This window comes from Electrona antarctica (genome assembly GCF_951216825.1).
Source record: "Electrona antarctica genome assembly, chromosome: 22".
NCBI classification, from domain to species: domain Eukaryota; kingdom Metazoa; phylum Chordata; class Actinopteri; order Myctophiformes; family Myctophidae; genus Electrona; species Electrona antarctica.
In genome coordinates this window covers 4666998-4739086 of record NC_136805.1, presented here as the reverse complement: position 1 = coordinate 4739086, position 72089 = coordinate 4666998, and the positions used below count along the sequence as shown (strand labels likewise).

General features: G+C 43.5%; 3 protein-coding genes across 6 annotated transcripts; 2 read left to right on the top strand and 1 right to left on the bottom strand.

The window, feature by feature from the left end:
• Window positions 1-13203: 13203 nt before the first annotated feature.
• LOC306915926 (kelch-like protein 21) lies at window positions 13204-36440 on the top strand. 4 transcript variants are annotated; one of them, XM_079493596.1, is made up of 16 exons: window positions 13204-13342; window positions 15446-15528; window positions 16018-16212; window positions 16678-16812; window positions 16912-17031; window positions 17451-17645; window positions 17802-17936; window positions 18037-18228; window positions 20578-20721; window positions 21046-21205; window positions 23401-23535; window positions 31826-31951; window positions 32754-32936; window positions 33469-33618; window positions 35170-35329; window positions 35876-36440. In XM_079493596.1, the coding sequence occupies exons 2-16, from the start codon at window positions 15481-15483 to the stop codon at window positions 36120-36122; spliced, it is 2325 nt and encodes a 774-aa protein (XP_079349722.1). In that variant the 5' UTR covers window positions 13204-13342; window positions 15446-15480; the 3' UTR covers window positions 36123-36440. The 4 variants fall into 4 exon arrangements, with proteins under 4 accessions (XP_079349722.1, XP_079349723.1, XP_079349721.1 ...); XM_079493597.1 differs by having other exon boundaries at window positions 16015-16212; window positions 16912-16992; XM_079493595.1 differs by having other exon boundaries at window positions 16015-16212.
• A 6592-nt stretch (window positions 36441-43032) lies between these two features.
• Window positions 43033-44580, bottom strand: LOC306915261 (nuclear factor 7, brain-like). Its single transcript, XM_079492553.1, has one exon. The coding sequence runs from the start codon at window positions 44486-44488 to the stop codon at window positions 43052-43054; it is 1437 nt and encodes a 478-aa protein (XP_079348679.1). The 5' UTR covers window positions 44489-44580; the 3' UTR covers window positions 43033-43051.
• A 2388-nt stretch (window positions 44581-46968) lies between these two features.
• Window positions 46969-67177, top strand: LOC306915908 (chromobox protein homolog 2-like). Its single transcript, XM_079493578.1, has 10 exons — window positions 46969-47103; window positions 47230-47273; window positions 51326-51391; window positions 51712-51781; window positions 55860-56210; window positions 56638-56763; window positions 59275-59656; window positions 60822-61018; window positions 62138-62281; window positions 64308-67177. The coding sequence occupies exons 1-10, from the start codon at window positions 47038-47040 to the stop codon at window positions 64773-64775; spliced, it is 1914 nt and encodes a 637-aa protein (XP_079349704.1). The 5' UTR covers window positions 46969-47037; the 3' UTR covers window positions 64776-67177.
• Window positions 67178-72089: the final 4912 nt, after the last annotated feature.

Below are 72089 nucleotides of genomic sequence, written 5' to 3'. Positions count from 1 at the left end.
AACTGAGTTTCACCTTTAAGTAAGGGAAGAATGTTTAGGATATTGAGCAGGACAGAAGACTCAAATTAAAAATATGAGTATTGGGCTCAGCGAACTGCCATCATTTTTAAGAGATAAGCTGCCAGATCATCCTTCACAATCTTGAGCAACTGTGAAAATGTTAAAAAATCAAATAAATTCAGATTTCCAGACGGTGTGGTGTTAGAGCATGTGTGATATTTGAGCTGTCAAATACTGACCCAGCACAGATAAAAAAAAGATTGTTAAAATGACCATGGCAACAACATCTTTCCAACAATACAATAATACTAATTATATTCAAAAACAGCACATTTTAAATCACATTTTAAAAGTAATAACAATTACAGTAATTCTTAGATCATCTCCTTTACAGTAACAAAGTGTACAGCTTCTTAGTTATTGTTTTTACGAGCTGTGAGAATTTAACAATGCAGATCAGTCAGTCATACAAGGGAATTAAACTCAGGCTTCTAACTCATTAATTCCCCGTTACTTGATCAAAATCAATGGTGATAATGATGATTAGCTGTTTTATCACCAGTTTTCTATTAATTATACTCAAATGGCATACATGCAAGGCCAAATCCATCCCCTGAGTCTGAACACACATTCAACATCAAAGCTGTGCATTTTGATGACATCATCTTTAACAATGGATCACAACTGAACTCTTTCCCTCTGCCAACCTGCAGTTCTACCCAGCTTTCTCTAACTGTCCTAATGGTGTCATTATTTGGCCGTGGGAGGAGGAGGGAAGCTGTGCAGGGAGGATGACCTTCGTCTGTGCTTAGAGACTCCTACAGGCTGGGGTGGCGCCTGTCAGTGGGGGTGTTGAATGAACAGGAGGAGTACATTGGAGAGTGGAGACAAAAGGTGCCAGTATTGCAGAATGTGAATCAAAAAGCCATAAAACCATTTGTAGAAATGGTGTCCTTTTCATGCTCTTTGCCAACACAGCTGACTAAAGAGATTTGGCGGTAGTCAACTGCTGGGCTTTGCCTGTCAAATCCTCCTCAGACGGGAGGGCTTGCACGAACCGGAACCTCTCGACTGGTCTCACCAACTCCCACCAGAGCCTTTGGCTGGGTGTCCTCAGGTCCTCCTCCAGTCTGTGAGCACAATGTGAAATTGATATGAGAAAATTATACAGATGACAAACCCTTTGTTCTAAGACAAGTGTTCAGTGAAACTCATCATGCTTTCAGTTTTCAAAGCACAGTAAGAAACAATACCTGCTGAGTCACCATCTCCACGGCCACGTCCTGGCATGTCTTCTCTGTGCGTCTGAGTAGAGAGAGAAAAAGAAACATTCAAGTGATTCAACCATTGCTTAGAGATAAATGATTAACAAACACCGATAATATGTCTCCATAAAAATCCAAATGGAAACACTGCACCTGCGAAATATCTTTGCCAAACCAAAGCAGATCAGAACCAGGAAACCAACCACGACAGTCATGATGATGTAAGTCAACACTGTAGTCATTTTGAAGAGTCCTTCTTCTTCTGGAATTGGACCTAGACGGGTGACAAAACATTTGATGCTTAGTGATTAAGCTATGACACACATTCTCAATAAAGTCATTGGTCACAAACAATTCCCTCAATGCAGATCGTATACTTACATTTCTGGATCACAGTGACCTCGACGAAAGAGCTCCAGGTCTTGGTGAGACGTTGGACTGTGCAGATGTAGCGTCCAGAATCCTCTCTTTTGGCCTCTGGGATGACCAGGTCAGCCACATGCGTTCCATTCGCCAGTGGGATGTGAGATGCAGCTTTGGTCCATGTGACGATAGAGGGAGGGGCGCTCTGGGCCTCGCAGGTCAAATTCAGCGTGTCTCCGCCTTCAACTGTGGTATTCCCTGTGATCATGGGCAGTGCCAGGCCTAGTGGGACAGCAAACACAGAGGCAACAATAATTAGTTTTCTTCTCTTTAAACAAGGGTCTAGAACCCTACCAGTCCCAAATGGGTCAATTTGGTTACATTTGTACAATCTCTAGAGTTAAATAATATAATTAACAATATTTCATCACCAGTTTTGATGAGATTTTTTATCACAAAAGCTATGATAGGCTACACATTCTTAATAAAGACATTGGTCACAATTCCCTCAAAGCAGAGGGAACAAACTTACATTCCTCGATCACCGTCACCTCAACAAACGAGCTCAGAGTCTTGGTCAGATTGTGTGCTGTACAGACGTAGCGTCCAGAGTCGTCTCCTGTGGCCAGGCGGATGAGCAGGTCAGCCCTCTGCGGTCCAGTCGCCAGTGGGTTGTCAGATCCAGATTTGGTCCATGTGACGAAAGAGGGAGGGGAGCTCGGAGCGTCACAGGTCAAATGGAGGGTGTCTTGTCCTTCAATAGTCGTTTTCCCACCGATCTTGGGCTGTGCCAGGCCTATAGTGGGACAGCAAACACACATATTATGCAACAATGACAAGTGTTTTTTGACCAAGGGTCCAGAACCCTAGCAGTCATGTTCCAAATGGGTCAATTTGGTTAAATATATAATTCACATTATGTCATACCTGTAACTTTGATGGGCTTTTTATGAGTAAACCTATGCGTGAATAACTTTCCATTCCATAGACGACCATAAACAATAAGTTGATATGACCCAGTGTCTGACACTCTGAGGTCCCTGATGACGATGCTGGCGTTCTTCTGGGTGATCATTGGCTCCAAGGGGGTCACTCGACCTTTGAACTCAGCCTGACCGGCATCGGCGTTGCTGGAGTGGAAGATGATGTCAGAAGTACTACAGAGATATGTAGTTTCATCACACTTTGCCCAGGCGATATCGACGACAAAATAAGAAGAAGGTAAGACGTAAGAACAGTTGATAATCACACTGGTTCCAACTTCAGCATGGATCGGTCCTTTCACGTCGTAGGTGATCTCAAACTCTTCAACCTCCTCAGCAGCACCTGTTTAAAGTAAAAATCACACCCAGTGTGAATCGAGCGCTGACTTTGTGCAGGCGTTAACATAGACAAGGAGATGAGATGAATGACACAGTAACCATAGACACAGTAACCACAGTCACCATGCTGAAATAGACTAATAGATTAATAAATGCTAAATATATAAAATATCTTCATTGTTTTCTTGTTTTCTATTATAATACTATTTCATTAGATGGAGTGAAAAGAAGTTCAAATCAAACAGTCTGTATATCAGAACATAATTATGTAATTGATGGATAGGATATAGTCTTTGTAGCATGTTGATAAATAGTGGACATGGATCAAAAGAAGAGATTACCTGTCATGTCAATCATCATCATCGAGATGATGACGACTTTCATTGTCACACCCCACATTCTGTAGTGCAGTCACGAATTCCACCTGTGTGGGGGAGGAGAGGAGAGGGGAGGGGAGGAGGGGAGGGGAGGGGAGGGGAGAGGAGAGGAGAGGAGAGGAGAGGAGAGGAGAGGAGAGGAGAGGAGAGGAGAGGAGAGGAGAGGAGAGGAGAGGAGAGGAGAGGAGAGGAGAGGAGAGGAGAGGAGAGGAATCGTGGGTTAAATTGACAGTGTCAAGTTCCTATGTGTCATGGTGGCAAAGAGGACAGAGATTACACAAAACATTGCAGACAGCAGGACAAGTTACCTGACTTCAACTACTTTATTTTCCCTTTGGAACTTTGGAAATGTAAGTCACTCTGGATTAAGAGCGTCTGCTAAATGCCTAAATTGTAAATTGTAAATTGTAAATTGAACTTTGTGCATGGTTGAAAAACAACACCAGGTCAATATAGTGACCTGGTATCTGTGTAGCTCCGTTTGGAACCTCTATATCTAAAACAACACCAGGTCAATATACTGACCTGGTATCTGTGTAGCTCCGTTTGGAACCTCTATATCTACGCTGCTACGCTTCGTATGCAGTGTAGATATAGAGGTTCCAAACGGAGCTAGGTGTTTATATGTAACCACTGCACAAACACCTCACATCCCATGGCCATGATTCCCTGCATGAAAACATATTGTAGATACCTGGGCCTGGGTAATATAATGTAGGCCTACATCATTTTAGGACATTATTTTCTATTGCATTACAGAAAATCAAAAATAAAACTGTGTAACTTCCATGTTTACTGCTCTCTTTTGAAGATAAACATTAGTGGAGTGCACTGACTGAAGTGAATAGCCACAGCGTGGGGAGGGGGGAGAGCGCAACACGCACGAGTCACGAGTGACGGAGCTCATGTCATGTCTGAAATGAGACTTGAGAGCAGCATTTTCTTTTCTCTCACTGTCTGTCAACTGCGGTGCATGAGCCATTCCTAATCCGATTGAGGATTCATATAGAAAAGGAGTCATGAATAAAATTATCAAATATTTAGAAATAGACTGTTATCCTAAGATTTAGACTGGTATTTAGTAGATTTTGACATTTTCAATCTACGAGAGTCTAAGCATTTCCCTGCGGGGGGAGCACGCCGAACACCAGCTGAGCTCCGAACATACAAATGCAAAATATGCTGTTGCCCCAAATGTTAGAGAGGCATACGGTGTTCTGTGCGATGTATTAGTCCGTAGTGTTCAATAAATAAGTGTTTTTTAATCCTGTCTGTGGACGAACGACATTTCCCATCTCGTTTACTTCCTGTTTACGTTGAGCGTAATTCCGGCTTTCACCGAAGGCGCCCCCTCACTGCCGCCATTTTTGGCGATTGGGAATTTCCGACAGATTCGGAAATTCTATTAAAAATAGAAAATGTATAGAAAACTACGGACGAATACATTGCACAATCACGCCGTATGCCTCTCTAACAGTTGGACAAACACCTTATATTTTGCATTTGTACATGTTAGGAGCGCTAAAGATCTCAGCTGGTGTCCGTGCTCCCCCCACAGGGAAATGAACACTGATTGAAAATGTCAAAATCGATCAAATACATCTACGAGCCAGAGTCTAAATCTTAGGCTATATTACTGTTGTATTTCGGCAAACAAGATAAACAGACGCTGCTCGTTCTAAACAAGAAACTTTTTTTTCTTCTTTTAAGCAGCAGGCCAGTTAAGGCATTAAGCCCCAATGCTTAAAGTCTATGGAACTTTGTTCCATTTCTACACTACCAAAAATAACCAACGACCTCCCGTGCGCTTTCATACCCCGACAAAACTATATAACAACCTTCATCAATCAATATAATGTTCAAACATCAAAGACTAGTAGCTATTACACCATCATGCATTGATTAATCCGATTGACGATTAATTATAGCAAAGGATTCATGAATACAATGATCAAATAACATAGACTAAAGCTGTATGTCGTTAAACAAATGATGAACAGACACTGCATCAAGTTCTAAACAAGAAACTTTCTCATGATAACTTATGCATTATAGGCCCACAGCAGGCCATTTAAAAATAATAGGACTAATGCTTAAGTGGAACCTCAAGATTACATTTGTACAACAGTACACACTACAGTTTATATATGCTAGTATAGGCTGCTGTCTCAAAAAGAACCAATTAACAATAAACTGGACCTCGACCAAGCACTTCAAATATCATACAAGTACTTTCATCAATCACTAATATAATATTCAACCATCACTACACCATCAAAGACAACGTGACAGTATATAAATATTCCAACATCGGACAACCAGACAAATCAGAAATAAAAAGCCTCAGTCAGATAAGTTAATTAATGCATATTCTGTCAGCACACACACTCCATCTAAATATAGCATGTGAATATAGCCGAATAATAATATACTGTGTGTGTGTGTGTGTGTGTGTGTGTGTGTGTGTGTGTGTGTGTGTGTGTGTGTGTGTGTGTGCACATGTATGTATATATATCTCTTTTTAAAATGAGATAATTATTATATATAATTATTATTAGGTGGTTACATTTTATACCTGTGATATAGCCTAATGGGGACTCGAGGGATAATGTGGTTAAATTGAATTCTATAGTTTGATACTGATAGTCTTACTTAATCTAGCGTCCGTAGCCAAATTCATGGAAGCCATGTCACACATCATACATGTGCCATTTTGAATATCATAGATCCACATCTGGTTGGTCACAAATCTTCCGGTCACATACAGAGTAGAGCCTGCTGGGAGAAGGGCAGAATAGAAAACGAGCCATGCCTTGACTGTTAAAAGAAATAACGATTTTAATATGCCATTTTAATATATCAACTTGAAATGTCTTAATATAGTTTCTAAGTACTGTTGCCTAGACCTACTCGTATTTGTTTTCGCTGCCCAATTATTGTATTTGTTTAATGTTTAGATAGCATGTTGTTTAGACTTTAGACAGCCTAGTTTCTTTGAAGGACTAGGCTACATTGTTATCTTAGTTTGCACTACATAATATTTAACTATTTATTTACTCTTCAAAACAGAGTAGGCAAGTTGATGGAGTCTGATGGAGCTTCTCACCTGACGCAACCATATGGTCTAAGCCCCTGAGGGGAAGAGAATCTCCTAGAGTCTTCCATTGCTTTTTCAGGGGATCAAAGCTCTTCCATTTAGCATCCTCCAAGATGCTCTTTCTTCCCTGCAGTCCCACCATCAATAGCACTTCAACAAGTGGGGGAAGAAGGTGAGACAGAGCAAATGTATTTATTGAAAAGGGAACATCTCAAAGGCATGATTTTTCACAACGTGTCACCATGCGATGCAATGTGAGCTTTCAGATCTGCTATTTTCACCCCTCGTCGTACAACGAAGAATAAAGGTCTGTGGTAAATACAGAACATCAAGGCAGCACCAGGCATGTACATGAGCCCTGGTACACTACATTAGAGGGACTACATTACTGAAATGTTATGATAGCCCAAATTGGTATAGTATGCGTTTTGACATCTACAATTGTGCAAAAATGATGTAACATAAAAAAAAACTTGAATTGTAATGTAAAAGAATCAGAACCATCTGAACTGAGTGGTGCTCTACTGTACTTGTGTGTGTGTGTGTGTGTGTGTGTGTGTGTGTGTGTGTGTGTGTGTGTGTGTGTGTGTGTTAGGCTGTGCAACAGTGACACTTGGTGGTGAAAAAAAGCTACTTCCGTGCTCTGACACAGCCAGGGACGCAGCCAGCCAGGGACACACATAGCTACGCAATGGAGTGGCTGCACCACTCAAAAAGAATGAAATCATGATGCAATAATAAGTATTCCTTAGGCCTGAAAATTAAACCAATACACGTCGGAGGATTTTGTCTCTGTATGAACTAGAAAAGCCTTGATGTATTTTTGCACCATCGTCAGTGTCGACAACATGCACACATGTATGAGGCAGGGTACCTGAGGTCCTGCGTGGCCGTGCCGTGTTACGGTCGGGCTGCTCCTTGGCCTCAGAGATGAACCTCTGGCAGCCCTCGTGTTCCTTCACCACATCCAGAGACTCAATCACAGTATGGAGGTAGGAGGTACTGATGAGAGGCAGACGGATTTGTTCTAGCACCTTAAAGAAAACATAGAAGTACACTGATTCATATTTACTTGTCCAACTGGAGGTGGTGAACAACACTATATAATATCATCATACATATTACCAGCAAGTATTTGTATGCCAGTGAGCATGTATTGGAGACGTATCGATCGGCAGACACCTCCGATCGTCTGGCAAGGTGAAATGACTGACCTTTTCAAGGCTCTGCCTGCGGGTAGGGCACTTGTCTAACCACAACATGGCAGCCTCAAACACCATGTCCTCCTTGGGCACGTTCAGGTGGTCACTGGCAAGAATCTCTGTCAACAAAATACTGTAGATTAGCTCAGGGGTTCTCAACCCGTGGGTCGCGACCCCTCGGGGGGTCGCCAAATTATTTTAGGGGGTCCCCAAATTATTTTTTAAAAAAAATGATTTTTTTTTTTTGATTTTTTTTTCACGATTTTTCAAAAATAGCAGACCTACAAGCTCGTAGCGCGCCACTCGGTGGCGCGCTATGAGCTTGTAGATCTGCTACTTTTCAATAGCTAAATTATAACAATGCTTAAAACACCAAAAGGGGTTCCCGCCCAAAATGGTTTAAGGTTATTGTAGCAGTCAATTTATATTGGGGGTCGGGAGGGGGCGGGGCGGGGGTCCCGAGACATTGCCAAAGCATTTCCGGGGGTCCCCGGCCAAAAACGTTGAGAACCCCTGGATTAGCTGATAGATGAAGACTCTGTTCCCATATGTCGTACCAAAGTAACCTTTTCTCCTCCCAAGGGCTGTTATTTGGAAATATACGGTGTATCAAATCACGTACTGAGCAATGACTCATTGAATGTTTCTTCCCAGGTCTGGGTCAGTTTCTGTTGGCAGGTTGAGAAATAGTAATACAATGTTATAGGTGAAAACGCGTCATACATATGATCGCTCAACGACTGACCTGTTGGTAGATGCCACTGAAGTTTTCCAGCTGTGTTTCATCAACGTTTCACACGAGTGGTCCTCAGAAAAGCAGTAAATCCCAACACAATTATTCGCATCCATGTGACGCACCATGTAGTGAGAGCAGGCCATTTGAACACTGTTCACGTCCCACAAGTTGGATGCTGCTAGCAGGGCCTAGAAGACCAAAATACATTTAGTTATCACAGATGTTACAGTGGAAGTATAATAAATAATGTCCATGATGATAATACATTACCTGTACATTTTCACTGGAGATGGACACCTTTGAAGTGTAGGCGTAGTTCACCAACATACCAACGATGTGAGGTTCCACTCCACTGATGGTCACCCTTTTCTGTGTGGACTCCATCATGCCAGATGTTGTAAACATTGCCTGTGCAGGTTGAAAACGAGAACGGTTCGCTTGGAGTGTCTGACGGTTTAGGCCTTTCTTATGTACTTTCAGCCAAGTACTAGTAGTATTGAAATGTCATTCCGTCAACAACAGCAGGACAATCAATGTGTGTATTTACCTCAAAATAAGAACAAAAGGAGGCCAGTACATATCGATGGCAGGGGAACTCCTGTCCCTCACAGCACAGAATCACATCACATAAGGCACTGTTCAGACGCAGCCTGTTTAGGCCCTTCAACACCATCCTGGGATGGCCGGGGTCCTCAAACAGGTGTGAGGATAGAGGTCCACTGGTGCTGTCCTCCTGAAATGCACCGACAACATCCAGAGGGAGACTTTTATCAATCAGACAAAACTATTCATCCGTGAATAATGTTGAACTGCTAATGTGCTTTAAAACGGTCCTTGTGTAGATGTGCACCATGTGAAATGTCACATTTCCCCATGTATATTAGTCCCTTAATGACTTTAATGTGTCAACACAATCACATGCACTATTGCTATCATGGTTTTCCAGTTAGCAGTGAGTTTTCTCATCCATGCCCAGCCTCTTCATCTTCCCCTCCCCCTCAGCACCAATTACCAATATGCCCTAAACCCTGTCAATATGTGTTTTTAATTGTTTTAACCAGATTATAGATTCATGTTCGCCCCATTTCCCCTATCCCACAAGAGGTATTGCATTTTGCCAGGCCACAAAATAATTTGTCCTGAACACAGGACACCATACACAGAGGAAGCAAGTGTCCACGCTCACATGGTCAGCGCCCAGTCTCGTCCTCTTGGCAGCCTGCTGTGATTCACTCTGGCAGGCAGCAGACTGGATGTTCTCGGCCATGGCTGAGGTGAGGTGTGGTGGAGTGGGTCACGGACGGTGCACGGGTGCAGAGAGAGAACATACAACAACATTACTGTTACATGTGGTTAGACAGTGAAATCCTCACTGTTCATTTCTGAGAGGGTACAAATGGAATCTCGATGGAGTGAACAACATGATTCACCTCTCTTCATCATTTTATATCACCCGGTGACTTGGTTTCATTCAATCCAGGCTGAGCATAGTGAAACAAGATGTGGTCGGGTGTGATTGGAAGGTGTGATGTTACTCTCAGTCTCACCTCCACGTGTGTGCCAGGCCCAGGCGCAAAGAGAGAAACAGCTTCTGGACTCGCTGCCCTCCGTTATCCAGCTTTTGGTGTGTGTGCACAAAGTCACAAACTTTGTTTGTCCTACACAAACATTGACAATGAATGGACAATTTTACGTCATAGTGTCTGAGCATGTGTCTATTTTATGTCATGATGATGTACGATGATAAAAGCGCCCCCTTTTTTTAACACTTAACAGGCATTTTTAGCTTCCCAGTGCAGCACCATTGGAACAATTTGAGTATTAGGTTCTCTGGGTTTAATACTTTGACAAATTAACATTTCTCAAAGAGTGCAACAGAGCCATAGAGTAAGACAGAGTTAAGAAAACTCTGTTCACTTCATGGGGCCAGTCCAATGGTGGCTCTAGCCTCTCCAACATAGACTTCTATTGAGAATGGGGACAAATCCTGGCCCGGAAGTAGGCAGAAATGCATTGGACCCAGGCAACAGCCCAGCTTTAATGATCTTAAATCTCTTTATTTAGGATTGTTTTGTAGTAATCGTACAACATAAACATTACAGAGACTTTAGTTGTCACTGTACTTTAAAACAGTTGTCATGTTGCACACATGCCTAAAATAGCTCTTATTTGCGCCGCCCTTGTTGAAAACAATGTATTTCAAACTCTAGAGTCCAGCTTAATTGTCCCCCTTTCAGGCTGCATGAACAGTGCTCGAGCGCTCGGTTTTCAGCTCTCGTAGCCTGTAGCTTTTATTGAGAAAAATCGGTTTGAGGGAAAAGGAAGTTCCGGAAGATTGATGACTACAAAACATGACGTAGCGATATCATCCGCTCCCAACCGGTTCATGAATCCGAAATGGAATGGTGCCCAGGCTAACTCTGGAATGATAGGACGCAGCTTTACCTAGGCCCAATCCCAATTGTAATGGGAAGCTCCCAAAATTAAGCTCCACCCACGCGGCAGAATGCCGAGTCGGCCAGATTCCCGGTAAAGCTTGCCCCAGCGGCATTCTGCCGTGTGGGTGGAGCGTCATTTCCATCCACCAGCTGTCTAAAAAGCCGGAAATTACGCAAAAGACAGCTTCTTCTGTCCGCGCATGGAAGTGTGCGGACAGGCTGAAAGTCAGCATCGATGCTGACTTTGGCAAAGGTCACATAAAGGGGCGGGGCTGAGCCCTCACTGACTTACCGATTTCAAATGGGACATCCCTCAAGCCCTCGCAGACTTCACATGAACACGCAGCTAAATCAGTGAGGGCTCATTGAGTCAGCAAGGGAGTGGATTGGGATTGGGCCTGCCGCCTTTGATTGATTGATTGAAAATGTTATTAACAGTTTGCAGAATTACAGTACATTTCAAGCACAAACTCAATACAAAGGCTGTTAACTGTGAGTGGACGACCCAATTAAGCATTACACTTGTTTACAACAGGGTCCACCATGTTCAATTCATCAAAACATTTAGAGACGTACAAATAGACACTTCTATATAGACAAAGAACAGTACAGGAATTCATCATAATTCTACTGTCTGTTCCAATACCAATACCAAACGACTCGCCCCTTTACCAACTCGCCCCTGTAGTTAACAGTTAATTTAGTATTTCCCTCCCTCTCTGAAATCTGGAATTAACTTGTATACAGACTTATTTTTAGTCGATCTCTATAGCCTACTCTGTAAAATTAAGAAAGAACAAGTTAATTTAGGACCTTCTTGGGTTCTATAGCAGTTAATTTCGTTTTATTTTGATTGATTGATTGAAATATTTATTAACAGTTTGCAGAATTACAGTACATTTCAAGCACAGACTCAATACAAAGACTGTTAACTGTGAGTGGACGACCCAATTAAGCATTACACTTGTTTACAAGAGGGTCCACCATGTTCAATTCATCAAAACATTTAGAGATGTACAAATAGACACTTCTAAGTCAAAGAACAGAACAGGAATTCATCATAGAGGTAAAAAGGGAAAAGAGACATATACAGTGAGGGGAGGAAAAAAAGGGGGGGGGGGTGGTGGGGGATTCAGATTTTTACGGGGGCCAGTTTCGAATTGCAGCCGTCCGTAGGTGCCCTTTGAGAGCGGTTTTGAAGGAGTCAAGGGAGTTGCATGTTATGCAACACATTTCTTCCATGTAGCCCACGTTTTGTAATGGCATATCATCATGCTATTATGCCCGTGGATATATACAGAGTTAACTTAACAATGATAAATTAATATGATAATACCTTTTATATAATCACCAACATGAATTATGTTTGTTATTTACACTAGGTAGAGTAGTGGGGCGAGATGGAAAAGGGGCGACAGTCGGAATACCTTACCGTCTGTTGTTCACGGAGACCCGCGCGGTCGCTTGAGTGTTGATGATGATGAGATGTTTTCAAAGATACAGCAGCAGTAGGAGACCGCGCGTTTATGGTTTATCGGCGTTTGCCGTTAAGTATTTTTGTAATCTTTTTTTTAAAAGTTTTTACTTCTCTGAAATTCTCTCTTCCTCACTTCCCAGGAAAGTTCCCATGTCCCGCCTCCCATATGGAAGTAATCAAATAGAGGCAGTAACCAGGACGTGCGCAGCTAGCCAGTGACCAGTGACCACTCCAGCAACAGTAACATTCCTGGTCATCAAATAACGGAATGAAAGGAGACATGTATTCAAGCAGACGTATCAAACTTTAAGTTCGTCTTTACATTTACATTTGTGACTTGTTTTTGTCACACCAAGCAAAACCAACACAATAACTCACTCCTTTACTGGGATGTTGTATTTATGTGGCTTCCACATAGGCCTATAATAAAATATGAAATATAAAATGTATAATAAAAATACAAAAGTAAACGTCAAAATAAACATACCTGTACCTCGATGTCTGCATACAAAAATATAAAGGGAATGAGTCCACCTATACAAGATACAGCCGCGCGCGCGCGCACACACACACACACACACGCGCACAATGCGCAATGCAATTAGTCGGTCATTGGAAGTTAATTAAATAAACAATTAAATGTTAACTTTAGAAGTTTTTAAACCGAGTAAACTTCCGTCCGCTCCTGCCTCAGTGCTAACAAAACGATGTGTATGAGTCCATGACAAAGTCCATGACATAAATCACATACGAAATAACCAAAACAAAAGTGGTTACTATTTACGTGTGTGGCCCGGAACTGCTTATGTAGTGTGTCGTGTTAGGGGGGGGGACACATTTAGCCGCGACACTGTCCCTTTAAAGACAGAAGCGGGCGCGGACCGTTTGTTGTTGTTGTTCAACCAACTAGATTTAAACGTCTAAAAGTTAATATTACATTGGTTATTTAATTGTTACTGGTTGACGGAGTAATAAGGCCATGCTGTTTGTGTGCGACTGTGTGTTGTGGACACTTGTTTGGACTCATTCCCGACTTTAGATTTGTTTTTGTATGCAGACAACGAGGTATGTTTACAGCCGAGTGGAACAGACTGATTGATTGATTGATTTAAATATGTATTAACATTTTGCAGAATTACAGTACATTTCAAGCACAAACTCAATACAAAGACTGTTAACTGTGAGTGGACGACCCAATTAAGCATTACACTTGTTTACAAGAGGGTCCACCTTGTTCAATTCATCAAAAGTAGTAAGAGGGTGGCGATACTAGCGTTGACTGTTTTTTATCAAGCACATCCATATACCTATTGGGCATACTTGGACTCGGATTCTTTTTAATAATGGGATGAATCTAGAGTTGTGTTAGTGGGAACACCCATCTTTCTCCTGTCTAAAATACACCTTTTGGCCAGAAAATAACTAATGAATACATGTTTAAGTTACTCCACTGCCCCCCCTACAATGTCGATGATAAAAAAAAAAAACCAAAAAGTCACACAAATGTAGTTTAAGAATACTATTTATTTTATCCTCCAACCAGTCCACTTTTTATTTATATAAATAATAACGTGACATTATATCTATATCTTTTTTTGGTAGGCTACTGCACATTCATGTCATGAATAATAATTTAAGAAATCATAGCAGATTATATGAGTTAAAAAAAAAGGATCTCAATTCCACAGCTGTGGAAAAAACTTCCAGCTGTAGTACAGTCATGGCCGGCCTGTAGATGGCCACAAAAAAAAAAGAAAAAGCTTATTCTGGTATTTCACACAGGTGTTGCCAAATAACTAATTAACTTGCCAGTCAGCGCATATGACATATCTCGGTCATATCAATTTAATCAGCAGAGCAGTGCTGCTTCTCTCTCTGAGTCTGCACACACTGACTGACCAGCTAAAATGTATGCCTACTTTAAAACATAATATGACAAATTCTTCTGAAAACTAGCAGCAAGCACAAAGTAAGTGATTCACACAGGTGGGCAAGCCGGGCATTATTGGATGCAATGCGCGAATTAGTAGCCTATTTATTTTTTAACACGCAGCATCCCACTCTCTCTCCCTCTCTCTCTCCGCGCGTGCCGCGTTCACGCACACATAGACAAACACCCTCTCCTCCTCTCTCTCTCTCTCTCTCTCGCTGTCGCGCACCGTGCGCTTCGAGCGTGGCGGCGGCGGCCGGGGGGGGGGGGGGGGGGGGGACTGAAAGTGGTGTCGCAATGCGCCCCCTCTTTTTAATCTGGTGTCGCAGCTGCTCCGTTTGCTCCATGGCTCAGGCGCGCCTGCCCTACATGTATTGTCAATACATTGCCTTTGACCAGATCTGTAACTATAGGGAGCACAAAACTCCTAACCTCGAGTCACCAGGCTTTCCACAAAACTCCTAACTCTATGGACACCATACAACAGTATTGGGGTTCACTTTGGTATCTGATCTGGGATCCTAGAATTATCTTAGCAAAGATTCTGTCAATACCCCCACATCAAATTGTGATCCACTTGGATAGGGATAGGTATTGCATGTTTTAAAGTTAAACTCTTGGGTCAGGCGATTAAAAACTAAACACAGATGAAGAGAGGTGAATCATGTTTATTACTGTACATCAAGATTCCATTGAACTTGTACCCTGTCAGTTAAAGAAACACTGAGGATTTTACTGTGTAATGAAAGCACATACTTTTTTTTGCCAAAGATTTGCTAAACAAGTCACTATTATTTTTTTGAATAGCCAGACATTAAGTATAACATATGGATAAAGTGGTTAAAATGATTTTGACGCTATATTAACTCATTTTGCTCGGGACCCCCTGGTATCACCCCAGGGACCCCACTTTGAGAACCATATGTACAATGGGGCTATTTATCTAAAATGACACGGATGCTTTCTCGTTTTTAATGGGTTAAAACAAGTTGTGATGATGTTTTGTAGGCATTTGTTTGAACAGTATACAGGATGTTAAATGTCTAATATGGACCACAATGGAAATAAGCGTTGGCTTCTTTGTGACATACACATGCTTAGGTTATAGGCTATACTGTTGCTTTTAAAATGTTTGTCAATTAAGCATCCTATTCAAACCAGATGTCGCCCGACGCGAGGACTTCTGGAAACTCGGACTAAACCAGATGTAACAGTACTGTTGTGTGTTCTCTCTGCAGAGAGGTGACCGACCCCACCCCGCCTCACCTCAGCCATGGCTGAGAACATCCTGCCTGCTGCCTGCCAGAGTGAATCACCACAGGTTGGCAACACAATGTTAGGAGGAGACACATTGAAGGCTATTTTATTTAGCACAGTATAAAAACAATACAATAATAAGACACACAAATATAAAAGGGAAAGTGCCAGGAGGAGGCAAGAAGCCCAAGGGGCTTATCCAAGGCCTGTACCTATGTAAATGACACAACAAAAACATTCAGAACATGATTGTAAAATGAGATATATAGAATTTCCAAAAGACATGATGATTGCAGTATTAAAAAATACAAGAACCACAAATACAATTTTTTTTTATGTGAGCTGGTCAATCAGAACAATCTTCAATGTGTTCTTCTTATATAAGTTCAGAGAAGATAGTTGTAAACCAGTATTTGTCCCAACGTGTAGTATCTTTGTATTTAATTAATAGAAAACTGACCATGACTAGTAGTAGTCACGTTCAGATGAAGAGTCGTTTATTTGTCTGATTCTAAATCTCGCTCTGGGTGTTTTTTCCGTTGCACGTCAGGAGGCCGGCAGCACCAGTGTACCGCTATCCTCACAGGAGTCTGAGATGTTTGAGGACCCCGACCATCCCAAGAAGGTGTTGGAGGGCCTACACAGGCTGAGGCTGAACAGTGTCTTATGTGATGTGATTCTGTGCTGTGAGGGACAGGAGTTCCCCTGCCATCGATATGTACTGGCCTCCTTCAGCTCCTACTTTGAGGTAAATAAATACACACATTTATTGACCTGCTGTTGTTGAGGGAATGACAATTCAATTCTACCTTGGCTTTCACACTGGCATGCACAGACATTTAGAGGGGCAGGTGCTCAAGTGAAAAAAGGGCACCTTGCGCAGCATGTGGAACCGGCCGGTTGCCTTAATAGTGTGAGATTTATAGATGTTGGGGAATAAATAATATATTAGAAGCTTTTTATCAAGAATTGATCAATGTCACCATGGTCCACATACTGTACAGTGTACAAAAGAAAATCCCAAAAGGGCACATTGCTGTCCAGAGGGCAAAGGGCAGGTGCTGTGTGCACCACCTAGTGTCTGTGCACACCACTGCTTTCACATGAACCCTAACATGCATACGAATTAATTGTTGACACAATGTAAATAAGATAGGCCTGCCCTAAACCCTGAACACTACAAGCAAACCATTCCCGTTTTCAATCTGCACAGACGATGTTTACATCTGGCGTGATGGAGTCCACACAGGAAAGGGTGGCCATCAGTGGAGTGGAACCTCAAATCATTAGTTTGTTGGTGAACTACGCCTATACTTCAAAGGTGTCCATCTCCACTGCAAATGTGCAGGTAATGTATTATCATCATCAAACCTCATTCATTGTCTCCTTTTCCTCCCCTTTACATGACATCTGTGATAAATTCAGATATTTTATTAATTTGGTTTAGGCCTTGCTAGCAGCATCAAACATGTGGGACGTCACAGCTGTTGGAAACGCCTGCAGTGACTTCATGAAGCGTCGCATGGATGTGACTAGCTGCTGTGCAGGGGTTTACACTGCTTTGGATGTGAGTAGCTGCTGTGCAGGGGTTTACACTGCTTTTACATGGATGTGAGTAGCTGCTGTGCAGGGGTTTACACTGCTTTTACATGGATGTGAGTAGCTGCTGTGCAGGGGTTTACACTGCTTTTACATGGATGTGAGTAGCTGCTGTGCAGGGGTTTACACTGCTTTTCTGAGAACCACTCCTTTTATAATGTTGGAGAAACTCGCCCAGAACCCGGTCAACAACCCGGAAAACCAAATAATCTTATCTTGAAAATGGCAATAGGAAACCAATGGGTTTCATATTTTCATTTACTGACTGACTAATATACAAGGGATAATTACATTTCACATGATACCCAAGGGCAGTTTTAAAAAGCCACAACAGATCAACAATGACAGGTGAGTAGTCATTTGTCTGATTCTAAATCTTCCTTTCAGGAGGACAGCACCAGTGTACCTCTATCCTCACAAGAGACTGAAGTGTTTGAGGACCCCGACCATCCCCAGAAGGTGTTGGAGGGCCTAAACAGGCTGCGTCTGAACAGTGCCTTGTGTGATGTGATTCTGTGCTGTGAGGGACAGGAGTTCCCCTGCCATCGATATGTACTGGCCTCCTTTTGTTCTTACTTTGAGGTAAATACACACATCTATTGACCTGCTGCTGCTAAGGGAATTATATTTCAATTAATTCTACCTTATTCACATGAACATGCTAATCTAATTTATTAATTGTTCAACACAATGTAAATGAGAAAGGCCGCCCTAAACCCTGAAAACTAACCTGCACAGGCAATGTTTACATCTGGCATGATGGAGTCCACACAGGAAAGGGTGTCCATCAGTGAAGTGGAACCTGAAATCATTGGTTTGTTGGTGAACTATACCTACACTTCAAAGGTGTCCATCTCCACTGCAAATGTACAGGTAATGTATTATCATCATGGATCTCATTCATTGTCTCCTTTTTTGTCCTACAAGCATGCTTAATACGGTAAACACACTTTGTTTGTTTGGTCTACTCTAGGCCCTGCTAGTGGCATCAAACTTGTGGGACGTCACGGCTATAAGAAATGCCTGCTGTGACTTCATGAAGCATCAAATGGACAGGACTAACTGTGTCGAGATTTACTGCTTTTCTGAAGACCACTCGTGTGTAATGTTGAAGAAACACAGCATGGATTACATTCTGGAACACTTCAGTGTCATCTACCAACAGGTCAGTCATTGAGAGATCATTCAAGTTGTTTGTTGTTGGCCTTTTCACCTTTTACTTTGTTTTATTACTATTACTCATCCTGTCACCAGTAACTGACCCAGACCTGGGTGGTAGAGACATTCCTCACCAGTAACTGACCCAGACCTGGGTGGTAGAGACATTCCTCACCAGTAACTGACCCAGACCTGGGTGGTAGAGACATTCCTCACCAGTAACTGACCCAGACCTGGGTGGTAGAGACATTCCTCACCTGACCCAGACCTGGGTGGTAGAGACATTCCTCACCAGTAACTGACCCAGACCTGGGTGGTAGAGACATTCCTCACCTGACCCAGACCTGGGTGGTAGAGACATTCCTCACCAGTAACTGACCCAGACCTGGGTGGTAGAGACATTCCTCACCTGACCCAGACCTGGGTGGTAGAGACATTCCTCACCAGTAACTGACCCAGACCTGGGTGGTAGAGACATTCCTCACCTGACCCAGACCTGGGTGGTAGAGACATTCCTCACCAGTAACTGACCCAGACCTGGGTGGTAGAGACATTCCTCACCTGACCCAGACCTGGGTGGTAGAGACATTCCTCACCAGTAACTGACCCAGACCTGGGTGGTAGAGACATTCCTCACCTGACCCAGACCTGGGTGGTAGAGACATTCCTCACCTGACCCAGACCTGGGTGGTAGAGACATTCCTCACCAGTAACTGACCCAGACCTGGGTGGTAGAGACATTCCTCACCTGACCCAGACCTGGGTGGTAGAGACATTCCTCACCTGACCCAGACCTGGGTGGTAGAGACATTCCTCACCAGTAACTGACCCAGACCTGGGTGGTAGAGACATTCCTCACCTGACCCAGACCTGGGTGGTAGAGACATTCCTCACCAGTAACTGACCCAGACCTGGGTGGTAGAGACATTCCTCACCTGACCCAGACCTGGGTGGTAGAGACATTCCTCACCAGTAACTGACCCAGACCTGGGTGGTAGAGACATTCCTCACCTGACCCAGACCTTGGTGGTAGAGACATTCCTCACCTGACCCAGACCTGGGTGGTAGAGACATTCCTCACCTGGGTAACTGACCTGTCACCAGTAACTGACCCAGACCTGGGTGGTAGAGACATTCCTCACCAGTAACTGACCCAGACCTGGGTGGTAGAGACATTCCTCACCAGTAACTGACCCAGACCTGGGTGGTAGAGACATTCCTCACCAGTAACTGACCCAGACCTGGGTGGTAGAGACATTCCTCACCAGTAACTGACCCAGACCTGGGTGGTAGAGACATTCCTCACCAGTAACTGACCCAGACCTGGGTGGTAGAGACATTCCTCACCAGTAACTGACCCAGACCTGGGTGGTAGAGACATTCCTCACCTGACCCAGACCTGGGTGGTAGAGACATTCCTCACCTGGGTAACTGACCTGTCACCAGTAACTGACCCAAACCTGGGTGGTAGAGACATTCCTCACCTGTGACTGACCCAGACCTGGGTGGTAGAGACATTCCTCACCAGTAACTGACCCAGACCTGGGTGCTAGAGACATTCCTCACCTGTAACTGACCCAGACCTGGGTGGTAGAGACATTCCTCACCTGTGAGCACAGAAAAGGTCACTTCTGACCTTGTTAATATACGAAGATATACGTACTTCATTGGAGCCACTAGAGGCGCAATGGACTACACATCCTACAAATGGTCTCCTAAGTAGGCATGGTTTGCTCCTTCCCGACCTCCCAACCACCCTCCCACTCCCCTCTCCCAGGCTGACAACACTGACAATGTCATGTGGATGAGCGTTGAGAGCATAGTATGGCAGATTCCCATTTCCCAAATCAGCCCCCATTAACCAAGAGTGTAAGACAGTTATGGAAAATTATATTATTAAGCATTGGAACACACATTTTATTTCACTTTTAATATGTCCATTAATTTCACATTATAATATTAATCTCATATGGGGCCAGAGCCCTCTATGTGTTGTCCGTCTGCAGACTGCAGATGGACAGAGAGACTCTTCCGGACAGAAAGGTCGATAACAAAGTTGATTTTCTCCTGATTTGTCTCGCTTAAAAAGCCATTTTAGTATGAACATCTTGTTATTGTGTGCCTTGTGATGATTGGGTCCAGTATTTAGTTCAGTGACCATGGAGTTAAGGAATGGATCATAAGCTCTGTTCACGTTCATTCTCCCATTTTAAATGAATGGACTCCAACGTTCTTCCCGTCTCCTAATAATGTGTCCGCTCACCTCATGCAGATACGGGAAGTCAAGTTGGCAAAGTTGGCACCTCTTGCTATTGGCCTCTTTTAGCTAACCTGCTGCATTTATTTCTACCAATAGCAAGAGTTTCTCGCCCTCTCTGTGGAAAGACTGACAGAGGTTCTCTCCAGTGACCACCTGAACGTGCCCAAGGAGGACATGGTGTTTGAGGCTGCTATTATGTGGCTAGACAAGTGTTCTATCCGCAGGCAGAGCTTTGATAAGGTCAGTCATTTCGTATTCTCACGTCCTAGACAATCGGAGGTCTACCTATTGATTTGTCTCCAATACATTCTTGGCATATAAATATATCTATAGGCTATCTATGGTACTTACTGATAATTTGCATGATTATTATTACTTGGATGGCACCCGGGGTCCCTTCTGTCATTGTCTATGTTGTACAAACATGTTTAAATGTCACAATATGTCTGTTACGAAGCTTAGCCATTAATAATATATTATAATGATAATTTGATGAATTGATGAATAATGTTGTTTACCCAATGTCCAGTTAAACTAGTAACATTGTTCCATTTGTTTTTTAAGGTACTGGAGCAAATCCGTCTTCCTCTCATCAGTCCCTCCTACCTTCCCACTGTGGTTCTGTGTCTGGATGTGGTGAAAGAATACGAGGGCTGTCAGAGGTTCATCTCTGAGGCCAAGGAGAGGCCCGACCGTAACACAGCACGGCCACGCAGGCCCACAGGTACCCTGCTGAACACATGCATGTTTAAACCAGGCCCACAGGTACCCTGCTGAACACATGCATGTTAAAACCAGGCCCACATGTACCCTGCTGAACACATGCATGTTTAAACCAGGCTCACAGGTACCCTGCTGAACACATGCATGTTTAAACCAGGCCCACAGGTACCCTGCTGAACACGTGCATGTTAAAACCAGGCCCACAGGTACCCTGCTGAACACATGCATGTTAAAACCAGGCCCACAGGTACCCTGCTGAACACATGCATGTTTAAACCAGGCCCACAGGTACCCTGCTGAACACATGCATGTTAAAACCAGGCCCACAGGTACCCTGCTGAAGCTGAACACATGCATGTTAAAACCAGGCCCACAGGTACCCTGCTGAACACATGCATGTTAAAACCAGGCCCACAGGTACCCTGCTGAACACATGCATGTTAAAACCAGGCCCACAGGTACCCTGCTGAACACATGCATGTTAAAACCAGGCCCACAGGTACCCTGCTGAACACATGCATGTTAAAACCAGGCCCACAGGTACCCTGCTGAACACATGCATGTTAAAACCAGGCCCACATGTACCCTGCTGAACACATGCATGTTTAAACCAGGCTCACAGGTACCCTGCTGAACACATGCATGTTTAAACCAGGCCCACAGGTACCCTGCTGAACACATGCATGTTTAAACCAGACCCACAGGTACCCTGCTGAACACATGCATGTTAAAACCAGGCCCACAGGTACCCTGCTGAACACATGCATGTTAAAACCAGGCCCACAGGTACCCTGCTGAACACATGCATGTTAAAACCAGGCCCACAGGTACCCTGCTGAAGCTGAACACATGCATGTTAAAACCAGGCCCACAGGTATACCCTGCTGAACACATGCATGTTAAAACCCGGCCCACAGGTACCCTGCTGAACACATGCATGTTAAAACCCGGCCCACAGGTACCCTGCTGAACACATGCATGTTAAAACCCGGCCCACAGGTACCCTGCTGAACACATGCATGTTAAAACCCGGCCCACAGATACCCTGCTGAACACATGCATGTTAAAACCCGGCCCACAGGTACCCTGCTGAACACATGCATGTTTAAACCAGGCCCACAGGTACCCTGCTGAACACATGCATGTTAAAACCAGGCCCACATGTACCCTGCTGAACACATGCATGTTTAAACCAGGCTCACAGGTACCCTGCTGAACACATGCATGTTTAAACCAGGCCCACAGGTACCCTGCTGAACACATGCATGTTAAAACCAGGCCCACAGGTACCCTGCTGAACACATGCATGTTAAAACCAGGCCCACAGGTACCCTGCTGAACACATGCATGTTAAAACCCGGCCCACAGATACCCTGCTAAACACATGCATGTACGCATGCGGCACGCTGTCAGGCTGGCTCAGCAGCCTAGGTGCCCAGGTTGAGCTAACCGTCCGGGCCGATCTGCTACTTTTGCCGCCTTTGAATTGTTTTAAAATCATGGTGGTTAAAAGGTGTCAAGATCAAACTCAACATCTATCCAAAGGCCAACATGCCTGGGAGATGGCCCCTTTTTCATTAAATAAATGTGCTGAACTCTTAAATCTACTCTGTCTCACCCATGTCCTTCTCTCCTGCTTGTTGTAGTGATAGTGACTGTCTCACCCATGTCCTTCTCTCCTGCTTGTTGAAGTGATAGTGACTGTCTCACCCATGTCCTTCTCTCCTGCTTGTTGAAGTGATAGTGACTGTCTCACCCATGTCCTTCTCTCCTGCTTGTTGAAGTGATAGTGACTGTCTCACCCATGTCCTTCTCTCCTGCTTGTTGTAGTGATAGTGACTGTCTCACCCATGTCCTTCTCTCCTGCTTGTTGAAGTGATAGTGACTGTCTCACCCATGTCCTTCTCTCCTGCTTGTTGTAGTGATAGTGACTCTGTCTCACCCATGTCCTTCTCTCCTGCTTGTTGAAGTGATAGTGACTGTCTCACCCATGTCCTTCTCTCCTGCTTGTTGAAGTGATAGTGACTGTCTCACCCATGTCCTTCTCTCCTGCTTGTTGAAGTGATAGTGACTGTCTCACCCATGTCCTTCTCTCCTGCTTGTTGTAGTGATAGTGACTGTGACCCATGTCCTTCTCTCCTGCTTGTTGTAGTGATAGTGACTGTGACCCATGTCCTTCTCTCCTGCTTGTTGAAGTGATAGTGACTGTGGGAGAAAAGTGTAACAAAGCGGGTTTTCACAAAATGGAGAGCTTTGATCCCCTGACAGAAGACTGGAAGACTCTGGGATATCTACCGTTTAAAGTGCAACAACATGCTGTGGTTGCATTAGGTGAGGATTTCCATCAGACAGTGTTGTTTTCGTCGACTAAAACTATGACGAAAAAAGTTTGTCGACTACCTTTTTTCACTGACGAACTAAATGGAAACTAAATGAAAACTAAGCTATGATGACTAAAACTAAGACTAAATATACTGACAATTTAGTCAACAAATAAAAACTAGACTAAAATGTTAGGAAGGGACTAGTGGACAAGAGTCATTTTACAATTAGTTGCATGCTGAAAATAGCCGATCTACAAGCCCACAACGCGTCGCGTTGTGGGCTTGTAGATCGGCTATTTTCAGCAAGTGAAAAAAAAACATTACGACGGTATCAAGGGCCGCCAAAATACATTTTGTTCGACTAAATCAACTGTAGTCGACTAAAATCTTATGATATTTAGTCTAAACTAAAACTAGACTAACACTAAAACATTCCAGGTGACTAAAATGTGACTAAACTAAGTGAAAACTATTCAAGAGACTAATGACTAAAACTAAAATCAAAATCTGCTGCCAAAAACAACACTGCCATCAGAGTCAATCAACTTAGGACTGGATCCTACTCTGTTTCAACTTAGGACTGGATCCTACTCTGTTTCAACTTAGGACTGGATCCTACTCTGTTTCAACGTAGGTCTGGATCCTACTCTGTTTCAACTTAGGTCTGGATCCTACTCTGTTTCAACGTAGGTCTGGATCCTACTCTGTTTCAACGTAGGTCTGGATCCTACTCTGTTTCAACGTAGGTCTGGATCCTACTCTGTTTCAACTTAGGACTGGATCCTACTCTGTTTCAACTTAGGTCTGGATCCTACTCTGTTTCAACTTAGGTCTGGATCCTACTCTGTTTCAACTTAGGTCTGGATCCTACTCTGTTTCAACTTAGGACTGGATCCTACTCTGTTTCAACTTAGGTCTGGATCCTACTCTGTTTCAACTTAGGACTGGATCCTACTCTGTTTCAACTTAGGTCTGGATCCTACTCTGTTTCAACTTAGGACTGGATCCTACTCTGTTTCAACTTAGGTCTGGATCCTACTCTGTTTCAACTTAGGACTGGATCCTACTCTGTTTCAACTTAGGACTGGATCCTACTCTGTTTCAACTTAGGACTGGATCCTACTCTGTTTCAACTTAGGTCTGGATCCTACTCTGTTTCAACTTAGGACTGGATCCTACTCTGTTTCAACTTAGGTCTGGATCCTACTCTGTTTCAATTTAGGACTGGATCCTACTCTGTTTCAACTTAGGACTGGATCCTACTCTGTTTCAACGTAGGTCTGGATCCTACTCTGTTTCAATTTAGGACTGGATCCTACTCTGTTTCAATTTAGGACTGGATCCTACTCTGTTTCAACTTAGGACTGGATCCTACTCTGTTTCAACTTAGGACTGGATCCTACTCTGTTTCAATTTAGGACTGGATCCTACTCTGTTTCAACTTAGGACTGGATCCTACTCTGTTTCAACTTAGGACTGGATCCTACTCTGTTTCAACTTAGGACTGGATCCTACTCTGTTTCAACTTAGGTCTGGATCCTACTCTGTTTCAACTTAGGTCTGGATCCTACTCTGTTTCAACTTAGGACTGGATCCTACTCTGTTTCAACTTAGGTCTGGATCCTACTCTGTTTCAACTTAGGTCTGGATCCTACTCTGTTTCAACTTAGGTCTGGATCCTACTCTGTTTCAACTTAGGTCTGGATCCTACTCTGTTTCAACTTAGGACTGGATCCTACTCTGTTTCAACTTAGGTCTGGATCCTACTCTGTTTCAACTTAGGACTGGATCCTACTCTGTTTCAACTTAGGTCTGGATCCTACTCTGTTTCAACTTAGGACTGGATCCTACTCTGTTTCAACTTAGGACTGGATCCTACTCTGTTTCAACTTAGGACTGGATCCTACTCTGTTTCAATTTAGGACTGGATCCTACTCTGTTTCAACTTAGGTCTGGATCCTACTCTGTTTCAACTTAGGACTGGATCCTACTCTGTTTCAACTTAGGACTGGATCCTACTCTGTTTCAACTTAGGACTGGATCCTACTCTGTTTCAACTTAGGACTGGATCCTACTCTGTTTCAACTTAGGACTGGATCCTACTCTGTTTCAACTTAGGACTGGATCCTACTCTGTTTCAACTTAGGACTGGATCCTACTCTGTTTCAACTTAGGTCTGGATCCTACTCTGTTTCAACGTAGGTCTGGATCCTACTCTGTTTCAACTTAGGTCTGGATCCTACTCTGTTTCAACGTAGGTCTGGATCCTACTCTGTTTCAACTTAGGACTGGATCCTACTCTGTTTCAACTTAGGACTGGATCCTACTCTGTTTCAACTTAGGACTGGATCCTACTCTGTTTCAACTTAGGACTGGATCCTACTCTGTTTCAACGTAGGTCTGGATCCTACTCTGTTTCAACTTAGGTCTGGATCCTACTCTGTTTCAACGTAGGTCTGGATCCTACTCTGTTTCAACTTAGGACTGGATCCTACTCTGTTTCAACTTAGGACTGGATCCTACTCTGTTTCAACTTAGGACTGGATCCTACTCTGTTTCAACTTAGGACTGGATCCTACTCTGTTTCAACTTAGGACTGGATCCTACTCTGTTTCAACTTAGGACTGGATCCTACTCTGTTTCAACGTAGGTCTGGATCCTACTCTGTTTCAACTTAGGTCTGGATCCTACTCTGTTTCAACGTAGGTCTGGATCCTACTCTGTTTCAACTTAGGACTGGATCCTACTCTGTTTCAACTTAGGACTGGATCCTACTCTGTTTCAACTTAGGTCTGGATCCTACTCTGTTTCAACTTAGGTCTGGATCCTACTCTGTTTCAACTTAGGTCTGGATCCTACTCTGTTTCAACTTAGGACTGGATCCTACTCTGTTTCAACTTAGGTCTGGATCCTACTCTGTTTCAACTTAGGACTGGATCCTACTCTGTTTCAACTTAGGACTGGATCCTACTCTGTTTCAACTTAGGTCTGGATCCTACTCTGTTTCAACTTAGGTCTGGATCCTACTCTGTTTCAACTTAGGACTGGATCCTACTCTGTTTCAACTTAGGTCTGGATCCTACTCTGTTTCAACTTAGGTCTGGATCCTACTCTGTTTCAACTTAGGACTGGATCCTACTCTGTTTCAACTTAGGTCTGGATCCTACTCTGTTTCAACTTAGGACTGGATCCTACTCTGTTTCAACTTAGGTCTGGATCCTACTCTGTTTCAACTTAGGTCTGGATCCTACTCTGTTTCAACTTAGGACTGGATCCTACTCTGTTTCAACTTAGGTCTGGATCCTACTCTGTTTCAACTTAGGACTGGATCCTACTCTGTTTCAACTTAGGACTGGATCCTACTCTGTTTCAACTTAGGTCTGGATCCTACTCTGTTTCAACTTAGGACTGGATCCTACTCTGTTTCAACTTAGGTCTGGATCCTACTCTGTTTCAACTTAGGACTGGATCCTACTCTGTTTCAACTTAGGACTGGATCCTACTCTGTTTCAACTTAGGACTGGATCCTACTCTGTTTCAACTTAGGACTGGATCCTACTCTGTTTCAACGTAGGTCTGGATCCTACTCTGTTTCAACTTAGGTCTGGATCCTACTCTGTTTCAACGTAGGTCTGGATCCTACTCTGTTTCAACTTAGGACTGGATCCTACTCTGTTTCAACTTAGGACTGGATCCTACTCTGTTTCAACTTAGGTCTGGATCCTACTCTGTTTCAACTTAGGTCTGGATCCTACTCTGTTTCAACTTAGGACTGGATCCTACTCTGTTTCAACTTAGGTCTGGATCCTACTCTGTTTCAACTTAGGACTGGATCCTACTCTGTTTCAACTTAGGTCTGGATCCTACTCTGTTTCAACTTAGGTCTGGATCCTACTCTGTTTCAACTTAGGACTGGATCCTACTCTGTTTCAACTTAGGTCTGGATCCTACTCTGTTTCAACTTAGGTCTGGATCCTACTCTGTTTCAACTTAGGTCTGGATCCTACTCTGTTTCAACTTAGGACTGGATCCTACTCTGTTTCAACTTAGGTCTGGATCCTACTCTGTTTCAACTTAGGACTGGATCCTACTCTGTTTCAACGTAGGTCTGGATCCTACTCTGTTTCAACTTAGGACTGGATCCTACTCTGTTTCAACTTAGGACTGGATCCTACTCTGTTTCAACTTAGGACTGGATCCTACTCTGTTTCAACTTAGGACTGGATCCTACTCTGTTTCAACTTAGGACTGGATCCTACTCTGTTTCAACTTAGGTCTGGATCCTACTCTGTTTCAACTTAGGTCTGGATCCTACTCTGTTTCAACTTAGGACTGGATCCTACTCTGTTTCAACTTAGGTCTGGATCCTACTCTGTTTCAACTTAGGACTGGATCCTACTCTGTTTCAACTTAGGTCTGGATCCTACTCTGTTTCAACTTAGGTCTGGATCCTACTCTGTTTCAACTTAGGACTGGATCCTACTCTGTTTCAACTTAGGTCTGGATCCTACTCTGTTTCAACTTAGGACTGGATCCTACTCTGTTTCAACTTAGGACTGGATCCTACTCTGTTTCAACTTAGGTCTGGATCCTACTCTGTTTCAACTTAGGACTGGATCCTACTCTGTTTCAACTTAGGTCTGGATCCTACTCTGTTTCAACTTAGGACTGGATCCTACTCTGTTTCAACTTAGGTCTGGATCCTACTCTGTTTCAACTTAGGTCTGGATCCTACTCTGTTTCAATTTAGGACTGGATCCTACTCTGTTTCAACTTAGGACTGGATCCTACTCTGTTTCAACTTAGGTCTGGATCCTACTCTGTTTCAACTTTGGTCTGGATCCTACTCTGTTTCAACTTAGGACTGGATCCTACTCTGTTTCAACTTAGGACTGGATCCTACTCTGTTTCAACTTAGGACTGGATCCTACTCTGTTTCAACTTAGGACTGGATCCTACTCTGTTTCAACGTAGGTCTGGATCCTACTCTGTTTCAACTTAGGACTGGATCCTACTCTGTTTCAATTTAGGACTGGATCCTACTCTGTTTCAACTTAGGACTGGATCCTACTCTGTTTCAACTTAGGACTGGATCCTACTCTGTTTCAACTTAGGACTGGATCCTACTCTGTTTCAACTTAGGTCTGGATCCTACTCTGTTTCAATTTAGGACTGGATCCTACTCTGTTTCAACTTAGGACTGGATCCTACTCTGTTTCAACTTAGGACTGGATCCTACTCTGTTTCAACTTAGGTCTGGATCCTACTCTGTTTCAATTTAGGACTGGATCCTACTCTGTTTCAACTTAGGTCTGGATCCTACTCTGTTTCAACTTAGGACTGGATCCTACTCTGTTTCAACTTAGGTCTGGATCCTACTCTGTTTCAACTTAGGACTGGATCCTACTCTGTTTCAACTTAGGACTGGATCCTACTCTGTTTCAACGTAGGTCTGGATCCTACTCTGTTTCAATTTAGGACTGGATCCTACTCTGTTTCAACTTAGGACTGGATCCTACTCTGTTTCAACTTAGGACTGGATCCTACTCTGTTTCAACTTAGGACTGGATCCTACTCTGTTTCAACTTAGGTCTGGATCCTACTCTGTTTCAACTTAGGTCTGGATCCTACTCTGTTTCAACTTAGGACTGGATCCTACTCTGTTTCAACTTAGGTCTGGATCCTACTCTGTTTCAACTTAGGTCTGGATCCTACTCTGTTTCAACTTAGGTCTGGATCCTACTCTGTTTCAACTTAGGTCTGGATCCTACTCTGTTTCAACTTAGGACTGGATCCTACTCTGTTTCAACTTAGGTCTGGATCCTACTCTGTTTCAACTTAGGACTGGATCCTACTCTGTTTCAACTTAGGTCTGGATCCTACTCTGTTTCAACTTAGGACTGGATCCTACTCTGTTTCAACTTAGGACTGGATCCTACTCTGTTTCAACTTAGGACTGGATCCTACTCTGTTTCAATTTAGGACTGGATCCTACTCTGTTTCAACTTAGGTCTGGATCCTACTCTGTTTCAACTTAGGACTGGATCCTACTCTGTTTCAACTTAGGACTGGATCCTACTCTGTTTCAACTTAGGACTGGATCCTACTCTGTTTCAACTTAGGACTGGATCCTACTCTGTTTCAACTTAGGACTGGATCCTACTCTGTTTCAACTTAGGACTGGATCCTACTCTGTTTCAACTTAGGACTGGATCCTACTCTGTTTCAACTTAGGACTGGATCCTACTCTGTTTCAACTTAGGACTGGATCCTACTCTGTTTCAACTTAGGACTGGATCCTACTCTGTTTCAATTTAGGACTGGATCCTACTCTGTTTCAACTTAGGACTGGATCCTACTCTGTTTAACTTAGGACTGGATCCTACTCTGTTTCAACTTAGGACTGGATCCTACTCTGTTTCAACTTAGGACTGGATCCTACTCTGTTTCAACTTAGGACTGGATCCTACTCTGTTTCAACTTAGGACTGGATCCTACTCTGTTTCAACTTAGGTCTGGATCCTACTCTGTTTCAACTTAGGTCTGGATCCTACTCTGTTTCAACTTAGGTCTGGATCCTACTCTGTTTCAACTTAGGTCTGGATCCTACTCTGTTTCAACTTAGGTCTGGATCCTACTCTGTTTCAACTTAGGTCTGGATCCTACTCTGTTTCAACTTAGGACTGGATCCTACTCTGTTTCAACTTAGGTCTGGATCCTACTCTGTTTCAACTTAGGTCTGGATCCTACTCTGTTTCAACTTAGGACTGGATCCTACTCTGTTTCAACTTAGGTCTGGATCCTACTCTGTTTCAACTTAGGTCTGGATCCTACTCTGTTTCAACTTAGGTCTGGATCCTACTCTGTTTCAACTTAGGTCTGGATCCTACTCTGTTTCAACTTAGGACTGGATCCTACTCTGTTTCAACTTAGGACTGGATCCTACTCTTTTTCAACTTAGGTCTGGATCCTACTCTGTTTCAACTTAGGACTGGATCCTACTCTGTTTCAACTTAGGTCTGGATCCTACTCTGTTTCAACTTAGGTCTGGATCCTACTCTGTTTTACCTTGTTGCGCTGGAAAGAAATTCGGATATAGAGGGTATGCGCATGCAACGTTAAACTCACTTGGCAAAGTGAGTTTAACGTTGTTTAATACAAACAGATAGGACTTTTCTGTTTGAATGTGGGCTGTCAAGGCCAGAAAAGTAGTTTTTTGCCACTCGGTAAGCGTTCCCACATAACTTCCGGATATGATGATGATGTCACGTGCATACCCTCTATTCTCGAAGGGTACAATTTAACACTTTCTTTGCCCAGGAATATTCCGAATAAAGGTGCTAGATTGCCCAGCAGAGGAGGCAGATTTTACTCCGAAAAAGTGTGATCCTTTTAATTCTCATTTTCAACAAGGTCACAAGAACAGCCTTTCTTCACCTAAGAAACATGGCTAAAGTAAGACCTTTTTTAAAATCTGAGAGATGTCACAAGTGCTTATCCACACTTTTATCACAAGCCGTCTAGATTATTGTAACTCCCTTTTTACAGGACTAACCAAATCTACTTAAAAAAGGCAAGTAAATAGGCCGTATTGTCAGGTCCCTTTTCGTTCAGTTTTATTGAAAATCAAGACAAGATTTCTCCTTCCGCTGAAATATGTTCTTTTCTGGCCAAAAAGTGCATTTTATATAATGTGGTAGGGGGCTCCGAGTGCGTCCACTAGGGAAAGTAGGCTTTTCGCCGCTTTCACCAAAACAAACCTCCTTTGTATTGGTGAGTAGCGAAATCGTTCTTTTTATTTTTGCAGAATGCAGTCTTCATGCGGCAGCAGGAAGTTGAGAGTGATATAGCCTTAAGGAGAAGTCCTTAAGATTTTACTGTCAGAAAAGGAGAAAAGAACCCGGTCCCGCACACTCATCTGCTCCAAAAGTGATACTTTATTGAGGACATTTCCAGCCCAGGCTCTTCATCTGGTCAAACTGGAGAGTTTGACCAGATCTGGTTATCTTGGTATAACTTTTGGAGAAGATGAGTGTGCGGGTTCTTTTCTCCTTTTCTGATGTCACTTTTGAACCCAGCACCTCTACCAAGTGATATTTTTTTCGTTTTTGTTAAGATTTTACTGTGCATCGCGATTACAATGTTAACGTTTCCGGAGAACGATCGCTAGAGGTAGCGAGAGTGCATCATCATAGTAAGAACTGCCTGTATCTGCCGGCACCCAATCGATACCATTTCTGGCCACAAGGTGGCAGATAAATATCAAGGAATAACTTGGACTGCTCTTCTCCCACCAGGCTCCACTCTGTATTTGGCAGGAGGACAACGTGATGGTTCGTCCAGTAAGGAGATGTGGCGCTATGACGCTCACCATGACTCATGGCTGAAGATGGCTCCCATGAATATGGAACGCTATGACTTCAGTAAGTCAAGCTGTGACATTCGATTCAACCACATTAACCCTTGAGTCCGCTATTTCCCTATTATATCATAGGCAAAAATAACTAGGTTTTCACTTTTAAGCCCCAAACACACCAAAGGGTCACCATGCAACAGGACATGTCACACCGCAGGGACAACGCTAAACCGTCTTGACCCTTTGGTGTGGTTAGGGTTTAAGAGGTATATTTAAGGTTTCCAGTTGCTAGTTGGGGATTAGTTAAAAAACTGTGTGTGTGTGTGTGTGTGTGTGTGTGCACGTGTGCTCAACAGTGTGCTCAACATCCAGCGGTATTGCGATGGCACTTCTGTGCACGGACAGACGCACAGTAACGCATTGGAGTGGTTAGCACCACTCAAATAATGATAATTATAAAAAGGTAGATTGATATTATATACTAAATAATGAATAACCAAAATACTTAGTATTTGCTTTTTGTAAATTGAGGTGATTTCTTTTGTGTGTTTTGTCTGTCTGTTGTTTTGTTTACTTTGTTGTATTTTCTTACCTTGATAGTTATTTAAATATTAAAAGGGTAGGTATCATAAGCTAAGGCTCCAGCCTACTCCTTTTTGCTCAAAAACATCAACTGTAGGCATTGTATAAATGTGATAACCAATAAACTTGAGTGAGAGTGAGCATGCACGCAATTTTATCAATAATTGAAGAGAAGAAGAGGCTGCTTAGTGCATATGGTCAAGGTCATCAGTTCTGATGACCTTGACCATATGCACTAAGCATATGGTCTGATTGTATGTATTGTCTTCCTGCACAACCCCATACAGGCCTGGTGGAGCTGGATGGATATGTGTTTGCAGTGGGTGGCTCTGGGAGTGAGAAGAGTAAAGCCACTCTAGAGCGTTACGACCCCCAGAACGACACCTGGAAGCTCCTGAAGTCTGCTGTGCCAGTGGCTTACCGTGACCATGCTCGAGTGTTCGCACTAGAAAGATGGCTCTATTTTATTCGTATGGAACATGTTTATGCTAAACCTGCAGTTTCATGAATGAATGAATGAATGAATTTTATTTATATAGCACCTTTCCAAACAAAAAGTTACAAAGTGCTTTACAGACAGGATTAAAAAACAACAATCATAAAGAACAATCAAGAACATCAGAATTAATAAAGCATAACATCAGATCAAAACAAATCACGCAAAGAAAGAAAGAAAGGTAAATAAATTAAAAATATACAGTACATACACACCTACATATATATACACATGTACATACTTTCATACATACACCCATACACACACACAGGTCTACATACACCTACACACATACATATAAGACTGAAATTAGGAAAAACACTTGACATACAGGTGTGTTTTTAAAAGCTGTTTAAAAGCGGGCACTGTCTGTGTTCACTGAGGTTGTGTTCTTCATGTAATGTTTGTCAACTTCGTGTGTGTGTGTGTGTGTGTGTGTGTGTGCGTGTGCGTGTGCGTGTGCGTGTGCGTGCGTGCGTGCGCGCGTGCGTACTCCTGGACCCTAGGTTGCGTTTCAGTCCAGGGAGAGATCCAGGCCCGTTTGGTGAAGTACCACCCTGCAAGATCTGTATGGAAAAGGATAACTCCATTTGAGGAGCCAGGGTTGCGTGATCCAACAGCTGCTTGTGTTCTGAATGGAAAGATCTACGTTACAGGTATCATAACTGTTCTTAAAGTGTAGGCACCATATTATTTATTTGCAAAACTGTTGACACATCTCTCAAAAAACATCTTCTACAGCTGCCAATTTGGGGAAAATCGCTTCGGAATGCATCGATCACGCGCTATGCGGCGTAATCAGGAGGCCAGAGAGGCGAGAGTCTTGTCTTGGTGAAATACTAACTCGACATGCCCATTTCCTGGTCTTGCGTCTCGAGCCAAAGTTGAGTTTGACTGGCTGGTGGATGGTGGCTGGCTGCTGCTGCTAATAGCTCAGCCTATTTGATATTTGTCGCATGATGGTGTCGTGCGTTAAAGGAGCATTCAGTGATTTGGGTGATTTGGAAAACCACCCAGTCCGCCCCGGTAACAAAATGTGCACATGCACGCTCTACAGTGGGGGGAAGTGATTCGGTCTGGTTTATTAACCAGGCTAGGGGGGGAGTGCAACAGGCCAACAGCATGTGCACCAAGGCCCGCCCCCACTCGATCATGATTGGAGGAAGGCCCCACTCATCCTGATTGGATGAAGGTTTTGCCACCCGCCACCAAAACTGAAACTAGGGTTTTTTGACCCCAGGGGCTCACTGGGGACAGGGAGGAACTCCTTATATGGTCAGCACACTCTATAGTAGGGAGGATTATCCAGAAAAAAAGAAAAAATAAGTGATATTTGAATTAAGTCAACTCACTGAATATACCTTTAAATATACAATCTACAAGCTCACAACACGTTGCAAGGCGCCGCATTGTAAGCCTGTGTGTCTGCTATCTCCGATGCCGTCATGTGGCGAAGTACACATGAAGCTTTTACACACACTACAGATGCGTCTCTGTTCCGCTCATAGAAATGTACCGTGTTAAAGGAGAATTCCTGCTAGAAGGCTTTCTTACCTTTATTTGTAGTTGTTATGTCCCCACCAAAGATGTCCAGGTGTTATTTGTAGTTGTTACGTCCCCACCAAAGATGTCCAGGTGTTATTTGTAGTTGTTACGTCCCCACCAAAGATGTCCAGGTGTTATTTGTAGTTGTTACGTCCCCACCAAAGATGTCCAGGTGTTATTTGTAGTTGTTACGTCCCCACCAAAGATGTCCAGGTGTTATTTTGTGCAAAACCTCCTTATTGGCTATTTCCCCTACCATAAGCCCTAAATGAATTGAATGGGGCTATGCAGTGTTAATTTGCTTATTTCCATCGCTCAAAATTATTATTATTTTTGTATATATCCTCTCTTCATAATGTAAATAATATCCCAAGCGGCACACTTTACTACTTATTTCGATGGAAATAAGCGAATTAGCACAACACCCCATAGCCCCATGCGATGTGTGTGTAATCCTGTGTGTGTGTGTGTGTGTGTGTGTGTGTGTGTGTGTGTGTGTGTGTGTGTGTGTGCGTGCTTGGCTGGCACATGTCTCACCAACGGGAGAAGTAGAGTATCGATACATCGATACCATGGAAAACTCATATTGAACCGTTTTTATATTTACCGAAAAATAGATGTTTTCGACAACACTAATAGACTCACTTCAACTTCAACTGCAGGTAATACATGTTATCATACCGACATGGAGTGCTACAACCCCGCAACCAACCAGTGGACCAGGCGTGCCTGCCTATTAGAGGAACACTTCAAACATAGCATGGCTGTGGTGGATGGAAAGATGTACCTTCTAGGAGGGAAGGATGAGTATGACGAGAGCAGGTATAGTACAGGAAATCTATGGAAAATACAGGATCAACCTCAAACTAATTGCAAAAAAAACAAACTCGGCTGATTTTGTATCTTCAATATATCCTGAATAACACTCATTGGGCTAAATTTGGCCATAGCCACACCAAATGTGCTGACCTCATCACATTTGTCATGACGGCTATGGCTGCTTTTAGCCCAAGGAGTTTTTTTTGTGCAAAACTAATGCATGGAATGGATTCAGCATCATGAAACCCCTCTAGTTTGATATGTCACATGCTACTTAAAGCATAAGGGTAATCTAGAAAATATTTTCCTTATATAGGATGTCTATGGTGGCCATACTGTACAGGCAATTTTCAACACTTCCCCTCAGACAATTCCAGGGATTTTTATTTTATGTTATTCAGGATATATTGAAGATGCAAAATCAGCTGAGTTTGTTTTTTGGGACTAGTAAGACACTGCTGTGCTCCATGAATGCCTGGAAAAAGTGTCTCCAGACCCTTGTGTCCCCAGGCCCTTCTCTTATGACTATTGGTCTCTCTCTTCATGTAGAAGTTCCCAGAACATTGAGTGCTACAGTGAAGAGTCAGACAAGTGGAACACTGTGGAGTGGAGGCCTGCTCTTGGTGATTTCAAATGTGTCACTCTCAGGTTGAGGAATGATCACGTACCCATGGCTGATGAAGATGATGAAAGCTACGAAGATTATTCTGATAAAGATCAAATCGAATCGAAATATCTTTCTGAGCAGAGAGCTAAAGGTTGGCTCCGAAACCTCCGATCATTTGATGATGTTTGAATGTGGACCATATTACCATATTGGTGGTGATACTGAATGTGATCGTGGACCATATATCTAAGATGATTATAAAGATTAATTTAATCTACTGCACTGGCTCTGCTTGGGCTAATAGACCTTAGTAGGATGTGGGGTGTCAAACCTCCCGTGCAACCATCATCTTTGTTAGATATTTGTTCTCTCGATAGAAAGAGGAAACGCTGTTCTTGGATTAATGTTCCTTGTCTTCCTTGGCACATGATCTCTGGATGTACACTAAAGTATCTTGTACAGTTGCCTGCTTAAAGTAGTTAACCCATTCAGGCCTGACGTCGAGAAAAAAAAAAAAAAAAGGTTTTCTAAATCATGACAATGTTCGGAAAGATTTGAGGCACATTTTAACGATTTTTCAAAAATAGCAGACCTACAAGCTCGTAGCGCGCCACTCGGTGGCGCGCTACGAGCTTGTAGATCTGCTATTTTTCAATGGCTATACCCAGGGGGCAAAGGGGGTTGACCTGCATTTGTCATAACATACAAAGTTGTCCACCAGAAATAATATCTATGACCCACTAGGATCACAACCTACATGGACAACTCGGTCAATTTTGTTGCGAAAGTCCAATATGGCCGCCCCCAATATTAGCCCCTATTAGTTATAATGGGGGGTGAATAGGGCAAAATTTTAAACTGAGAGATATTTCCACAAAACTTCTCAGGTTGATCAATGATATGAATACGAAAAAAATTTGTATTGCAAGTTTCCATGAAATCCAATATGGCCGCCACAATATGGCCGCCACAATATTAGCACCAAGAAAATAGGTTTTGGCTCTAACTTCTGAACCAGATGAGCTAGAAATGCAAACTTGGTGTCTATTTCATGGTTTCTGACCATGAGAGACTCAATGGAATACCTATTTTTATTATTGGATGTGTCTGGACCCTTATTGTGCATATTTACAAGATACCCGAAATAGTGCTTTACCATGATTTCTACCATGATTGTTGACTGTTTTGGCAAACACAAGCAATATTAATCCATTGGCTAAGATTCATGGCACAGAAGGAACATATTTTCTTGAGCTTGCATATTGTCAAAATGGCTGCAAAAGAAAAGAGACATTACATTACCTGTCAGATCCTATTACCCAGGGGGGCAAACCACCCCTTTTTGGATACCTGCATTTGCCATAACATCAAAGGTTGTCCATCAGAAATATCTATGACCCAATAGAATCACAACCTATATGGACACACCGGTCAATTTCTTTGCTGGAAATCCAATATGGCCACCACAATATTAGCCCCCATTAGCCTATAATGCGGGTAAATAGGGCAACATTTTTAACTGAGGGATATTTCCACGAAACTTCACAGGTTGATCAATGATATGAATACCATAATGGTTTGTATTGGATATCCAATATGGCCACCACAATACTAGCACCCAGAAAATAGGTTTGGCTCTAAATTCTGATCCAGATGAGCTATAAATACAAACTCATGGTTTCTAACCACGAGAGATATATAAATATTTTAGCCATAATTTCCCTCTATTAAGTATTATTGTTCTGGGGTGTTTCTTTGCAGAAATACATCCCTCTGGCTGTATTTTGGTTTTGTTCTACTGTTTCTGTTGGCATTTCCTCTGTTTATGTTGACAATCATCCCTGGCAGGGACGTGCATCGCCAAGCCGGACATCGCTTCACTGAGTATGGATGGTCTCTCAGTGATGGTCCCCTGTCCATCTAGAGCCAGCCTGGCCTATGCCAGAAAATCTGTTCATATGCCAGGGACTGGAGACAAGATGCAGCAGGAGCTTCACTCCATTCCTGACTGGGGATGCATCACCATTACCTTGGACTCTGGCTGGCATCCTGTCATGAAAGGACGCGATGAGAGAGATCAATGTCCCTGGACAGACAAACTTGCCAGGGATCTGCCACAGGCCCTCACGATTGACTGTGTGAAAGGCCTTGGTGAGGTCGACAAACACCATATAGAGACCCTTCTGCTCTCTGCACTTTTCTTGCAGCTGGCAAATGGAAAAGATCATGTTACAGGTACCTCTGCCTCCGTGGAAACCACATTGGGATCCAGGGAGAACATTCTCAGCATGGCTGATTAGCCGGTTGAGGATGATTCTCGCTAAGATCTTTCCTGTGATGTTCAGGACTCAGGAGGGCTATACCATGATGGTTATCGCAGTATGCCCCGTCCCCTTTTCTCTTGTAAACATGCACTATGGATGCATCCTTGAAGTCTTGAGGGACTTCCCCCTCTTCCAGATGACCTGGTACAGGTGCCAAGCCTCCATTCTTGTAGATGTCTGCGGGCAACCCATCACCTCCTGGTGCCTTTCCAGAAGTGGTTTGTTGGAGTGCTTTCACTGTCTGCACTGGTGGGGGGGGGTCAGCCAGATCAGCTTTGATTGGCAGCTGGGGTATCGTGGCAATATCCTCTTCGGAAATTGAGGACTCTCTGTTTAAGTGTGCTAGGATGTCACTCTTGTCAGTGAGCAGGACACTTGTCAGAGGAGCGGACTGGAGTTGAGCCAGTGGTTTTGGGCCCATAAAGAGCACACAGAATGATGCATGCACCTGAGACATTCCCAGTCAGGAATGGAGTGAAGCTCCTGCTGCATCTTGTCTCCAGTCCCTGGCACATGAACAGATTTTCTGGCAGCCTTTGATACAGCTACATGATATTGTCTTGTTCATTGACATAGGCCAGGCTGGCTCTGTAGATTGGACAGGGGACTGCATTCCCGTCACTGAGAGACCATCCAGACTCAGTGAAGGAAGGGATGTCCGGCTTGGCGATGCACGTCCCTGCCAGGAATGATTGTCAACATAAACAGAGGAAATGCCAACAAACAGTAGAACAAAACCAAAATACAGCCAGAAGGATGTCTTTCTGCAAAGAAACACCCCAGAACAATAATATATTTCGTGGTTAGAAACCATGAGTTTGTATTTCTAGCTCATCTGGTTCAGAATTTAGAGCCAAACCTATTTTCTGGGTGCTAGTATTGTGGTGGCCATATTGGATATCATGGAAACTTCCAATACAAAAAATTATGGTATTCATATCATTGATCAACCTGTGAAGTTTTGTGGAAATATCCCTCAGTTAAAAAATGTTGCCCTATTCACCCGCATTATAGGCTAATGGGGGCTAATATTGTGGTGGCCATATTGGATTTCCAAAGAAATTGACCGGTGTGTCCACCCACATAGGTTGTGATTCTATTGGGTCATAGATATTTCTGGTGGACAACCTTTGATGTTATGGCAAATGCAGGTATTCAAAAAAGGAGTGGTTTGCCCCCCTGGGTAATAGGATCTGACAGGAAATGTAATGTCTTTTCTTTTTCATGTTTGCAGCCATTTTGACAATATGCAAGCTCAAGAAAATGTTCCTTCTGTGCCATGAATCTTAGCCAATGGATTAATATTGCTTGTGTTTGCCAAAACAGTCAACAATCATGGTAGAAATCATGGTAAAGCACTATTTCGGGTAGCCACCATCTTGTAAATATGCACAATAAGGGTCCAGACACACCCAATAATGAAAATAGGTATTCCATTGAGTCTCTCATGGTCAGAAACCATGAAATAGACACCAAGTTTGCATTTCTAGCTTATCTGGTTCAGAAGTTAGAGCCAAAACCTATTTTTTTAGTGCTAATAATGTGGCGGCCATATTGTGGTGGCCATATTGGATTTCATGGAAACTTGCAATACAAAAAATGTTCGTATTCATATCATTGATCAACCTGAGAAGTTTCGTGGAAATATCTCTCAGTTTAATTTTTTTCCCTATTCACCCCCCATTATAACTAATAGGGGCTAATATTGGGGACGGCCATATTGGACTTTTGCAACAAAATTGACCGAGTTGTCCATATAGGTTGTGATCCTATGGGGTCATAGATATTATTTCTGGTGGACAACTTTGTATGTTGTGACAAATGCAGGTTTCCTAAAAAAAGGGTGGTTTGCCCCCTGGGTATATAACATAACGTTTAAAACCAAAATGGGTTAACTGCTGTTAATGTTTCATTGTCAATAGATTGTATATCACTCATTCTATTCACTGTTGACTTGTTTTGTTCTTTGACATATAATATATGTTCATAATATTCTGGTGATAGATTGTCCCGATCAGTGCAAACTTGTGCTGATTGCTGGGTCAAACTCGTTTTCATCCTGTTTCATGCCTACTGCAGTGCTGCTATGAACCCCAAGTCCCTGCAGGAATCAATAAAGACTTGATCTATTTCCTACATCCCTGCCTACATGCAGTGTGCCCCTCATTCAGTATTAAGAGAATGATTCGAATGAATGACTCCATCTGAAGAAGCACCATGCTTCTAAATGTTTGTCATGATTAGAATCATTTGATTGTAGGCTATTTTGGACCAAACTTCTGAAGGGAAAACTTGTATATCTGATTATTTTTATTTTTATGTATGGCAATCCAATAAGATGATTGTGAAATGTCATTCTGTCATTCATAATGATTTTGCACAAAACAATAATTTGACCCACTTCTTTACACCTTGAAACCTGCGCTGTGACAAAATTGATTCTTATTGGAACTCTAAGTATATTTAGATGCCAATACTTTTGTACATTTACTCAAGTACATTTTTGAAGGCAGGACTTTGTTATATTGCAATATCCTGATATATCACACTGATGTCCGGTTCCCTTCAAACTGAACGATTCTGACAAAGTCAACGTGCGTCCATGACATAAAGCAGCAGAATTATCCTTACCATGTGAGAAAAGAAATAGTAAATGAGTCATTGACTCGTACTGTAACATAATTTAAGTAGCTACTGCTACAGTATAAGTAATAATATATGAAAAGTTTAAGAGACTTAATATTTTTGGGAGCGTTTAACCCATTGCTGGCTGTCTGAATACTATAGAAAAATAAGTCATTAAAAATGTCATATTACTTATAGCTACATTAAGTTGAATATAAGAGTAAAACAAAGCTTAGTAAAGGGTGTTAATTATATCTGCATTTTAATGACCAATATACAAAATGAAAATGCACATTCAAATTCACAGTAGACAAGACAATTTAGATCATCAGGGAAACCTTTTTCATGTGATATTGAAGAAGCAACAAGCATTGAGCCGAGCATAGTTGGTTACTGCAGTCACAACACATGGGTCAAGTTATTGTGGAAGAGCTTACTCCCATAAGACATGTAGGCTACAAAGGTATACATTCTGGTGTGGAGATGCTATAACATGACTCAAGAGGCCAACAGAGACACATGCACACGTTGGAGGGCCCCCCCTGTTACCTGAAGAAAGAAAAGAAAAAGGATAGGAGAGAGAACGGGGTAAGATGAGCCATGTTTCACGGTCTAAGTTGTCCTTGAAGCAAGACAAGGCAAAATGAGATGGAAGTAAAGTCTAAACATCTCATGTTTTCTATCAATTGACAGTAATCATCTATGACAAAGGCCCATGGAAATATTCGTTTTGAGTGGTGCACTGCAGCCACTCCTTTACGGAGCTTTGTCCGTCCCTGGCTGGGTCCCTGGCTGGGTCCCTGTACTCACTGTACAGTGACAGTGAGTACAGTACAGTAGAGGGACCCCCACACGGTAACTGTCATTTCTCTACAGTTTCGGACGTGGGGTGGCTCGCCGGAACCGGGCCGGCACCCTTGCCACGTTCCTGTGGGTCTGGAGGTTCCGGGGACCCCCACACGGAGTTGCACCACTCACTTCACACAGGTGTGATGTTTTTTTTAAATGATCTTGTCACTCACATTTTCCCAGGTTAGGGGTAGGTCAATCTGAGAAGTTAGAACCCATCATCAAAAGAGAAAAAGGAAAAACAGTGTCCTCTTTTCCATTGAATTTGAAGGAGACTTTGAAGGAGACCAGGGGTAGGCTGACTCACATTATATATATACTGTATTATAATTATAAATAACAGCTGCATGACATAATTAGGTGCATGATATATTGTGAATGGTTAATAATAACTGTCTGTGACAGTCATATTTAGAGCTACTTTTTAGTAATAGTATAGGCCATACAAAGTGGATTTAAAACCCAAGAAAGCCATCACACACATGCACACATTATGCTGTGTGTGTGTGTAGTCTACCTTATCCTGTGGTTTCATTCAAGTGACTGCAGGGTTCATAGTCTACCTCATCCTGTGGTTTCATTAAAGTCATTAACATTAATATTTAACATACTGACCTCTGCTAACCATCATACAACTATATAATGTCATAAAGAGATTCATCCAACGTGATTATTACATTTTAGGACATTGTGTTTGTGTAAAAAGTACAGTTACAGTACAAGTGTAAAAACATAATTCGTTGCTGTCGGGAGGAAACCACCTAACTCCAATTTTGAGGTTTTTTATTTGTATTATTTGTATTATTTATTTTTTCTTTACGTCTGTGTGTTGTTTAGAAAATATTGAACCAATAAGTAGTAAAAAGCGCATTGGACAAAACTCTTAACTCCATTGGACCCTCAAACTGTCTGCTAAAGCAGCTAACTCCACCACCTCTCCCCGTCTCACGCAAGTAATTGACAAAAGTTACAATACCAACTTTGATGAGGCAGTAATGCTTTGTTTTCAAAATCTAAGGTTTTCCTAATTTCCTGATAATAAATGCAGATTTTTCATTTCCTGAAAAATGAACACTTAGTGGTCAGTTAGGTGGTTTCTTCATGACAGCAGGGATATACACTATATAATCCTGATATTATTGTTGGCATTAGTACTATTACTGATAATTATTATTACATATACATTATTATATTGAAAAGTGATAGCAGACAATGGAAACTAAATATTGTGTATAACTTTAGTAATTTTTGATTATTGACAATAGGCAGTAATTTATCCATAACATGACAACATCATCATCATCATCATCATCATCATGTCTAACTACGTGGTTTCAGAGTCACACTGACCTTCCATGGTAACATCTTCAGAGTCTCATCAGTGTCAATGAATGGAAAGAGTGTCTCAGTGAAGGTGTGTGTGAAGGTGTGGATGTGTGTGTTGGTATCAGGATCAGAGAAGGACAGAGTTCCTTTGTTCCAGTCCAGCTGGACTCTGATCTTCTTGGGGTTCTGCTTCAATGAGAGAGCAGTGCCTGACACTGAGGAGGAGGAGAATGCTCTGTATTTACCTTCATAGAACTCTATGGCCCAATGTTTACCCCCTCCGTCTCCTTTCCTCTGGAAAGACTCTGCTAACACACCCAGTGCCCATGATGTATTGTCTACAACCTCAACCTCCCAGCTGTGAGTCCCAGAGTTAAAGCCCTCAGAACCCATGACACGGCACCAGTAGTCAAACCTCTCTGGATTGTCAGGAAGCTGCTGTACATCTCCATAACTCACACTGGTCAGATCATCAGACAGGGTGAGGTTTGGATGGGCAGTGTTGGGGTCCAGAATGACAGGAGTGTAGGAGACAATGTCCTTCATCTTGTCCCAGACTCTGAAGGCCAGGTTTCCCAGGTGTTTGGCCTCGTCTATCAGTGCTCCTCCTGAGACCGGCTGTGGGTCCTGCAGTGCAGTGAGCTGGACTCTTTCCACTGTGGTCTTGTAGTTCTGCAGGAATGAGACGTGTTCGGCTCTCAGCTCCTCCTCGATGGCTCTGATGGTGTCTGAAATGGTTGATATGTCTCTGTTCAGACCCTCAATCTTCTCCTTCATCATCTGACTCTTCTGCTGCTCTTCCTCCCTCAGTGCAGTGATCCTGGCCTCCTCTTCATCATGTAGAAACTGATGCATCTTCTTAAACTGTTCCTTCATCTGCGTCTCGGTGTGCCGGGCCCGGACCTTAATGTGTTCTGCCGTTTGGTCGTAGTTAGTTTTAACTTTATTAAAAACCTTCAGTTTCTTCTGTAAAGGCTTCAGCGATTTCTGGACTTCCTCCTTGTGTTCTGGTGCAGCTTCATCGATGGGTCTGAAAATGTGGTTGCCGTGTCTTTTAGAATCTCGACACACGGCGTGTTTTTTAGAATCTCGACACACAACACACGCTGGCTGTTGACATTCCAGACAGAACAGTTTGAGTTTCTCATCAGCGTGCACACTGCAGAGAACCCCAGACCCTGTTGAAGCTCTCTGATGTCTCTCCTGTACGAAGGCCTCACACAGGTTCTTCAGAGCCAGGTTATGAGGTAGATCTATTGAATGTCTCTTCCTACAAACGGGACATGCCTTTGTTTCCGTCTTTCTCCACCATTCCTGCAGACAGGCTTTACAGAAGCTGTGGCTACACGACAGGAGAACAGGATCTTTAAAGATGTCACAACACACGGGACAGGAATAATCCTCTTCTGGGCGAGATGCGTTGGAAGCCATTTTGTGTCAGAGCTTAGCTACAAATGCCCGAGACAGGAAATGCAGTCAGTGGTGGTAACACTCCTTCTTTTAGAATTATATTCTAATGAAATGTACTTGCACTGTGAAAGTGGTTGTTGTTAAAGTCCATTCAGCTGATAGAGCCAGCAGGTAGTTCCAGTGGTCTGGGTCAGTGTTCAGGTAGTTCCAGTGGTCTGGGTCAGTGTTCCCTCCTCTAGCTGTGGATGGAAAGACAGTCTGTTCTCTCTCACTGGAAGTTGTGTTTGTTCTGAAGGTGAATCTTATCGTCTCGGATCAGACTGGCAAGAGGTGGAGCTTTGACACACTATAGGCATGTAACAAAGTTCACTCTCTCTCTCTCTCATGCAGGCACGTGCGCACACGCATGCTGCACACACACACACACACACACACACACACACACACACACACACACACACACACAGTCACACACTGAATGTAATGTCGCATATGGAGATGTAAGGGTTTGATGAGGTCAGATCAACATATTGGCTATACAGTGTATCGTCACAAGGCGTGACTGACGGACGCCTCGTTCAGGTGTTCATAGTAAACTGCGACCTACGGTTGAAAACATTATGGTTTTTTATTGTCTCAGACTGAACTTTGTACTTGTACTACTTGACTGTACTTTTGAAGTAATTTACAATGTAGGTTAAAACATGAACTCTTTCACACACTGACAACAGAGACAGTCCTGCTCAGCAGGGGCACTCAGGGTTGATATGATATGATATGATATAGTACTTTATAGTCAGTTCACACTGAAATGTGTCTTGCGACCCAGCAGCCAAGTATGCAGAACACATATACACACATTTGACATAACACAAAGAACAAGACAATTTACATACATAAAGACATGAAGACAAGAGCAATATCCACCGCTTAGATTATCCTGTGGCTACTACGACTCCTGATTAAGCCTCAAGGTCGACTAGTGGACTTAAGGACCTCTTTAGTCTGACCTTATTGTATGCTGGTACACCATATCTCCTTCCTGAAGGTAGCAACCTATATTCTCCATACAACACATGCTTAGTATTAGAGGTGATATTCCTTGCTAACCAATAGGATGCTGTTATCATACGTGGATGATCATTATATTCTGTACAGTGGTTTTCAAAGTTGCACACAAATGAGCAAACTACTCTAGGCTAGCTATAGAATTTGACCCTGTATAGAGAGTATGCGTGTGACATCATCATCAAACCAGGAAGTTCTGCAGGAATGCCTACTGAGTGGCAAAACACTACTTTCTGGCCTTGACAGCCCCTACATCCAAACAGAAAAGTCCTATCTGATTGCATTAAACAACATTAAACAATGTTAAACTCACTTTGCATGTTCCTTTGCCACTCGATGTGCCATTCACTTTAAGCATGCGCATACCCTCTATAGGGAAATGTTCGTGCACAAAGTACGTTTTGTATTGTTGTATATTTAATGTGTGGTTGTCTCAAGGAGAGACCAGTGTTCCTCAGCACTGGTAGACAACACTAACGTCCCATGTTGCTGTCCGCAAGAAACCACCTTTTGAGTTTTTATTTCTTTATTTATCTTTGCCATTGAACACCCTTTACGTCTGTGTTGGTTAAAATAATCACACCCGTGTGAAGTGAGGGGGCGCTAATATATTAAAGTCTAACTCATGTTGATTAGGTGATGTAATGGTGATGATAAAACAAACGGTGCCAACACAAGCATCAAACGTCAATAACAATAAAGAGACAATATGACGTAAATGACACATTATGACGTAAATCTTCCCTTCATTGTCAATGTGTTTACAAAAGACAAGCATTAAACCTGTCTAACGGTCCGGACCTGGTAATCCAGCCTGGCAGCGTGTCGCGGGTTCGAGTCCCGATGCTGATGACCTTTGCTGCGTGTCGCCCCCCCCATCTCACTCCCCGTTTCCTGTCAACCTACTGTCAGTCAATAAAGGCAAAACAAATATATATATATATATATATATATATATCTTTAAAAATATATTTAATACTTATATATATAAGTATTAAAAAGCACTTCGACAAAAACCTCATAACTCCACTTGAGCTCAATGTTTGTTTGTTTTTCATTTCCATAATAATGAAGATTTAGGAGTTGGGTGGTTTCTTCCAGACAGCAGAGATATCATTAATCTACCAGAGTGAGTGGGAAAAAACATTTTTTTAATATATATATATATATATATATATAATATATATATATATATACACACACACACACACACACACACACACACTTTCACTCAGAGGGGGCGTGTGCGTGGGGGTCCGCTTACCAAAAAAAGAGAGATGGGGTCAGATCTACAAGCTCACACCGCGTCGCCAAAGGAACGCGTTGTGAGCTTGCAGATCTGCTCACTTTGGTGGTGGCCCTACTACACTACAGTACGGTGTCCCCTTGAGGACAAAACAGCCCCGCTTCGCTTCCCCTCCATCCATCCAACCCTAGGAGAGGGTCTCCCACACACACACACAGCCTGAGCCTGGGCTGCCTGTCGGTTCCTTCCAGCAGCCATGGAGGGGGTGACGGTAGGGCAGGTATTTGACGCCGAATGCATCCTCAACAAACGGCCGAGGAAGGTAAGAAACGGCCCCCTTTTTTATAGACACTACCGGCTGCTCTCTCCGTTTTTCCCACTGCTGTTTTAACGTGCTTTCTGTGTCGGTGCTGCTGTGTTTGTGTCTCTCTCTTCTCTCTCCCTGCAGGGCAAGTTTGAGTATCTGGTGAAGTGGAGAGGGTGGTCGTCCAAGTAAGTGGTGGGCTTTTTTTTTTTTTACCACGCTAGCATGTCTGCGCTAGGCTAGCCGCCGACTCGGAGCGGCTTTGACGTTTTGTTTAAGATAAAATAAACGATAACGAGATAAAAAATAAAAACCCACACATTGTTTTTGGTCGGGAAAAGCGCCGAGGCGACTCACGTCGACACTACCGCCGCTCGAGGAAACGTCATTCCCCTCGAAAAATAGACGTCATTGTTGTCGGAGAGCGTAACGCCGAGACGCAAACAATGACAACAACAAGGGGCACCCCCCCCCACCACCGCCCCCGCCCCCCATATCAATTTATAATAAGGACAATTTATTACAGTCCCGTTATGTGCAGGATGGTGTCTGTCTTTCGCTTCAATGCCGACAAGCTGCACAGCTTGTAGCCTTGCAGACTGTGTTGTTCTGTTCTTATCGGCTAGCGACGCCGCAGTGGGTGACAATAATGCTTTTATTTGGCTCTGCTCTGTCTCAGGCTGCAGCCAAAGCAATACAAGCCACTGATGCTGCTTGCTTTAAAACCAGTGGTTCTCAGAGAGACCTCCCAATTAAGGGTCCTTGTTGGGGGGTTCCAGGGGCCTTATTATTGATAGTTACTTGGCAACCAAATCACAGTATTATTTGTACGTCTCTAAATGTTATGATGAATTGAACAAGGTGGACCCTCTTGTGAACAAGTGTAGTGCTTTATGCTGTCGTCCACTCACAGTTGACAGTTTTTTGTATTGAGTTGGGCTTGAAATGTACTGTAATTCTGCAAACTGTTAATACGTACTCCAATCAAAGTACACTGTCAGAGTTAAATTATCACAGTGAGGATTTCAGTGAGGATGTAGTTTTAGGGTCTCAGTTTAATCGTAGTAATATCAAGAAAAGATAATTAATGGGGACCTAATCTTTAATGCTTTAATCAAACTGGGGGTCCTTGAAATTGGATAAAAAAAGTGAACTAAACATTTCTATGTGCAAAACATTTGTCTTTGTAAAGTATAACTAACCTGGTTTTGCTTGCATTTGATTTCTTGGCACAGTTGTAATGCTTTGTAAAAAAAACACTGCTGTGACACAGTTTTGAAAAGTGCAACACATTCTAGCCACTAAATACCAGCTGCTGAGTTGATTGCAAGCCGAGGCTTGCATCATCATAACAGTGCAAAGTACCAGAGATGGACACAATTAGATCAGAGCCAGTCATTATCTCCATGGAGACTAGGATGTTAACAATGATAGCAAAACAATTTTCCCTTGTGGATAATAAAGACATCGAATCTAATGATACACAGGCTCCTAAATATGAGTCCAATGTTGCTTTCAAACAAGTCTTATGTTTAGTCTGGTGTTACCCAAAGAGGCTTTTCCACTTGATTTGGTTATTAGGCTACCGGTATAGTTTAGTTTGCATAATATAATGTCTTATTATACAGTACTTGATTATTGCTTTGACCACATGTTGTGTCCTGATGCAGTAATAGTTGTGTAATAATAAAACTTTATTTATATAGCACCTTTCAAAATTGCATTACAGAAGTGCTTTACATAAACAAACAGCAAGATAAGCAGAAGAACATTTAAATAAACAGCAAAGTATAATAAGCAGCAGGGAAAAAAACAACTAAAATACAAATAGAGATTGGCAGTGAAGGCTAATCGATAAAAGTGTGTTTTCAAAAGAGATTTAAAGGAGGACACTGATTCAGAGCGCTTGATCTCTGAGGGCAGTGTGTTCCAAAGAGTAGGTGCTCTGGTGCTGAAAGCCCCATCTCCTTTACAGCGGGAGACCAACGGCGAGCATCGCTTGAATTTCACCCACTATCGCCGGGTGACGTCGCCCAAAAGATGAATTATTTGTATCTTTTCGGCCGACGTTCCTCCGCCCACTTTTCGACCATCGCCTGCTATCGCCGGTAGTCGCTGGGTCCCATTGACAAATAATGCACTTCTGGAAAATTCGTCTGGCTGTCGCCCGCTGTTAAAACATACTGTTAGACTTTAGCCTACAAGCTTGGGGATCTAGAAGCTCTTTAGTTGAAGATCTCAGGCAGCGAGTTGGGACATAGGGGGAGATTAGATCGGTGATGTAGGGTGGAGACCATGAAGATCTCAGGCAGAGAGTTGGGACATAGGGGGAGATTAGATCGGCGATGTAGGGTGGAGACCATGAAGATCTCAGGCAGAGAGTTGGGACATAGGGGGAGATTAGATCGGCGATGTAGGGTGGAGACCATGAAGATATCAGGCAGAGAGTTGGGTCATAGGGGGAGATTAGATCGGCGATGTAGGGTGGAGACCATGAAGATCTCAGGCAGAGAGTTGGGTCATAGGGGGAGATTAGATCGGCGATGTAGGGTGGAGACCATGAAGATCTCAGGCAGAGAGTTGGGTCATAGGGGGAGATTAGATCGGCGATGTAGGGTGGAGCGAGACCAGACCTGGCCTTGTATATATGGTGTACTGTAGTATATACTGTGTTTGCTGTGTTGTTGCCACATAATGTGATCTACCTAACAGCATAGTATTGTAGGCACATAATTGTGTGTGGAAAAAAAAACTATTTATCAGTTTTGTAGTTGCAATTCTGTGTAATTAAGTATAGCCCCAATATGTTTCCCTATTTAACCTTGTAGTGTAACCTAGCTTCTTTAGAACAAAATATTGTAGGCTGCTTAGAAAAATACAAGATTCAAAAGGTCCGTCACTCATATTGATTGATTTAGCACTTTATTGAAAATGAATTAAAAAGGATAAATGCACAAGAAAGCCTGAAGGCTTGTTTCCGTTGTGGTCCTCCTACATGTTGTGAAATGTACTATTTAATATTGCACTAAGCTGTCTTGCAGATCTACAAGCTCGTAGCGCGGCACCGAGGGCTGTGCTACGAGCTTGTAGATCTGCTATTTTTTTTAAATCGTGAAAATGTGGAGCAAATCTTTGAATGTGTAAAAGGTTGAGCACCACTGACATAGAAACACAGGGTTTTCAGAAAACTGTCAGGATTTAGAAGGCATTTGTAGAATCATCCTCTAAATGGGTTAATTCATATTGTACTAAGCTGTCTTGCTAATCTTGCTATCAAGAAGCTATTGGAAGCTATTTACTTGAACCCCAACGTCCAGATACTTTGGGCAATGTTAGTCAAAAATAGCCTTATCTACAAGCTCACAACATGTCACTTTGTGAGCTTGTAGATAGGCTATGTTTTGGTACAGACATTTCTTGTAAAGATTTGTTGTAGTATAACAGTAGTTACAACTCAGGTCTGTTTGACTTTAGGTGAACAGGATTGTGTTCAGTTCAGTAATATTGTATCTAAGGAGTCTGCTGACAGAAGCACAGCCTATATGCATAGTTTGATAAATAAATAATCAGCGTTTATCTTTTTTTTATGTATACAGTATATTATTAAATTCTATTCTTTACATATCATTGAATTCATGCAAAAACAAATATCACATGATAACTAATCTGGTAAATCACTATTTTGAAAAATAAATGTTTTCTTCTTTTCTTTTTTGTTTAATAATCAAATGGTTTTATTAGCTTTTGGACCACTAACTGACACATTTATTACCCCCAAAAGGGCATGAAATATGCTTGAATTCAGGCCTTGGGAAAAAACTGAAAAATCAGCTTCAAGTTCATTTTCACGTCGCACCTTACAGGCGTAAAAGAGTGGGTTCAGAAGAAGAGTAAAGTTAGTTTATGTGAAAGAGTGGGCGAAATTATTTTCCATATTATTCCATATTATTTCCCATGAACTGCAGTTAAAACATAACATAAGCAATCATAAGAAAAATAAACTTGTTTGCGCAAGAGACAAACTTGGCAGCAGATATCACCATATGGATGAAATGTGTGGGGAATGGACTAGATTCACATTCGTCATATATAAGTGACCTTGTGTGTCATTAGTGGTTGCTGTAACCCAGCTTTAAAAGGATCCCCATGGCCCATGGGCTAACATTTATGTATGATGCATTACAGCGGATTGGAAGTATGCAGCTTTTGTGAAATTAATATAATTGTGTGGTGGTTTCAGGCACAACAGCTGGGAGCCAGAAGAGAATATTTTAGACCCCAGGTTACTGGCGGCATTCCACAAAAGGTGTGTATCTGGCTGGCTGTGTTGGTTGTACTGTCCGAGGTTATATATGGCATGATAGACTACTGCCCCTTGGCTCACTTTGAAATGCCTTTGCTGAGTCGCTTGTGTTGTCTAATGCATACTTTCTTAATTGTTTAATTGTTGTGTTTTTTTGGGGGGCGTGTGTATGTGTACTGTTATCTGTTCTCAAGTTAAATGAAATTACTGTACACGCACGCACACACACGCACACACGCAAGATGAGCACGCAGCAAACAATGACAATGTCGCCTTTGTAGTTCTCTGTAGGTTTGATTTCACTTTTTTTGTGTGTGTTCCAGAGAACAAGAGAGGGAGTTATTGTTCCAGAAGAAGGGGAAAAGACCGAGAGGACGGCCGCGGAAAATTCTGGTAATCCTGTCCCTCCTTCAAGCTGATCCTTTGCACACTAACACTGGCAGGCTGTCCACAGTCCCAGTTTGCTTCTTTTAATGCACTTGTTCTCAACCTCGGGTCCCCCACCCTCCCAGGTCTGTAACTGTGGTTTTTTTTTGAGTGGTGCACTCCTATAGACAGCTATGTGTGTGGCTGGGTCCCTGGGTCTGTCCCTGTGTCCCTGGGTCTGTCCCTGTGTCTCTGGCTGTGTCCGAGCACGATAATAGCATTTGTTCACCACCAAGTGTCACTGTTGCACAGCCTAACATACAGAAACACACAGGCCAGGGAGGAGGGCTTGTACAGTACAGTACAGTACAGTACAGTACAGTACAGTACAGTACAGTACAGTACAGTACAGTACAGTACAGTACAGTACAGTACAGTACAGCACCACTCACTTCAGACTGGTCTGATTTTGTTTGTTTTTTATAAGATAAGGCTTTTTCTGCCTTTTTATTGATGGAGAGAGATGGGATTGTGGGGGGAGACACACCGCAAAGTTTGTCGGGATCGGGACTCGAACCCGCAACACACTCGTCATGCTGGATTACCAGCCAAGGTGCCTGGACCGCTAATATAAGCCGGCCCAGGCCTGGACCCCATGTTCTGAACCATTGTTTAAAAGCTTAGCAGCAGTCAAACAAACACACGTGATCATTTTGTGTGACTGCTGCTATGCGCTGTTAAAGGAAGCTTCTAAACGTATTCTGTGAGTGCAGAATCTGCAGATGTTCCTTTTTTTTTTTAACCCATTCTGGGCGGGAACCCCTTTTGGTGTTTTAAGCATTATGTTATACTTTAGCTATTGAAAAATAGCAGATCTACGAGCAATTTTTTTTTTAAGCGTGAAAATTTCAGAGCGAACGTTTTAACTCAAATCTTTGCTTCCGCGGGGTCACTGGAACAACATATTTTCAGATGGGGGTCAGCATCCAATTACATATAACCTTTGGGGTCCTTGACATGAAATAGTTTGAGAACCACTGATATAGAAACATAGGGTTTTTCAGAAAACTGTCAGGATTTAGAAGACATTTATAGAATCGTCCTCCTCGGGTCTAAATGGGTTAAATTCCGCACCTTAAGAGATAAGAATGTGCACCCGTTCTGAATCCAAGTCTTGTGAGTTGTTGAGCGTTGCCAATCCTTTGTTCCAAGCGGCCTGTCTGTCAGCAACTTGGCATCCAAACACACGGAATGGACACTGTGAAAAAGGACCTATTGCACTTGGCGTGTCGGTCGGACGGAGCGCTCAGAAACACCTGTTTCTCTCAGCCCGGGCCTCGTCACGCCTGGCCAGACGATGAGGAACCTCCGCCCCGTCTGGTGACATCTGAATTCAATGAGCGCAGGCTAAATGTGGATGGGGGGAAATGGAGCAGAAGACACGCGCACACATCCCGTACTTACTTATAGGCTTGGTGCCGGATCAAAAGTTCATGTAAGCAAAGTAAATCAAAGTAAATCAAGTCGGCGCACCGGGAAAAAAAATAGTCTTGTTTTGCAGATATTTATTATTTATTTATTATTTACTGATTCTCCAAATGCCTTCTAAATCAGAACTTCTCAGAGTTCTGAGAGAAATTTATATATTTTATATTTGGCCATGGAACCCCATCTGAAAATGTTTTTAGTTTGTATATCTGCTTTTCTTTTTTTTCTTTTTTTAAATAGCAAAACAACTCTAAAATGCCCCCGATGCTTTTTCTGGGTTAAAAGTAATGTTTTGAGCCACCAGGCTGTTCGTGATGAGTAGCAACAATTAAAAGCTTAATTGTAAACGTATGTACCACAGTGACTATATAGTGGAAACAATTCAGGGAAATAAATAAATATCTGCATTGTAGACCCAAGGCAAAGGGCCTTCATATTGGGACACAGCGATACGATTTGTTTATAATTATTATTACTAGCCCTTACCCGTGATATTGCCCCCCCCCCTTGTGGCCGTGTGGGGTACTTGTTACTGGGCTAGATCGATGCGATAGGCCATCGACTACAGTATATAACCGGATGTATCCTTGCCCTGGGTGCGTTTTCGCATTTTTAATTCACTAATAAATACATTATTCATGTATGACAGACAGTCAGACATTGACTGAATTATAGTATGATGATTATAGCATGATGATGATTATCTTTTAAAGCTGTGGGGCATAGATACAGTAAAGGTTTGTTTGCGCCCGGTCTCGCCGCTACGATAGCCCATATATATTGAATTTAGATTTCACATCGGCAGGGTGGAGATCTCTGGTCATTGTGAGAGACAGGTTTACCATAAGACCTATTTGGACGGGATTAGTTTGTCAAAAGTAGTTTGGGTATTACGCCCGTTTCTCTCTCAGGGGCAATTCACACTATGGTCCCGGGTTCGGACTCGGGACCACTTGTCTGATGTTGTGGTAATGTGAATGATGCGTACCGTTCCTGGGAGCGGATCTCCCAAACGTCCCCGAGACCGCATGGGGGGCGGGTCTCTGGACCGTTGAAGTGTATTCAGATACGGATCGTTCCAATGTGAATGCATGCGTACCTAAAGAAGGAAGTGGACTGTTTTTTTTTTAGAACGTGACATGATCTCTAGTCGACGAGCCAAGCGTCAACAAAAAAAAAACACAGACGCTGCACGAAGCGTAACACCAGCTCATTTCTCAACGCCGCCCGTCGCCGATCTACAAGCTCACAACGCGTGGAACGGGGGTCTATTACATATAATTTTTTGGGGTCCTTGACATGAAAAAGGTTGAGCAGCAATGACATAGAAACATAGGTTTTTTCAGAAAACTGTCAGGATTTAGAAGACATTTGTAGAATCGTTCCCAGGTCAAAATGGGTTAAATAGAATTTTAAAAAGACAATGGAGCTCGCATTGGGCTGCAACGTTGGCCCAAAGTTATATGTAATGGATGACTTCACCAGATCCACATTGGAGCCACATCTTTCCCATGTGGGGCTGGAGATCCTCACGTCATCATTCATAACGCATACATCTGGACACTAGAAAGCCAGTCCAACCTCTGTAATATAATACTGTATTAGGGAGAATTTACTGTGATTCCAGTTCCATCTGAAAGGGTACATGAAATTATGTCCTACGACCTTCGTCATTTAGTGATTATTATTATTATTATATCTTTAAAATGCTAATCTCTCCATTTCACGCCAACATTGTAAATTATTGGTTTTCAGTGAGCATATTTGAAAAATAAATATTATGAATATGTGAGTACTTGAGTGAACAATGAACATGTATGATGTCAATTCAATATTAAAGATATTCACAAGTCAGTCAGTACAGTTTATAGGCCATGTACCGTAAATAAAAAGTAGGATTTCTAAATGGTGGCCATGACCAAATAACCATGAATCTAAGCCGGTGTCAACAGGGTTTTAACCATATACTAACCAATACGCAAAATCCTAATAGATTAAATAGTCGATCACAAGCTTGGAGATGTGCTAAAGTTTACGAAAATGTGCCCAAAATGGAGATGCCATTTTAAAATGTTGTTGACTTGCTGTGCTTTTAATTTCTTCACACTCTTGACTGTCTGTCTGTCTGTCTGTCTGTCTGTCTGTCTGTCTGTAATCCAGTGGTTCCCAAAGTGGGGTCCGGGGACCCCTAGGGGTCCTTGAGAGAGTTCCAGGGGGTCCCCAGCTAAATGATAATTAGGAACCAAATGGACCCTTATACTGTAGGTCTGTAAATTGGAGTGTGTACAAATTTGTATACTCTCAGCGTTAAATTAACTTTGATTTTACAATATACATTGGGGTCCCAGAGATAGAAAGACCATTAAATGGGGGACCGTAGCCTAATTCAGGTCAAACCTGGGGGTCCTTGAAATGAAATTGGTTGAGAATCCCTACTAGAGGTGTAAACATCTTCTTTTATCCTTGTCCTTGGCATATAATGGGGGTCTGCAGGCTAATGAGTGTCAATTTGGGGGTTCTTGACATGATAAAGTTTGAGAACCACTGCTGTAATCCATCTAATCAAATGTTTTCCTTTTTTTTTTTGTGTTTCGGTTTCTCAAAAAACCAAAAACAGGAACCTGTCCCGGCCGCTTCAAAAGACAGCCGGACCTCCTCGTCGTCCTCGGGCCTCTCCTCCTCCGCGTCCTCCTCTTCCTCGGAGGAGGATGAAGAAGAAGAAGAAGAGCACGGGAAGAAGGCCAAGGCGGTCCCCCGCGTCGTCCGCGAGCTGCACCCGGGGCCCCAGAAGAGGCCCCAGATCCTGCTGGCCAAGCCCGACGCCGTCCCCAAGAAGCGCGGCCGGAAGCCCCTCCACCCGGACGTCAGGGCGCTCCGGCAGGCCAAGGGCCGGCCGCCGGCTCCGCCCACTCCCCCTGCTCCTCCTCCCCCTCCTCCGCCACCGCCGCCGCCACGCCACCACCACCAGGTAGCGCCGCAGCTGTCCATCATTCCAGCCATTCGCTTTTTCCAGTTTAAGTGCCAGGGACGTTAAGACGAGCAAAAATATATATATATTTTTTTATATATATTTTTTTTAATCCATGTTTTTGAAAATTCCTCTAATCTGGTGATCAGGTTATGACATGCACATTACATGCACAATAGAATTACATTTTCTTTCTTTTATTTATAATGGGAAAAGTGGCACCCAGGACCAAAACTGGTGTCCACCCCCTGGCACCCAAATAATTAAAGGGACACCCCTTTTGCAACCAGATCTTATTATAATGATGTTTGGGAGACAAGAAACACTCTCCTGGGGTTTTTATGTGGGTAATTAGGGATAGACTATTAATTGATTTCTTTATGGATTGTTTGGATTAACTGTTGCACCCCTCCCCCCCTGCCACCAGAGCCTCCGAGCCCACCGGGACGCCCCCAGAGAGGACCTCCGCTCCGGGGTGAAGAAGCCCCTCCAGCCCGCTAGCTTCACCTACACAGGCCTGAGCCGAGCAGCCAGAGAGCAGACAGGCTCCCCGGTAACGATCTTCTCTTTCATCTTCCTACCCGTTACATCTAGCCCTGGCTCAGGAGGTAGAGCAGGTCGTCTAATGATCCCTGGGTCTGGGTGGCCTTGGCTCAGGAGGTAGAGCAGGTCGTCTAATGATCCCTGGGTCTGGGCGGCCTTGGCTCAGGAGGTAGAGCAGGTCGTCTAATGATCCCTGGGTCTGGGCGGCCTTGGCTCAGGAGGTAGAGCAGGTCGTCTAATGATCCCTGGGTCTGGGCGGCCTTGGCTCAGGAGGTAGAGCAGGTCGTCCAATGATCCCTGGGTCTGGGCGGCCTTGGCTCAGGAGGTAGAGCAGGTCGTCTAATGATCCCTGGGTCTGGGCGGCCTTGGCTCAGGAGGTAGAGCAGGTCGTCTAATGATCCCTGGGTCTGGGCGGCCTTGGCTCAGGAGGTAGAGCAGGTCGTCCAATGATCCCTGGGTCTGGGCGGCCTTGGCTCAGGAGGTAGAGCAGGTCGTCTAATGATCCCTGGGTCTGGGCGGCCTTGGCTCAGGAGGTAGAGCAGGTCGTCTAATGATCCCTGGGTCTGGGCGGCCTTGGCTCAGGAGGTAGAGCAGGTCGTCTAATGATCCCTGTGTCTGGGCGGCCTTGGCTCAGGAGGTAGAGCAGGTCGTCTAATGATCCCTGGGTCTGGGCGGCCTTGGCTCAGGAGGTAGAGCAGGTCGTCTAATGATCCCTGGGTCTGGGCGGCCTTGGCTCAGGAGGTAGAGCAGGTCGTCTAATGATCCCTGGGTCTGGGCGGCCTTGGCTCAGGAGGTAGAGCAGGTCGTCTAATGATCCCTGGGTCTGGGCGGCCGTGGCTCAGGAGGTAGAGCAGGTCGTCTAATGATCCCTGGGTCTGGGCGGCCTTGGCTCAGGAGGTAGAGCAGGTCGTCTAATGATCCGTGGGTCGGCCGTTCGAATCCCGGCTCCTCCTCCTGTCCACGTGTGGAAGTGTCCTTGGGCAACACACTGAACCCTACATTGCCTCCAATTAGTTGGTCGGTGTGAGCTCGCCAGAGTCGCCACCATTGGTGTGTGAATGTGGGAAGTGAGGACGCTGGCGTCGACTGTTCGCCGCTTCACCTCCCAATGTATGAATGAATGAACCATTGTAAAGTGCTTTGAGTAGGCACGTAGGGCATAGAAAAGCGCTATAAAAAATCTATTCCTTAGCAGGTTAATTCTTATTTGACTTGTTTTTCCTAATAACCTTGTCCTTTTCCTATGTTCCCTCCCCTGGCCCCAACGCATGTAAAGCATCTTTGAGTACCATGAAAAGCGCTATATAAGTCCCAGATATTATTATTATTTCATTAGATTATTGATCGAATATACCGATTTGGTTCGATTAACCGTTGCACCCTGCTACTCCCAGGGTGTGCACGCTTATCCGACATGTGTTGCGTAGTGCTTGCGCTTAGGGTTAGGTAAGGGTCTGGGGTATGGTGTCTGTGTACTGACTGTCGGACTGTTAGTATGTCAGAACTAAAGCCTGTACCCCTCCTCTACTCCCCCAGGGCTCTGGGTTAGGGTTTGGGGGTAGGGTGTTGGTATGTCAGAACTAAAGCCTGTACCCCTCCTCTACTCCCCCAGGGCTCTGGGTTAGGGTTTGGGGGTAGGGTGTTGGTATGTCAGAACTAAAGCCTGTACCCCTCCTCTACTCCCCCAGGGTTAGGGTTAGGTAGGGTCTGGGGTATGGTGTCTGTGTACTGACTGTCGGACTGTTTGTATGTCAGAACTAAAGCCTGTACCCCTCCTCTACTCCCCCAGGGTTAGGGTTAGGTAGGGTCTGGGGTATGGTGTCGGTGTACTGACTGTCGGACTGTTGGTATGTCAGAACTAAAGCCTGTACCCCTCCTCTACTCCCCCAGGGCTCTGGGTTAGCGTTAGGTTAGGGTTTGGGGTAGGGTGTTGGTATGTCAGAACTAAAGCCTGTACCCCTCCTCTACTCCCCCAGGGCTCTGGGTTAGCGTTAGGTTAGGGTTTGGGGGTAGGGTAGAACTAAAGCCTGTACCCCTCCTCTACTCCCCAGGGCTCTGGGTTAGGGTTTGGGGGTAGGGTAGAACTAAAGCCTGTACCCCTCCTCTACTCCCCCAGGGCTCTGGGTTAGGTTTAGGTTAGCGTTTGGGGGTAGGGTAGAACTAAAGCCTGTACCCCTCCTCTACTCCCCCAGGGCTCTGGGTTAGGGTTTGGGGGTAGGGTAGAACTAAAGCCTGTACCCCTCCTCTACTCCCCCAGGGCTCTGGGTTAGGGTTTGGGGGTAGGGTAGAACTAAAGCCTGTACCCCTCCTCTACTCCCCCAGGGCTCTGGGGTAGGGTTTGGGGGTAGGGTAGAACTAAAGCCTGTACCCCTCCTCTACTCCCCAGGGCTCTGGGTTAGCGTTAGGGTTTGGGGGTAGGGTAGAACTAAAGCCTGTACCCCTCCTCTACTCCCCAGGGCTCTGGGTTAGGGTTTGGGGGTAGGGTAGAACTAAAGCCTGTACCCCTCCTCTACTCCCCCAGGGCTCTGCCGGCTCCTTCTCCCAGAGCGGCGCCTCCTCCAAGCCCAGCTCGCTCAACTGCATGTGGGGCAACCGCTCCGTGACGGGCTCCTCCTCTTCGTCCTCCAACCCCTCCTCCTCCTCCTCCTCCCACAACAAGGCCAGCCCCTCCTCGCACGGCAAGACGTCCATGTCCGACCTCAAGCGCTCCCTGTCGGACACAGGAGGAGGAGGAGGAGTCCGAGGAGGCGAGGCAGGGGTGAAGATGTCGCAGTCGGCTCGACAAGCGGTGTCGGGCTCGTCGGCCACCCACCACGGGTCCAAACTGGCCGCGGGTGGCGGTGGCGGCGGCTTCGGGCCCGGCGTGTCCACGCCGGGCGGTCCGTCCCAGCGCTCCTCGACAGGTGAGGAAAATAATCGTGGTGGAATTGGAGCATGGCTCTCTTTGCCTTCTATGTTCTGACTGACCCCCACTGTTTCCCCAAAACGCTGGGTCGGGAGGACCCATTTGTGGGTCGCCGTACACATTGTTATGGGTCCCCTTTTTTTTGTTTTCCTAAATTTTAATTATTCTTTTTTTTTCAAAACATTTTCAAAAAACAGACAATTTTCGGAAAGATTTGAGGCACATTTTAACGATTCGCGCTATGAGCTTGTAGATCTGCTATTTTTCAATAGCTAAATTATAACATAATGTTTAAAACACCAAAAGGGGTTCCCGCCCAAAATGGGTTAACTACTTCCGGGCCCCTTCCCTACTTCCTTCACAGGTGTTACAATGATACTAATTAACCCATTTTGACCTGAGATCAGATTCTAAAAATATCTTCTACATCCTGACAGTTTTCTGAAAAAGCTATGTTTCTATGTCAGTCGTTCTTCGATTATTAAAAAATAGCAGACCTACAAGCTCATAGCGCGCCACTCGGTGGCGCGCTATGAGCTTTCGTTAGTATCGTTAGTATCGTTCGTTAGTATCGTTAGTATATGAGCTTTCGTTAGTATCGTTAGTATCGGTGATAACACCTGTGACGGAAGTTGGGGAAGGGGCCCCGAGTTATTTTCCAAAATGTCGTGTTGTTTTTGGCAGCAAATTTTAGTTTTTGTCATAGTCTCTTGAATAGTTTTCATCTAGTTTTAGTCACATTTTAGTCACCTGGAATGTCTTAGTGTTAAGTCTAGTTTTTGTCGACTAAATGTCATGCCATTTTAGTCGACTAAATCTACAGTTGATTTAGTTGACTAAAATGCATTTTGGCGGGCCTTGATGCCGTCGTAATGGCTGATTTTACACCGGCTTACACCGGCGCTGCGACGCGTTGTGCACTTGTAGATCAGCTATTTTCAGACTTATACTGGATCTCTTGTCCACTAGTCCCTTAACATTTTAGTCTAGTTTTAATTTGACGAAATTGTCAGTATATTTAGTCTTAGTTTTTAGTCATCATAGCTTAGTTTCCATTTAGTTTCCATTTAGTTTTCGTCAGTGAAAAAAATGTAGTTGACATTTTTCGTCTTAGATTTAGTCGACGAAAACATCACTAACCGATGCAGAATTCCCCGCCGCAGGTCAGAGGAGACAGGAGGGTCCGGGGGTGGCGTCCGGCCACGGCCACCACGCCCCTCAGAGCCCGGCGGCGGGCCGGGAGCGCCCCAGCCAGGCGCTCAGCCTCCGAGCGCTCAACCTGCAGAGCGTCGGCAAGGCGGCGTCCGGCAACAACGGTCTCCAAGGGAACGGCGCGGCAGGGGGCGGCGCCATGGCGGCGGTAAGACCCTATCTTACGTAATTATTATTACATGATTGGCCGATCACAGTTATTTGGGATGTTTGAGTCTTTTTTTTGCATAACTGTCTGAAATGAATCCTTACCATTCAACTCTATATTATCAATTCATCTGTTGTGACTGTACATTTGCTAAATTGCGGATCTACAAGCTCACAACCCATTCTCATGCGACATGTTGTGAGTTTGTAGATCTAGTGTAAAAGTATTACATATATGGCTTGTTTTGGTCATAGTATATTATTTATTTGGATTATTGGTACCGGTCATATTGTCATATTTTCCTTGTGCAATTTGTCTTACAAAGCCTAAAAGCCAAATGGAAATGTAATTCTTATTTAGACCAAAATGATTTGTATGACAGTTAATTGGGGCCGCCCTAGTGTAGTGGTTAGTGCATATGCCTTTCATGCGTAAGGTTGTGGGTTCGAACCCTGCCTGGGGTTGACGTCGGCATGAATGGCATGTGGTCGCAACGGGTTCCTAACGCCAAATCGAATGGGTTCAGATCTGAGCCAAGTCTCCTGAGGAGGCGCGTCTGAACCATGTCCTGGACGGAGTATCAGAATGGATCAAACTAACAATATAATAAAATGGTGCATTTATATAGTGCCTTTATCCAAGGCGCTTTACATAGGTTGTGCATTACATTCACACACTGATGCTGGGAACCTCACGGTTCCCATCCGGCCACTCTACCCCTGAGCCACCGCCGCCCCATGTCCTTTTGCTTAAATTGTAATTTGACGTTCAGAAGCATCTTCCCCGATGGCCTCGGATAGTTCACGAAAGCAAAGGTTTTAAGCCTCAATCTGCATTTTGTTTTCAACTGGTTGTCTGCATTTCACAACATCACGAAGTTAGAACACACTAGCGCCTGAACATCATAATTCCATATATTGTGCTAATTAAGAAACACAGCACAAGTGTGGAGGAATCCTTTCCCACTGCTTCACAAATCACACGTTGTAGTAGATGTAGTGATTTGTAAATCGGCTATTTTCAGCGACTATTGCACGTCGTAGAGCGAAATGAACAGAAACCTCACTAGTCTAGAGCCCTGAGGCACTCCGCTAACCCCTGTGACGGTGACAACCCTAGGCGAGGTCGAGCAGCTTGCGGAGCGCCGGAAGCCAACCGGGGAAAGGTGGGAGCGGGAGCGGCAAGGACACTCGCTCCACGGCGGCGGGCCAGCGCGCCGCAACGATGTCGCCCGAGGATGAGAGGGGGAAGGGAGGGATGACGGTAGGACTACATTACATTTCATGTGTTATTTACCGAGCTATCATTATTCTTTTCTTTTTTCTTTTTTTTAAGCCCACGATTTTGCAACAGTATTGTTTTTGGAAGCAAATTTTGAATAGTTTTCATTTAGTTTCAGTCACATTTTAGTCACCTGGAATGTTTTAGTGTTAGTCTAGTTTACTCAACTAAATATAAGATTTCAGTCTACTAAATCTACAGTTGATTTAGTCGACTAAAATGTATTCAGATGGGCCTTGATGCTGTCGTAATGACTGTTTTTACACTTGCTGAAAATAGCAGATCTACAATAGCACGGCTATTTTCAGCATGCAACTAATTGTAAAATGACTTATAGTGGATCTCTTGTCCACTAGTCCCTCCCTAACATTTTAGTCTAGTTTTTATTTGTTGACGAAATTGTCAGTATATTTAGTCTTAGTTTCCATTTAGTTTTCGTCAGTGGAAAAAGGTATTCGACGAATGTTTTTCGTCTTAGTTTTAGTCGACGAAATCAACATTGTTTTACAACCCATTTTTTCAATCGGTGTCAATTATCTAATGTAATCCTGGGTGCTACACTTCCTCTGCCAACCTGGGGGGGGCTGACCTCATGCTTCCTTCTATGCATGAGGAGTCCAAGCCGCTTCTTTTCACCTGACAGGGGAGAGTTTACCCGGCCGGGCGTAGCGCGTGGATGTAACACGTTATTCCAACCAGTTCCTTTCCCCTCCATCAGGTGCCCCGGCTGGCCAGAGGGAGGTAGTTTAGAGACCAGGATTACTGCATGTTTTTTTGTGAGCGATTATTCTATTCCATCCATTGCTTTTTTGATTCATCAATATAGTCGATTAAGCGCTTGAGCGTTCTTTTGGTTTTGGTTCATTTTTTGTTTTACCATTTGCCTATAATGACATGGACAATTTAAAGTAGGGATTGATTACTAATCGATTATTTTATTAACTTGTCTATCATCGATACATTTTTTTATCATTTAACTTGTGTGAAATGTTTTGAAGAACCACCGTAATCGATTAGTTTGATCGACACGAATCGTTTCACAATTTTATTTGAACGTTTCTGAAATTTTCTTTGGGAGCGTTTTGCCTATAATAATAATGACGTGCCTCCCCAAAACCCCCCCGTTGCACCGTTGTATTAGCGGCAGTGGCTCAGGGGTAGAGTTACCGGATGAGAACCACAAGGTTCCCAGTTCGAACCCTGTGGGCTCCCCCAGAGTTAGTGTCGAAGTGTCCTTGAGCAAGACACTGAACCCCTAATTGCTCCTGATGTGCTGATTGGTGCCTTGCATGGTTTCCTCCACCATCGGTGTATGAATGTGTGTGTGAATGGGTGAATGTAATGCACAATCTATGTAAAGCACTTTGGATAACCCATTCTGAGCGGGAACCCCTTTTGGTGTTAGCATTATGTTATGCTTTAGCTATTGAAAAATAGCAGATCTACAAGCTCATAGCGCGCCACTCGGTGGCGCGCTATGAGCTTGTAGATCTGCTATTTTTTTTTTAAATCGAAGAACGACTGACATAGAAACATAGCTTTTTCAGAAAACTGATCTCAGGTCAAAATGGGTTAAAGGCTCTATATATATATGCACCATTTCCCATGTATTACCCTGCCAGTTCTCTTGTTGCACCCCTGCCCTCAGGTAAGAGACTTCGGTCTCTAAAGTGCGACACCTCCCGCTTTAAGAACAGCACTTATCCCCAGGCTGTTCGCCTCCTGAATGCTGACCCTCTTTTCACTCGCACTTTACAGCGTCAAGCTGCTTCGTAAGAACGATGAACTGCGAGGAATTGCTATTTATTTACCATGAATTGTAACGTTTTGCATTCTTCTTATTTATTTGTCTCTCTCATATGATGTTTGTACTTTTGTATCTTTTTCTACTGTTTGAATATGTGATGTGAATCTGTGTCTAATTCTATGTCTGTTTTAGTGCACTGAAACAAATTCCAATCAACTCTATTGACATGGCAATAAAGTATTGAATGTTGAATCTTCTTAGATGCTGGAGAGAGAGCGGGACGGCGTCCGGGAGAGGAAACAACACAACAACACCAACAACAACAGCGAGCGTCCGCCGGGGGCGTCGTCCCAGAAGAGGAGCGGCAACGTCAACGAGATGAGCGCCGGCGACACGGACGAGACCAGCAGCAACAGCAGCAGCGAATCGGAGCGCGGCGTCTCGGCCTCGCCCCTGTACGCCGCCGCCAGCAACAATGGCGGCGCCGTCGGCGTCGTCAACAACAACAGCAGCGGCGGTGTCGGCGGCGGCCGCTCGGGTCTGAGCATGGCCATGTCCATGGAGACGACCGCCGTGGACCTGGACGAGGGCGAGGAGACGGACTGGCGCCCGGCGAGGGCGCTCCTGGAGCACGTGTTTGTCACCGACGTCACCGCCAACTTTGTGACGGTGACGGTGAAGGAGTCGCCCACCAGCGACGGTTTCTTCAGCTCGGCGCGCAACCACTGAGGGACGCGAGCGGCGCGCGCGCACACACACACCCACACACACACACACACACACACACACGTCTGTGGCTTCACACCTGGACCTCATGCCACTGGAGTCTCTCTTTCACACACACACTCACACTCACACACATACACACACACACACACACACACACACACACACACACACACACACACACACACACACACACACACACACACACACCGGTAACTGGACGGTCCATGCAGAGTGAGGTGCTTGTACAGGTAACTGCCAAAGATACAGGAAATGCTTTGTCGGCAACACGTGAGTGACGAATACAAGTTGCTGTGTCCCAATTCCACACGGTCTACTAACTAATAGTTTTTTAGGGTACATGTATGTATTTATGTGTGTTTTACACTCCAAAAACAACAACATGGTCATGGCGAGCTTAGTGGGCTTTGATCTCTTGAGAAAGCCACACTTATGCTATTGACACTTTTCTTTATTTTGTGTTCCTCCCCAAAAAGTGGCACACGCTAGCTCAGCCGTACGATTAGCCTTCTCCCCAAACCTTTTAGCTCCAGATCCAAAAGAGGAATTGAGGGGGGTTTAATATTTAGAAATGAACAGATTAATCGCCCAGGACGAAGTTCTTTGTCCTTTCTATTAGTAACGCCCGACGCTCAGGACGAAGTATTGTCCTAAAGACGAAGTTTATTGATACGAGAACAGATCGCCTGGCTGTATAGCCCAGGCGCGCCTGCTGGGCTCTCCTCGGTGACGCGCAAGACTGAGACGTCATCAAAAAACTCCCTCCTCTGTTTAGCTGATGAAAACGAAAATCTTAAAACGCTCATAAATCGCGATCTAAATCATCCCGTCTTTTTCTGAAAAAAGATCCTGTGTTAGACGGCGCTCCGCGGTCCAGTCGCTAGTCTCGATAGATTTATTCTTGTCTCCCGTTGTTGTCGATCGATTCTAAAGTGCTGTGGCTATTGTTAGCTGCTACACAACATCATGAACTTCCGGCCGGTCCGTCCGGAAAAGGCGTCCGTGTTTATAAATCGACTGGGCGCATGAATGTAATGGATTAAATAGTTCCGGGCAATTAAAGTGTTAAAAACGAAATCTAGAAAACGAAAAACTTAAGGGCTATTTACTCCTTTATTTTAGGTCCAAATGGGTTTCAGATCCACTGTTTGGAAATCACTGAAGCTTCGTTAAACTTTAAGTCATTTAGACCTGAGGACGATTCTACAAATGCCTTCCAAATCCTGCCAATTTTCTGAAAAACCTATGATTCTGTCAGTGGTGCTCAACTTTTTTTCATGTCAAGGACCCCCAGAATTATCTGTAATTGGCCACCGACCCCCATCTGAAAATATGTTGTTCCAGGCAGGGACCCTCCCAGAAGCAAAGATCTGAGTTAAAAAAACGTTCGCTCTGAATTTCTGAAAGAATATATATTCCAAATGCGCTAGATTTTTCTAAAACAGCAGATCTACAAGCTTGTAGCTATGAGCTTGTCGATCTGCTATTTTTCAACAGCTAAAGCATAACATGCTGCTTAAAACAGAATGGGTTTAAAGTGTTTGTTTGGACTGTGGAGACAACCCAGTGACTCGAGAGTGTTGGTGAAGGGATGAAGTCATCCGTTTTTTATATATGGAAACACAGCGAGGTCGAGGCCACGCTGTTTTCTCCAGGAACGACCTGTTCCCTTCTAGTTTGTAAAGCAAACCTTTTAAAGTCTGAGCTACGACGTGCTAAACAACGGTACTACACACCAAGCAATGGAATCAGTTGGAACATTTTAAAATAAAAAAATTAGCAAAATGTTAGAAAAAGTAGACCTAAAAGAGTCCAAACCTTTTTCTACCAGTGAACGCCACACGCAGAACCCATTTTAGACCTGAGACCAGATTCTACAAAATATCTTCTAAATCCTGACAGTTTCTGAGAAACCTACGTTTCTTTGTCAGCGGTTCTCAAACTCGTTCATGTCAAGGACCCCAAAAATTATGTGTTTGTCCACCGACCCCCCTCCCAAAATATTTTGTCCCAGAATTTGTCCCAAATTTGCTGTGAAGGAATAATATGCCCACATTTTCATTTTTTTTCAAAAATGCCACGCTCTGAGCTTGTAGATCTGCTATTTTCCAACAGCTAAAGTATAAAATTATGGTTAAAAGTGGTTAAAAGCTATAAAGTGACACGGATGCGTTCCAGTCCAAATTTAGACCCGAGGACGATTCTACAAATGTCTTCTAAATCCTGACGGTTTTCTCGAAAAACCCCATGTTTCTGTCAGTCGTTCTCATACATTTTCATGTCAAGGACCCCCAAGAATTATCTGTAATTGGCCGCCGACCCCCCATCTGAAAATATGTTGTTCCAGGGACCCCCCCCCAGAAGCACATCATTGAGTTAAAAAGGTTCGCTCTGAAAGAATATATATATTCAAAGATTTGCGCCACATTTTTACGATTTTTCAAAAATAGCAGATCTACGAGCTTGTAGATCTGCTATTTTTCAATAGCTAAAGTATAACAAGAATGCTTAAAACACCAAAAAGGGTTCCCGCCCAGAATGGGTTTTTAATGGCATAAAAGAACACACACATGCACGCACACACACACACACACACGCCCATAAATATGGTATTGGCAGCATATAAGACAGTGTGTTTTTATGACGTTGGCAGTCGTGTGCATGTCGTGCAACAGTATGCATGCTGCCAGGAGGCCACACAATTACTTTTATTAAGATATATAATATTTAACTTGGAATTCTTTTAACCCATTTTGACCTGAGATCAGATTCTAAAAATGTCTTCTACATCCTGACAGTTTTCTGAAAAAGCTATGTTTCTATGTCAGTGGTTCTTTGATTTTTCAAAAATAGCAGACCTACAAGCTCGTAGCGCGCCACTCGGTGGCGCGCTATGATTTTTCAAAAATAGCAGATCTACAAGCTCGTAGCGCACCACTCGGGGGGGGCGCTATGAGCTTGTAGATCTGCTATTTTTCAATAGCTAAATCATGACATAATGTTTACAATACCAAATGGGGTTCCCACCCAAAATGGGTTAAACTTAATTTTTTTGTGTTCTTTTTTTTTTAGGCTCCCCCATGTATTTTCTATCTCCACAAAGACCCATTTTCGAACAATCAGACTTTCTCAATTTATATGGGATGTTATGTAAATTATATGTAAAAACGCTTCGTCCGATTTGTTCCTCCGATTTACGCCGCCCTACTTTGTTTGTATAATCCCTCCTCAGTATTCAGTTTCGATCTACGTTTCGATTTTGTTTGCAATGTCCGCCATTGTTCCTTGCTCGCACTGCCACTCGCATAGTCTCAGTCGGACTTCCACGGCCTTGCTAATTGGTGGTAGGTGACACACTACCATTAATTTTGTTAGTAACCGCCAAAGTGGTATACTGGAAAGATACGTATAGTATAGTATATATGTATTAGTATATATATATATATACTAGTATGGCACTGGGACACAGCAAAAGATGTATTGAAATGCAGGGTTCAGGGTTTCAAACTGCTTCGTTGTACCCGGTCAGCACAATAACCTAATCTGTTTGTTGTTTTAGGAAAGCATCCTCTCGGTCAGCACATCACACATTCATAAACACTGACATTTCAACCTGATGTCCGTAGGCGAAAACTGTCCTAAAATTGTTCAAACGTAAAGCTTTTAGATCTGCTTTTTTTTTTGTCATTCTCCGTGTATGATAAGGTATACATACAGGGCTTGGACTGGTTTTAACTGAACAGGCAAAAAGTAACACTAAAATGATTTGATTTACATGCAATAGTGACGGAGCTAAACGCACACATGAACATTTTATGTCCCATTTTGAACACGGCGCTTTTCTCTCTCTCTCTTTTTTCTTTTTGGTCAACAAACATACCCAGAATTGGTTCCTCTGGTTCACCAGAGGTTCAGGGCTTCTTCTCAAGCAGAGTAATCTAGTGGCGACACGCTTTGATCTCGCCGCAAAGCGGGGTGCTATAGGTGCTATAGTTCCAAACATTGGAACTATCCCATTGAGATAGAATGAGCACTTCCGCATTCCATTGTTACAATGTGAGTCAACGCTAGTGTCGCCACTCTCTTAACTAGATGACTCTGTTCTCTAGACCCTTCTTGCCCCCTAGTGGCAGAGGGCTGATTGGCTGTAGTTCTTGGAAGTCGTGCGGACGGACGTATGTCCCCCCGTACAGACCACCGCGGTGCTTTTTCGATTCACTCCTAACACTAGCCGATCTACAAGCTCAAAACGCGCCGCGGTGCGACGCATTTTGAGCTTGTAGATCTGCTAAACTAGCCAGCAGGGGATCACTAATAGAACACATATTCTAGCACACATAGGAGACCAGCTGGAGTTGGGTTCCAAACCCCCACACTCCCTTACTGAAAAAATACCCTACACATTTCAATGGACAGAAATATATAGGATATATATATTAGAAAATATATTTTGACCTCTCAAAATGTATTTTCTCCATATATTGTTTTTGGGGTGTTTCCTTGTCTGTTCTAAAACTTGTTTTTCCGTGTATGAGGGGGTCTGCATTTGTGCCGCATGCGGCATGGAAGGCTCGCCACAGTGCCTCGCTGTACCTTTGCAACGTGAAACGGTGACCACGCCAACCTTGGCGTCTGGATTCTGGGGCTTGCATAGGGTGACCAGATCCAAACCCTTCATTTGAGGGACTTGCATAGGGTGACCAGATCCAAACCCTTCATTTGAGGGACTTGCATAGGGTGACCAGATCCAAACCCCTTATTTGAGGGGCTTGCATAGGGTGACCAGATCCAAACCCTTCATTTGAGGGACTTGCATAGGGTGACCAGATCCAAACCCTTCATTTGAGGGGCTTGCATAGGGTGACCAGATCCAAACCCTTCATTTGAGGGGCTTGCATAGGGTGACCAGATACCACAATTTCTGTGTTAGCCGATATCGATACCGAATACCAGAAAATATTATTTATAATAGAAAAAGAAAAAAGATCGTATTTTGAAGTCCACCAACCAGGAATAGTGTTTATAGCTATCTAGCTATATATCTCGTGTTGTGTTTATAGCAGACTCCTCACTCAAATGTGCACTTGCAGTTTGGGCAACTCCAAAGCAAACTCCACATGTCCCAACATTTTATTTACCTGCCATAGTGTCAACCCCTTACCCCTGTGTGGGATCGGTGGTTAGACTGGCATATTCCCCGATACGACCAGATACGACCAAATAAGGGCCGATGCTGATACTTTTCCGATACCAATACAGTATCGGGACATCTCTAGACAGAAGTATCGCTTGTGTGGGACAAGTGGACAGGGTTAGCAAGTTCTATTAAATGCCTTGATGTGATATTCGACCATAGGCCTAATATTGCCTATAATTTATTATTAACCCATTTAAGACATTATGACACCAGATTCTACAAATGTCTTCTAAATCATGACAGTTTGCTGAAAGACCTATGTTTCTATATCGGTTTTCAAAATATGCCACGTCAACTTCGTCAAGGACCCCAAAAATCATATATATTTGGCCACCGACCCCCATCTGAAAATATGTTCCAGGGACCCCCCCCCCCCCCCCCCCCCCCCACATACTTTAGTATGACATAGTGCTTAATAAAACGCCCAAAGGGGTTCCAGTCCTGAACGGGTCAAACTCTGAGTGAGAAGTAATGTGTTTTTATTTGGTTGTACGGTTACAATAACACGATTTATTTAGCTGGGACAGCATGTTTTAAAAAAATGAAAAAAAGGTGAAGTATGTCTGTTATTAGCCAAACTGACTCTTGTATGTAATGTACACATACCCCCATGTTGGCTTCTTTTTATATATATTATTTTCTTTGTTCTCTTTGGACCAAAGGTGTCGCAAATGTGAATAATCTTGTCTTAAAAAAAAAAAAAATAGTCTGCATTTTTATATTTTCTTAATTTAATTTAAATTGTTTGTATAATCCTTCCTCGACAGTATTCTTGCACTACACCCAGCATTTGACTAAGCTACGTTTTGGAAAAGAAACAACACAAAAACAAAACAAAAACATTTCAACATCATGGACATGTTTACTCTCTTTTTTTGTTTGTTTTGTACCATTTTTAATACAATCATTGCCCGTCTACAGTTATAATGATGATGATGACTATGTTCTCATTTTTTTTGGAGTTGAGATATGTTTTAATTTATATTTGTAAATATGTTTTATTCTCCTCTTGTGATAAGGATCTCTATCTGGTGCTCCTATACGGGCGACTAGCGTCAGATACGTGTAGCCTGTGTGCCTCTGCCGTTTTGAAGGTATTTGGAATAAAGGTTCGAAAAATGGTAACAAAACGCTGTGTTTTATGCGTGTGTGCATGCGTTGCATGTCTTGTTTTTGACAGCAAATTTAGTCACAGTCTCTTGAATAGCTTTCGTTTAGTTTTAGTCACATTTTAGTCCACCTGGAATGTTTTAGTGTTGTCTAGTTTTAGTCGACTAAATATACAGTTGATTTAGTTGACTAAAATGTATTTTGGTGGGCTTTGATGCCGTCGAGCTTGTAGATCTGCTATTTTCAGCATGTGTAGTGTAAGTGTAAAATGACTTATACTGGATCTCGTGTCCACTCTAGTCTAGTTTTTATTTGTTGACAAAATTGTCAATATATTTTGTCTTAGTTTTAGTCATCATAGCTTAGTTTTCATTTAGTTTCCATTTAGTTTTTGTCAGTGAAAAACTGTAGTCGACGAACAACATTTTTTGTCATATTAGTCGACGAAATCAACACTGATGCAGCATGTGTGTAGGCTACTTCAACTTGGTCTGCGGGCCAAATGTGTATGTAAGTTGTGTCATAGAGTTTGAGAACTTGTGTGTGTGTGTGTGTGTGTGTGTGTGTGTGTGTGTGTGTGTGTGTGTGTACACACATTTACAGTAGGCTACGTGGGCGACTGTGGCTCAAGAGGTAGAGCAGGTCGTCCAATGATCCATGGGTCGGCGGTTCGAATCCCGGCTCCTCCTGTCTACATGTCGAAGTGTCCTTGGGCAAGACACTGAACCCCAAATTGCTCCCGATGTGCTGGTTGGTACCTTGCATGGCTTCCGCAGCAATCGGTGTATGAATGTGTGTGTGAATGGGTGAATGTAATGCACAATCTATGTAAAGCGCCTTGGATAAAGGCGCTATATAAATGCACCATTTACCATTTACCATTTACAGGTCCTCGCAAGATATGTTGTTTTATGGTTAAAGAAATACTTTGAGTTAAAAGGCAAGGACGCTTGTAGAGGATTGAGTTGCATAGTTACCTTGTAACTTCA

Excerpts from the sequence above, each read along its gene's own strand:
- LOC306915926 (XM_079493595.1), top strand. The coding sequence starts at position 15,481 with ATGGCTGAGAACATCCTGCCTGCTGCCTGCCAGAGTGAATCACCACAG. Across the intron at positions 17,937-18,036 it reads TCTCCACTGCAAATGTACAG|GCCCTGCTAGTGGCATCAAA; the intron begins GTAATGTATTAT and ends GGTCTACTCTAG. Across the intron at positions 18,229-20,577 it reads TCAGTGTCATCTACCAACAG|CAAGAGTTTCTCGCCCTCTC; the intron begins GTCAGTCATTGA and ends TTCTACCAATAG.
- LOC306915261 (XM_079492553.1), bottom strand. The coding sequence starts at position 44,488 with ATGGCTTCCAACGCATCTCGCCCAGAAGAGGATTATTCCTGTCCCGTG.
- LOC306915908 (XM_079493578.1), top strand. The coding sequence starts at position 47,038 with ATGGAGGGGGTGACGGTAGGGCAGGTATTTGACGCCGAATGCATCCTC. Across the intron at positions 47,104-47,229 it reads TCAACAAACGGCCGAGGAAG|GGCAAGTTTGAGTATCTGGT; the intron begins GTAAGAAACGGC and ends CTCTCCCTGCAG. Across the intron at positions 51,782-55,859 it reads GACGGCCGCGGAAAATTCTG|GAACCTGTCCCGGCCGCTTC; the intron begins GTAATCCTGTCC and ends AACCAAAAACAG.